Genomic DNA, 64,040 nt, shown 5'->3' with positions numbered 1-64,040 from the left:
AAGACTTTCCAACAGAGTTGGTAAAAGGGATTCAGCTGCTAGTCGTCAATCGTAGACAAATCAAGTGACAAAAGGCAATGGGGGGAACCATAGGCACCTCCATTTTAAGTAAGAAAGTCTGTATTCCCCCCCTCAAAAAAATTGGTTTAGAAGTAATAATTTCAGAAGTGAGAATCATGCAAACTTCTTAGCCTCAATGGTAACCCTGCTTACTTGGGAGTAAGTCCTTAGAATTCAGTACGATTTACTTCTGACTAAACATGGTTAGGGTTGTGCTGCTTAGGTAGTTCCAAGACCAGAGCTTTCAAAACTGTGTTGCAACACATTAGTGTGTCACACGAACACTCCCCACACTCCTCCTGGGGCTGGAAAGGGGTTACTTTAACCTCCGGCTTGCTAGTAAAACTGAATAACTGTGTCGTGAAATTATGCATGTCTAAAAAGTGTGTCACCAACACAAAGTTTGGAAAGCTCTGCCACAGACCTCTGTTTCTCACCTGCAGAGAATGTGCACTCACATGTGTGAGTTCCAAGATGCTGTATCTGTATCACTGGCACTTCTGGATGCCCACTTCCATAAAACATTTAAGATGGCACTGACAAAATCAGGTCAGAGGCCTTGGAACATTCTGTTCCAGAACACAAGCATACAACCACTGGCCCTGATCTATATACACTAAACCATTTGGAATGGACCCATGGAAGTCTAACTCTTAAATGTTATTGATTTTTTTTAAACAATCCATTTCCATTTAAACAGCTTTTAAAAATTCTGCTTCTCCTACTGTAATTGAACATAGTAAAGAAACATTTTAATAAGTTTTTTCTTCTTCTAAAAATATCTTATGTGGCATGCAGACAATTCACTGATAGGGCTGCTCCACTGACCACCCTCCTCAAATTCAGAATTTTAGTTAAATTCAGACATTAAAATGACACAGATTTTGCTAAAAGGTCCCATTTGTGCTATTTATTTCCCTCCTCCCCTTGGTTTGAGGGGTTTACTATGCAATCATATGTTGATGTGAAGGCTTTGATTCACACGGGAAATTACACGTATGTGTGGTGGTAGGTAAGGTTCATGCCCAGCCCCAGCCCCCCATTGAATATACAAATGAAAGCAAGGGTTCTTAAATTGTCAAACCCCAGAACCACTGGGATGACTTAATATTACTGAGACCCACCAGTCACAAAATGGTGGTGCAGTGGCAAGAGCCCATCACAAATTTGATGCAAGCAGAGGCTGTATTTGGCACGATCAGTTGACACTTTCCTACTGATAACTAATCCATATTTAGAAATTGCCAAATGTTCTTTCCCACTGACTGAAGAAAGCAATGTTAAGGAAAACAGGACTACAAAACTGCCTACAAAAGTGACCCTTTAAGCCAAATCTTGATGTAGGTGTTACAGACAGGTTACTGTTTCATTCCATCCATCCCCACCCTGAACAATAAAATCCCTTAAATTGACCGATTTTCTAAGATTTCGCAGAACAATTGAAACCAATGAAGTTTTTGTTTGCCTCAGAGATATTAAACACACACACTGTACTTTTTGGAAGATAGTAAGTATACACAGAGCAAACTAAACACACACATAATATAGCACACAAAGCCTAGAAGATTCCAAATCCAAACAGGATTGACATGTAACCTCAGTTCTAAGCCTGAAGGGGCTATAAAAATTCCAAAGTATACAGTTTTTCAAATTATTATCTTCTGTGTTATCAAATCAATGGAAAGTAGAAACATATTGAATATAGAATATAGTTGTGAATATGTTCAAGTCACCAGATCAAATTTTCTGCTGGTGTAGCTCTACTGAATGCTAGGAAACTTGGTCCATAATTTTGTTTTGCAATTCAGAGTGAAAACTGCTAAGTTCCATCTTCAGGCCTATTTATATATTACCTGACAAAACTGATGTCTACTGTGAATTATGGATATAGCAGTCATTATCTTCCAGGAGCACCTTGAAAGCGAGATGTCTAATCTCAATAATGCAAGTTTCCTGGTTAAATAAATCCCTTGTGCTCAGTAATTCTGTGCATTTATAGAAGACATGTCAACTCCCCACCTCATCAGACCTTAAAAAACATTTTAAAGCCTCAAGGGGATTTGCATCCTCACTAAACAGAATTGATTTCTGTACTCACTACTTAGTATTCTCTTAATCACATAGTTCATGCATTTCTGTTTGGTAATGGACTGGCAAACCTCTAAGAGCCAGTCAGTTTTTTTTCAGACATTTGCAGCAAGAGGCTTCCTCCCTTCACGTACTCAGCCTTTTTGTTACTTGTAATGGTTTTTGATTTTATTTTGCTTTTTGAATGCAATCATCGAGAGCATCAGTCAGTGGGGAGGGGGAGGGGACATGACTGAGACAGCTTAGACAACAGGCACCTGTCTTTCTAATCCAGGGCTTAGCCAGGTCTTGGGAAAGTATTTAAAAACAGAAATTTGAAAGGTGTTTGGAGATATTCCAACCTGCTTTCTAAGAAGGCTTACCTCTCTTTCCTTAAATGTATCTAACTAGGTTAGGATTCTCCAAGTATGTCCTTGTATGAAGGACTTGAAGGCATGCAATTTCTAATTTTCCTGACGGTGCCATTCCCCACATTGCTGTGAGAATCAATTAGCTGTATATTTAAAAAGACAAGGTGTGCATGTGCCTACCAATGAGGATGCTATGGAAAATAGGAAACTGCCTCACAAAGAGTCAGACCATTTGTTCCTCTAGCTCACCGTTGTCGTCACTGGCAAGGGTTTCAGACAGGGCTCTTTCCCAGCCCTACTCAGGACCTTTTGAAAAGCAATGAAAATTCCCCGCTTCCAACTCACTGAGGGCAACAGAGATGGTGACAGACATGGAACTAGTGCATTCACCCTCTACCCATTCATGTTGTCCACTTGTTCAATAGCATAATGCCTAAATAGGGCTTCACAGCTACCTGCAGTGAGTTTAAATTTTAGCCAGGATGTCTTGTCCAAGACACATTGCTGTCTGAAACACATTATCAAATGAGGCCTGCTTCTCCTTCAAGACACATAGTACTCAAGGCCAGTCAATTTGCATGTTCAGACCCAAAGACCTCCCCTCTAAGTAAATTCACACTTGACTCAAATTTTAGTTTGGTTTTTGGCAGAATTTAGGCCACAACTTTATTGATTACAGAAAGTGAGTGGTTGCATAGGCTCTGGTTCAACTAGCTCCCTGCTCCCTTGCAGGCAGTGCTAACCCAGGGCACCAGCATAGGCGGAAAGCCGGGAACAGACTCTGTTCACCACCCAGATGTCCCCCTGGACTCAGGCATGGGCACAACCCCCTCTCAGGGGTTGACCAAACCATTTGAGTCCCTGGATTCCTTTAACGGAATACCCTTCACATAGGGATGGTGAGAGTGTTCTCCCATCCCTATCACATGAACCAGTGCCTATCCACAACCTTACAAGTTGTGATGATTTGCTATGCGGCAGGCGAAACCCAAATGGCCACAGCCAATCAGCCAAGTGGGGAAAATTCCTGCCGTGTCCCTGTTCCAACGAAAGATGACACACGATGGGATAGCAAGGTCAAACGCAAAAGCCCTAATAGTACGGAGATGCGGGCGGGTGTTCCAAATGCATGCGCTGAAAGAGCTCTGGGTCACGTGCATGGGTATAAATAGGTCCCTCAACCCATTTGGACTGTGCCCCATTGGGCTGAACTCAACACCGAGGGACCTACCAATCGGGTGTTGTGGCTGACCAATCTTACCCACCCACAACACAGGAGGTCAGTCTCCAGGTCTCACCACAACACGTGCCCTCTTTTAAGGAGGACATAATTTATTTTGGCACCTGAGGCAAACATTTTCTCTGTTGCCTCTCATTTTCCCTGGGAGTAAAGAATTTAGAATGACTACTAGCGCTAAGGGCTTATGAGCACAATTTGCTACCCTTCATGACACTTATAATTAGCTGCCTGGTGAAGCCGGCTGTCTCACTTTACCTCATGGTTGGTCCAGTCCTGAATTTAACTTGACATATATGTAGCGTATGACAGTGATGGCCACCTCCACTCCTCAGTTTTTGGTGCTTAGTGATATACTTTCTCCTGATAGTGTTTTAGTTAACTATTCTGGCGGAAAATTATTAATAGACCTAGGCTCCATGGCCACAATCCTAGACAGCAATGGTACACATGAACATTCTGAAAGCTGTTGGTGATGGGTCCCCCTCCGCCCTGCCGCTACCAATCAATCACCTCCAATAGTGATTTGAGACTGTACATATAATCTTTGAGTTTGTATTCTTTTGTGCTATAGTACACAGTGCATTGAGATATTTAGTGTACAATATACCTTCATTTTGCATACAGAGTTTGTGCTTGATGAGGCTCTACTCTCTGTATTCCTTCATTGTTTAATACCAATCAATCACCTTGCAGAATAGACAGGTCATGTTTTCATTTAAACCTAGCTTGTCTGTTCAGCCAGGTGATCAACTGCAGTACAAACTTTCAAAACACTTCCACCTACAAGTGTTCTACTTCCCTCTCAGCTATGGCTGTCTAGGATTTCAGCCATTCTTTTATCTAATATTTTTTAAAGATCATCATGACATTGGATAGTGATTCCACAAGTTAATTGTGTATTGTGTGAATAAGTACTTCTTTTTTGTCTGTTATGACCCAACAGACAACTTTCTTTATTGGGTGACCCTGAGTTGTGGATTATGGGAGAGGAGAAATTATCTCTTTCCACGTACACCACACCATTAAGATTTGTGTGCCTTTGCTCATGTTCTCTTCAATCAACTTTTAAAAAAACTAAAAAAGCCCCAGTCTACTTAACCTTTTATCGTAAGATTGATTCTCAGCCCACTTGATTTTGATTTCTCTTTTCCCATTCTACAATAGTTCTGCTTCTACAAATGTCTGCTTTTGACATGGAGCAACTAGAACTATACACAAAATTTCAAACGTGGTCACATCATGGATATTATTATATATTTTAGTATTAAAAACATGGCACTTGTCATTTTATCTTCTATCTAGTGCCTAATAATTCATAATATTGACTTTGGCTTTTCAACTGCTGCACTTCTTGGCATGTATTGGGAGAAAATAACTTTTAACAAAATGGTTGTGTGAATTACCTCAGAGTCAAAGGTTCATTGGTAGGTTGTATAGTGAAACAGTTGAGAACTACTGTGCTACAGTAACTATAGCAAATAAAGGGGAGCATTATGAAATCAGTGCATTGTTAGGCTTTGTGTAACAAAGGTCCACTCCATAAGTCAAAGAAAATGCATTTTTTGGCCACAGTCCAACACGTAGTTAACTGTGGTTAAGCCCATTCATGAATTAAAAATGTGCTCAGTTCATTTCCAGAGCATCTTGTACCTCAATGCTTCAACCTAAACTCAAGGAGAAATAAAAAAAGCAGCTCTGGAGGAAGAAGTGGGAGAAGTGGGACAAGTTTACCAAGATCTTAAAAAGCTGTAGACACTAAGGCACTTGAGACCAAATACTTTTACATCAAAGGATGGCCCACTCCCTTTGCTGTTATTTTACCATAAGCCTTCAAAGCCGAGCTCCTTGGAATAATATGACATTTTTATCCTGAATAACCAAGACAGTGCCAATAGTTTTCAAAACACTATTGAATCAAGATGTGACCCCCAAACCTATTCAGTTTAAATGCACCAAAGAAAATACTGGCTCAGGTGGATAGAGATGCCCATGAATAGGTTTCAGACATGCAATAAGAACCACTTCTGACATGGCCATAAGTACCATGCCTTTTTAGAACTGGGCTCCCTGACCATTACACTTCAAAGTGTCTGTATCAACTTTAATCAAAGTACTGTGATATGACTGGGTTGTGGATCAGGCTGGAGATGATTAAGTATTAAGTGATAGCACTATAGGCAAACTGAAGAGAGCAAGCAGTGAAGGTGACTTTCACCTTAACTGGTCATTTTTGTGCTTTGAAGTATTTTTGAATTGTTCAGCAGTGTGTGACCTGATACAACCTTAACTTTCACTGAACACATTATAAGTGAAAGTCAGGTTGACGGGAAATGATGTGTTCATTATTTTTATGCTGTAAAACTGGCATAAACACTTAGATAAATCAAGGTTTCGAAACATAAATTATCTTTTAAAGGAACTTGACCCCAAAATGCCTGCTTCATTCCAAAATCTTTAGGGTCTGGCAAGTTATGTTTTCAGCTGGAATAAACTAGTTTGCGATGTTTGGCTTGCTTTGTATTAGTAAAACTCTGGGCAAAGCAACAATTTACTTTCATTTTAGTTATAGACTATTATTGCTAATAAAAAAAAAACCCTCACACTTTCCATCTTGTTTAATGTATAAGCAAGATAAATTGTTAACACTCAACAACTCCCCAGGCAGTAATGAATGACACAGTTTTCTCTGTTATCCCTGATAACGTTTAGGATCCAGAAAGCTGCTTAATCCTCCTTCTACACATTCCCATCTGTGCTTTACAGCCAACATAGTGAATTACTATGTTCTATAGCACTGTTTTGGGCACGATTTCATATTTTTAAAGCCTAGATAATTCAACTCCGCAGTATATGTTTAATATACTGCAAAACGGTAAAATGCCTAAGAAAGCCTAAGCAAATAAAACTGTTGCATTTAAGAGATAGATGGAGGCTTTCGAGAAAGTAGAGCATCATAAACATTGATTGGAATACAGTGCTAAGCCAAACTAATCACTTTGTTTTCAGAAAACCAGCATTGCCAACTCAGAGATAATCATTCATTATTTGTAAGCTATTTCAGTGCAACTGATGCTGACAAATATGGCTAGAGAAAATATTTTAATTATACCTTAAGTGTCTTACCACCTCTACCTAGCTGGCACATCTACTCCACTTTAATGTTGTGGCTTTTTTCTTCAGTTTATTTTAATCACATTTTCAGCCTGAGCCTAAAACCTGCCATGCTGGCCCATGTGCGTTGGATGATGGGTGCATAGCATTTTGCCAGCAATGCTGCAAAATATTAGTTGCAGCCAGTCATATAGGTAGAAGTGACTATGTCAGGGTTGCCAAGGCTCATTTTGGTGAGAAGTCTGAATTTGGCTTGCATTTCATATAGTTCTTTAGGTGTGTTTGTTTCAGGGTGTTTTATCAAGGTTTTTCATCTAGTGCTCATTGAAGGCAACCCAATGCCACACACTGATTTGAGAAATCATTGGATGAAATCTGAAGGATCTGTGAGTTACATGGATATGTTATACCACTTTCCTCACAGAGGGGAGGCATTGTGAGCGGGAAGTGTTCCCGTGGCAGCAGCGGGGCGTGTTCGGCCCCCTGCGTCATCTCCTGGCTGCCATGCCGTCCCCTTGGCTGGCCAGCCAATAGGGCTGGTCTGAGGGAGGGGCTTAGCTGCATTGAAGCGGCCACGGCAGCCTCCACACCTCATTCAGCCCTCGGAAGACGACAGATCACCCGCCCATCTGCCCTTTAGGCTAGGTTCATGTTTCTGACCTTGCTATGGACTTTGGTTGGTCACCCTGGTTGTACTTTGGTTGGTCACCCTGGTTGTACAGGGGGCCTGGTAGGAGTTTTTATCCATTTGGCTAATTGGCACCAGCCTCTTGGTTTTTTTGCCTACCTCGTAGCAATTCGTCACAACTTTTCCGGTATTGGCGGTTAGGCATTGGAATATGTGTTGTGCTTTTGTGGGTGGGGTTTGGCCACCACCTACCCCGTCCCTTGTAGGGTATTCTGTTAATGGAATCTGGTGGTCATGGATCCTGTCCGATGCCCTTTTGGTGGCTAGGGCCATGGCACGACCCCCGGTGACATCAGGGGAAGCTTCCAGTTGTATTTGCATCAACAAGCTCCTTCCACTGTTTTTAAGGTTAACAAAGACCCCCCTGCTGCGTGAGTGGGGTCATGTATAGGTTGTTTTATCCAATGCCTAAGCCAATACCACTCACATGCTGTAACCAATAAAAGTTGTGGCCTATTTTCAGCCCAATAACCTAAATTCTTTCGTCGTTATCTCTTATTTACCACCACACGGGTTCCGTTCCTTGACTCACAAACTAATCTGAGAGAGAAAGAGCAACTGGTCCAGTGTCACCTAGTGGCCACTGTGATGGAACGGGGCTTTAAACAGGTCTGAATCCAACATGGTGATTACTATACCAAACTGGCACTTGAATATCTGCAGCATGTTTCCCTGTTTATTGTTACTTGTGTACAGTAACAATAAACTAGATACAAGCAGAATGGGAAACAATGCTTCTTTACATCCCTAATTTCCACACAATGGGTTGGAAACCTACCTACTCAGGAGTTTGCTCCAGTGAGCTCAATGAGACTTAACTCTGACTAGACATGTGTCGAATTCAATGAGAGCTATGACAAACTGCTCACATTGGTTTTAGTAGGCCCTACATATGGCTAATTTTGTCTGTCTAGAATCCCCAAATCCAGAACATGTCAGCAAAATTAATACCCTTTCTGGAAAAAACACACTTTATTATTGGAAATGCCTGTCTTGCAAAACACTGTTTCTCAAGTGTAATATATATAATATGAGCTAGTGGAAGGTACTTCATGGGCAATGAAGCATGTCAGAGTCTCACTGAGGCCAACATATGGATGATAACAGCTGGTTAACGTTAAACCCTATCAGAAAGGAATATATGCTTATATTCAGATACATTAAAGGGTTTGACAGATTACAGAATGACTCTGATCCATCTAAAGCTAGTCATGCTGAAGCTCATTCAAACCCATGGGTAGGTAAAAGGTAGGACACATGGTTAAGGACTTAAGTATATAGCTAACTTTGAATGTCTAGGTCCACAAAGGTGCATAATCAGTGTGCAAATAATTAGTTGGCAATGTTTAAAGGAGGGAGAGAGAATGCTTTACATTTACTTATGTTTGTTTACTATCAAAAAGACCAATAAACTTTTTAAATGCACATGAAGTAAGAGCCAAATTATAGCAGGGACTCTTGTCTTAGCTGTCATTATCTTTTCATTTTTCAGCCCCATCCACCACAGGACACCAGTGATACAGCGCAATATTTTGCTGCAGGGCCCTGCTTGTGTATACAGTATATAAATTATAATAATTAATTATAATTATTTCATGTTAAGGGAGCTACTGTAGCTGTGAATGGGTGATTCAGTCAGGGCTTAACTGAGACAGTGCGCAGCAGGGTCTAGACTTGCAATGTATTTTCCCAACTATGTTAGATGAAAAGCTGTGTACACGATGCAGGCAATTTGGGGTTGTACGAAATCAAGTAGTGGAAACTTGATCTCACTTGCACTCCTCATTATTACAGCTCAAGTACAAAGGACAAATACTTTATAGTACAGAATTATTGGGTTACAATGAGGTCGGAGAACTGGAGATTGTCCAAAATAAATTTCCAAGGGCACTTTTAATGCTTCTCCGAAGTACCTCTGCAGATTGTTTCAGGCCAGAGGTGGGACAATCTTCTATCTCAAACACCAACTGTACTTTTATTAGTTACTGCCTTAAAACCAGAACATAAGTCTGGATCACCTAGCATTGCTTTATAGCTTGAGAAATTTGAATTCATAGCAGACTGGCTTTCTTGGCTGTACAGTTGTACCTCGGGTTACATACCCTTCAGGTTACAGACTCCACTAACCCAGAAATAGTACCTCGGGTTAAGAACTTTGCTTCAGGATGAGAACAGAAATCATGTGGCGGTGGAGCGGCGGCAGCGGGAGGCCCCATTAGCTAAAGTGGTGCTTCAGGTTAAGAACAGTTTTAGGTTAAAACGGACCTCCAGAATGAATTAAGTACGTAACCAGAGGTACCACTGTATAATACAAGACCAGCTAGAGCTCTTTTGCCTCTTACTGGTGTGGAAGCCACCACCACCACTTATGTCTGCTTCTTCTCATGCTGCTCCTTTATAACCACAAATACTTCCAGCCATAAAACAGCTACTCTCATGCAGCCAAAGAGGATGGCAAACCAGCTTACAACCTGGTTTCAGTAAAGTCCTGTATTTTTTCCATCTATAAGACGCCCCCGTCTATAAGACACCCCCTATTTTGGGGGGCTCAAAATTTAGAAAATGGGGGGTTGAGCTTTTGAGGAGGGTTATTTGTGGGGAGATGCCGAAAGTCGAACAAAGTGCGAGCCTGAGATTGTAAGCGGTGATTGTAAGCGACGCGAGCAGTTGTGTACTGCATTCTGGCGGGTGAGCTATTTTCAGCATCCCCCCCTAAACAATCAAGTGGCCAATCGCCTCTTACAATCTTGGTTCATGCCAAAAAACCATTTGAACATCCCCTCTCAGCACTACCTATGTATAAGACGAACCTAAATTTTGAACCTCATTTTTGGGTCAAAAAAGCTCATCATACACGGGAAAATACAGTACAGTACTATTTGTTTGAATATTCACTGGAACGAAGGTTTTTTATAGAGAAACATCAAACGAAAAACCGATAAACGTATTTTCAAATGTGTCTACTGCACTTGGCTTTCACATTATGTCTACGAAACAAAATGGATGGTTGCTATTTTTAGTCTATCTTGACTTATGTGCGTACATGTTTGTGGATGTGGGTTTATTGGAAGTCTTATTATTTGCATGCATTACTTGCTGTATGTGAGGTTAGATGTGAAAATATGTTATTACTAATATTATTAGAAGCAGGGTTGCATGTAACTGCTCTGATAACAGAATCATAGAATCATAGAGTTGGAAGAGACCACAAGGGCCATCGAGTCCAACCCCCTGCCAAGCAGGAAACACCATCAGAGCACTCCTGACATATGGTTGTCAAACCTCTGCTTAAAGACCTCCAAAGTAGGAGACTCCACCACACTCCTTGGCAGCAAATTCCACTGTCGAACAGCTCTTACTGTCAGGAAGTTCTTCCTAATGTTTAGGTGGAATCTTCTTTCTTGTAGTTTGGATCCATTGCTCTGTGTCCGCTTCTCTGGAGCAGCAGAAAACAACCTTTCTCCCTCCTCTATGTGACATCCTTTTATATATTTGAACATGGCTATCATATCACCCCTTAACCTCCTCTTCTCCAGGCTAAACATGCCCAGCTCCCTTAGCCGTTCCTCATAAGGCATCGTTTCCAGGCCTTTGACCATTTTGGTTGCCCTCCTCTGGACACGTTCCAGTTTGTCAGTGTCCTTCTTGAATTGTGGTGCCCAGAACTGGACACAGTACTCCAGGTGTGGTCTGACCAGAGCAGAATACAGTGGCACTATTACTTCCCTTGATCTAGATGCTATACTCCTATTGATGCAGCCCAGAATTGCATTGGCTTTTTTAGCTGCCGCGTCACACTGTTGGCTCATGTCAAGTTTGTGGTCAACCAAGACTTTTTCCATTTTTTGTACACATCCTTTTTTAATCTTAATTCAGTTAAAAGTTCTTTAGATAGCCACCCTGGCTTCTTTAGGCACCTTCCATGTTTCCGTCTCATTGGTATTGCCTGACGTTGTGCTTTTACTATCTCCCTCTTAACAAACTCCCAGCCATCATGAACTCCCTTTCCTTTTAGTATTGCTGTCCATGGGATCTCACCCAGCACTTCCCTAAGTTTTATGAAGTCGGCTTTCTTAAAGTCAAGAAATTGAGTCCTAGTATGCTTGGCTGCTCCTTTCCGCTGTATAGTAAACTTCAGAAGAGCATGATCACTCGCGCCTAATGATCCTTCCACATCTACCCCACTAACCAGGTCATCAACATTGGTTAGGACCAGATCTAAAATGGCTGTTCCTCTTGTTGCTTCTCCCACTTTCTGGACAATGAAGTTGTCTGCAAGGCCACTGAGGAATCTGTTTGACCTTATGCTCTTGGCTGAGTTTGACGTCCAACAAATATCCGGGTAATTGAAGTCCCCCATTACTACTATCTCCCTTCCTTTTGCATGCTTGGCCATCTGTTCCAGGAAGGCATCATCTATGTCCTCCGTTTGGCTTGGGGATCTATAGTAAACTCCCACAATGAGGTCTCTGTTATTCTTCTCTCCCTTAATTTTGACCCAAATGCTCTCACTTTGGCTTTGAGGTTCTAAATCTTGGATCTCTTCACAGGTATACACATCTCTGACATATAACGCCACTCCTCCTCCTTTCTTGTCTGGTCTGTTTCTCTGAAATAGATTGTATCCCCCCATTATTACATTCCAATCGTGGGACTTATCCCACCAGGTTTCAGTGATGCCTATTATGTCATATTTAGTTTGCTGTACCAAGAGCTCAAGCTCATCTTGTTTATTTCCCATGCTTTGCGCATTAGTGTACAGACATTGAAGTCCATTAATCATTCCCCCGTGTCTCTTATTTAAGGATTTTTTCCTCCCACCACTAGGTCCACGTGCTGTTTGCTCCATTTGGTCTATGACATTTGGATGATCATCTTCATTAATTGATAGACTCCTACCTTCAGGAGAACTGTCTCCCTCCCCCACATTAGTCAGTTTAAAGCCCTCCTGATGAGGTTTCTGAGATTTTTGGCAAAAACATTTCTCCCAACCGTTGTGAGGTGCAGCCCATCACTTGCCAGAAGTCCATCTTCAAGAAACTGCAGTCCGTGATCTAAGAATCCAAACCGTTCCTGTTTACACCATTTGCGAAGCCAGCTGTTCACTTCCACTATTTTCCCCTCTCTCCCTGGGCCACGTCGTTCAACTGGGAGTACAGACGAGATGACAATTTGTGCATTTAGTTGCTTCAATTTCCTGCCGAGAGCCTTGTAGTCTCTTTTGATCTTCTGGAGGCTATTGCTTGCAGTGTCATTGGTTCCCACATGAACCAAGAGGAAGGGGTATTTGTCAGTGGGTTTTATGATTCCTTGCAGTCGTTCAGTTACATTTTGGATCTTAGCCCCGGGGAGACAGCACACTTCCCGAGACATCTTGTCAGGCCCACAGATCACTGCTTCTGTTCCCCTCAGTAGGGAATCCCCTATCACCACTACACGCCTCCTCTTGGGTTTGGTCGGGGTTCTTCCGTGAGCTGTCCGTTCCAAGGTTGCCTGCACATTCCCTGAGGACTGACTTTGCTGCTCATCTTCATATACCTGATCGACTGTAATGAGGGAGAGATCCTCAAATGGAGTCTGCTCTTCGTCTTCCATGCTAGGGGAGAGGACCTCAAAGCGATTGTGTATTTCTAAACAATCAGAGCGAACCCTGGGCCTCCTACTTCTTTGAGTCACATTTCTCCATATATCTGGCTCCTGTGCTGGTGAACTATCCTCCTTCTCAGGGGAGTCCCCTGTCTCCTCCTTGGTGGGGACGGTGTGCTCTGTTGCTTCCAAGAAGAGCTCCAGCTCTCTAATTCTTTGGAGCGTAGCTACACGTTCCTCCAGTTGCTGGACTTTGTCTTTTAAAAGGGCAATCAACATGCAATTGCTGCAGGTAAAGCTGCCTGCAACCTTTGGCAAGATGGCAAACATTGCGCAGGAATCGCAGGCGACTGCAGCTGTTCCCTCCCCTTCCATCTTGAGATCGTGTCGTTGGGGGTGGCTACAGAGGTCCTCCATCATAAAAAGCTTGAAGACAGGACAAATAACTTCCCCCACAAAAAAAAAACCTAGGTCTCTCCCAACAAACGTTTGAGACTAGCTCCCCTAAATCTAAAAGATGGGTATAACTGCGCGCGCCCTGCAAACTCTGATAAGCTCCTCCCACAGCTAATCCCCTGCCTCAACAGAAACCCTGCCCCCTCTGACCTTTACACAGGGAAAACAGACAATCAGACACAAAGAAACACACACACACAAGAAAACCCTTTTTGCTCCTTCTTCAACTGCTGCCCTGCAAACATAATGAGTACAAATTGTCATGAGTACACAATACAAAGGATTCCACTGGAGAGGCACAGAGAACCATGGGAAAGGGTAGAGCAGACAGTGAATTAAGTTACAAAAGACTGAATTAAGGATGGGGCCATGAAAAAGCACAACTCTTAAAATCAAGCTGCATTCTATGAGACAGGATATGTAAAGGAAGTGACATGAAGCAGACATTGGCCTAAAACCAAGAACCTGAGGAATGGGTGGTTGAGACATGAAGAAATCGGGAGCCAAGGAAATTAAATCAAGGTGGGGAATGGAACTAGGGCTGTGCACTATTGGCCCAAAAAAAGTTAAACAAATGAGTTTGGGAATAATAAGCTGCAATCCCTGATGTTAAATCCTGTTGAACGAAATAGAACTTACTTCTCACTAGACATGTATAGGATTGCATTGTTGGGGATTTTAGGACAGGACATGGCTGCAGCATCTGAAAGAGCTGCATAGAAGTGAATTCTTGCTTTTGCAGATTCTACTCTCACTGCAGCAAATCAAATCAAAGAGGTCAATAAAAGCTAAAACAAAGTGTATGTGTTTGAGAGGGAGATTTAATTATTGATTTGAACTAACCAGCCAATTCTTCAGCTGCATGCTATTAGTGAGTTCCAATAGCTGCTAAGACTGTGCTTTGTTCTCTATTTTCTAGGCAGATAGTTACGTGCTGAGGCCCTACAGCACCCGTCATCACATCCAACAATTACTGGATAAGAAACAGTGCATTGGGATGAAATAAGGCCACCACTTTATTGAATTACATATATCCTAGGTGTGGCATAGGCATTGGGTATTACCATTGATTTCAGGCCCACCTGCCTGAATTAAGTTATCAGGTCAACAAACAGTGAGAGGGGTCCTGGGACCTACATAATATTGGGTCACCTGTTGCAAGATTACTGTTTTGAGGAGTGCTGTGGTCCCCGCCCCCACCTGGGCATATGGACAGAAGCAATTCCTCCTGGATCCCTTTAACGGAATAGCCAGTTCTTGGAAGCGCAGGCAGAGGCTAGAACCTCCCCTCCAGCCAAGACTAAGGCTTACCCAATGCCTATAGCACCAAAACTGTGATGATTACTATGAGGTAGATGAAAACCACAAGGCATGAACCATTTTGCCTGGTGGGAGAAATTCCTGCCAGGCCCTGAATATGGTGGCCAACAATGACCATAGCAAGTTCATGCCACAATGAATTGGCAGAGCACATAGGGAGGGAGAGAAGGAGACAGGGAAACCCGGTGAAGAATTGCAACCCAGGGTCAAGGGCAGGCTGGTATTTATTCCCTAGGAGCAGTGCTTTTTTGGGTGGCCTACACAGGGGTACGCATACCCCTAAATATTTTGTGAATTTTGTACTTTTGTCCATTTATTGTATTTATTTTTCCTGATTTGAACGATAAAATTGTGATTTTCTTGAGCCAAAATGAGAGTACTCATAAACATATTTTTAGGGGGGAAAGCACTGCCTAGGAGTGAACCCAAGGGAAGTCTTGGCCTCTGTTGGGCCTATCCCCAGGGAGGTGCCTGTCATTCAGGCCTGCCCAACATGGGCCAATTCATGGGTAGGCCTGAATCGAAAACCTGGCTAATGAAGCAAGCCACTTCACTGGCTGGAAAACCTAAGATTGGAGGGCCACATGGGATCATGACATAATGCAGAGGCACCAGGCTGCAATGCAGACTTATGGGATTACCCATTTTGAGTCTGCCAGTATTTTCTGCTCATTCAACTATAAGGATCAGTGGTAGAGCACATGGTTTGTAAGAAAAGGAATCCAAATGGTTTCTTAAAATGGATGTTTCTTCTCCATTCTTCACACATTCACAATGTCTCCATATTCTTTAGATTGTGGTTGTGTGTCAAGGTCCCTAAGCCACCCCAATAAAACACAATTCACACAGAATTTTTGTTTAAGGGTTTTGGCATAATTTTGGCCACAACTTTATTAAAATACAAAAAATGCATTGGTCCCCGCCCGGGGACAGACTTACATTCGTATGCCCGCGAAAGTCAGAAAGGGAAAACATTTTGGGGAGAAAGATGGAGCTGGGAACCATGCCCTCACCTCTCCCCAAATGCTCCCAGGGGCTCTTGCGTGGCCCTAGCCCCTTGACAGAGGTTCAGACAAAAGCATGGCAAGCCCCTGGATTCCTTTAACGGAATACCCTTGCAGCAGCAGCATTGGAGGGGCAGGCACTGCCAATCCATGTCCCTCCACCAACCAATTCATAAAACCAATGCCGAACTGCAACAATACAAGTTGTGATGATTTGCTACGCAGCAGGCAAAAACCAAGTGGCACCAGCCAATCAGCCAAATGGACAAAATTCCTACCAGGCCCCTGACCCCAAAGCAGACAACCCCATGACAGGCATAGCAAGGTCAAAGCGAACAACCCTAAATATAGGGAGGGTGGGCGGGTAATCTGATGCACACAGCGAAAAGAGGAAGCTCAACGCTGCGTGCAGGGAATATAAAACTTCTTGGCTGTCAATCAAAAAATGGCAACATCAAATTCTCCCCAACAACAAGAGGAACCCAATCGCAATGGTGGCCAACTACCTTTACCCGTCCAGCAACAGTGGGATGTCTTGTAAGACCCCACCGCAACATGTGCTCTCCATGAAGGAGAACACGCTTTGTTGTTGTTTGGGGAATGGTTTGTAGTTCAACTCCCTTTCTTTCCACTGTGTGGTGTTTGGAAAGCAAAATATAACACTTATTGTTTTAAAATCTGTTTGAATTTTGCAGGTATGGTTAACATTCAACGTTATTCATTGAAAAGGCTGTTGAGCACATGACATAAATGCAATTTATCAGTGATATTCATAGCTGGGCTTTTCTCAAATAAATTAGTTCATTGTTTCACTGAGATCTTGTAAAACACGCTATATTTTTCACCCTCCTATACTCCTCTGGCATTTCCGTTCCATCATTCACCAGTGTTTGCATCACCCCACATAAACCTTTGATCAGCAGTTTTAAATTTTCTGCTTCCTTTTCTCTCTATCACAGTTGAGTAGGATGAAAAAATATGACTTGGGTTTACTCACCTATGAAACCACTTCCTTTCACATTTTCCATTGCAGTTTATATGGCTAGGAAAGAACAGCTTCTTGGGACTGTAACTTGTGCTTCTTGAGTCCTTGATTTGGATCCGTGGTAAGGTATGCTCTTCTACAGCAGTCTCTTCTCTTATGCATTAAAAACCAACAACACTTGCTTTTTAATATCTACCGGAATCATAAAATACGAATTTGAACAACTCTATATAGCTGTTATGGATCAAAAGCCTTAATTATTTTTGTAGGGATGGTAAAGGCAGTTAACTAATAGTTAAAGGTTAATTGGAGTTAAATACTGTTAGCTAAAACACAAAATATTATATAAAGAAATGTACAAATGTTACACTGAACACTACAGATTGTTTGTTTGTTTGTTTGTTTGTTTGTTTGTTTACTTACTTACTGGCTTTTTCCAGACAGGGACCCAAGGTGGCTTACAGACAACATAAGAACAGCTAAAAATATAGCCCAGGGTGGGGGGAGTATTAAGAAACAATTAAAAATTAAAAGAAGAGAAACTCTCTCCTCTATTTAAACCATACAGATAATTACCATAGCAACAGTCCTTTCATTAAATGCAATCAGTAGAATAACCACCTGCTGGCAGGACAACAAGGAGGGAGCCACTCAAACTTCTCTAGGGCGGGAGTTCCAAAATTTGGGAGCAGCCACCAAGAAGGCCCTCTCCTGTGTCTCTACCAAGCATACCTGTGAGGGTGCTGGAACTGAGAGAAGGGCCTTCCCCAATGATCTATGAGGGAATATGGTCTTTCAGAGAGCTTGGACCTAAGCCATATAGGGCTTTATAGGTTAGAAGCAGCACTTTGAATTGTGCTTGGAAGCAGAGAAGTAGCGAGTGAAGCTGTTGTAATAAGGAAATTGTAATTATCCTCCTATATCATAAAAAATATCAAAGCCGTTTACAACAACACATTTTCATTAAAAAAACCCATGGCCACTTAAAATCAGAGCCCAGCAACAAACTATTATGGAGAAACATATTCTTCATTGCCCTCACAAGCCTGGCAGAACAAAGTTTTCAGTAGGCTTAAAAGTCTTAAAGGCTTAAAAGTCAGAAGGCTTTTGTTGAATGGTTCTAGAACATGGGAAATGCTATTTTTTAGACGGAGGTGAAATATCACATTGATTACTCCTTTAATTTTTGACTTAAAGGGAAGGGAATGTGTAGATTTTGACTTTCCCGTAAGAACAGAAAATGATCTACTGTTCAAAGCTTTGGAACAAAATGGTTCATTAGTTCCCCTCCCCTTGCGTATCTGAGGAATGTCATGCCCTCACAATGGCACACATTTTGAACTCTTTCCAATTTCAGATATTTCCCATCTCTTTTAATACCTCATTGCTTTTGCATCAATTACAGCCTGACCTAAAGCCTCACTGGAAGTAGATATGATATATAGTGGAATCTATTTAAATGAATTTCTGATGAAAGAATAAAACTGTTAAAAGAATAAATTTACCACACACAGATTTATACAAATCCAGTATATGCAGTGAAATCCTCTTAAATGAAAAACTGATGAAAGATTAAAATGTTAAATGAATTAAAACCCGGCATCTCAGTGATATATAATGATGATTTGACCTATTAAAGGAGAGAACCTGATGAACATAGTACCAGTGGAGTGCTCCAGGATGTCAGTTTTTAAATATGCAGTGAAACTCTGTAAAGTAAATACATGATCAATATATATATCTATTAAGACTAAATTTATTGTAGACTAAATAAATAGTAGACATTTATTACTCTTGCTCACTCGGTAGGTGAATGCAGTATGTCGTCTGATGCTAATGGATGAGAGAAGCATGTGCTACAGACTGGTAAGAATTTAACTCAACGTGTGAATCAGAGGATTATTGCATTCAAAGGTATGCAGCCCATTCACCTAGCCAGACTAAATCAGAAAATGCAGGAGGGGGACAGGGAGGGATTATCACGCATTGTACCTGTGGCTCTGTAGATGGGCATTTTGCTTAATACATCACAGAAAATGACTGCACAGTTCCTGTGTTGCAAGAGAAGCATGGATGATAATGTGTGATGTGCATAAAGGTCTCTTACTCATGATTATTTTCACACAGTACACTGACACCCACATTATCTTTGAAAAGGGCAAAAGGAATTCTCTTTAAAACTTAAAATTTAAATCAATGCACATATGTATAACCAACCTCCTGGAGGAGATTGTTATTATTAGCTGTATTGCTTTCATTACCTGCTGCACCTTTTTGTTGAAACAGGCCTGTCCAGACGTGTAAATTTGCCATGTATATTTATATGTAGTTTTATTTTATAATGAATATTTTAAAACTGCTATGGAAAAAAAATCAAGCTAGCTTGTTTCTAACAGCTACTTTACCAGTAATTTTAATGTATATTTTTTGCAAAGCACTTAGAGATTTTGATGATTAAGTGGCATATAATCTTGGACTACTGCAACACGCTCTATGTGGGGTGACCCAGAAACTACAACTAATCCAGAATGCAGCAGCTAGACTGATGACTGGGAGCGACTGCCGAGACCACATAATACTGGTCTTGAAAGACCTACACTGGCTCCCAGTACGTTTCCGAGCACAATTAAAAGTGTTGGTGTTTAGCATTTAGGCCTTTAAGCCGGAATTAAGATTGCCGGAAGAAATATCAACAAGCTCAGATATGCAGATGACATAACCTTGATGGCAGAAAGTGAGGAGGAATTAAAGAACCTTTCAATGAGGGTGAAAGAGGAGAGCGCAAAATATGGTCTGAAGCTCAACATCAAAAAAACTAAGATCAAAGCCACTGGTCCCATCACCTCCTGGCAAATAGAAAAGGAAGAAATAGAGGCAGTCAGAGATTTTACTTTCTTGGGCTCCATGATCACTGCAGATGGTGACAGCAGTCATGAAATTAAAAGACGCCTATTTCTTGGGAGAAAAGCAATGACAAACCTAGACAGCATCTTAGAAAGCAGAGACATCACCTTGCCAACAAAGGTCCGTATAGTTAAAGCTATGGTTTTCCCAGTAGTGATGTATGGAAGTGAGAGCTGGATCATAAAGAAGGCTGATCGCCGAAGAATTGATGCTTTTGAATTATGGTGATGGAGGAGACTCTTGAGAGTCCCATGGACTGCAAGAAGATCAAACCTATCCATTCTTAAGGAAATCAGCCCTGAGTGCTCACTGGAAGGACAGATCCTGAAGCAGAGGCTCCAATACTTTGGCCACCTCATGAGAAGAGAAGACTCCCTGGAAAAGACCCTGATGTTGGGAAAGATGGAGGGCACAAAGAGAAGAGGACGACAGAGGACGAGATGGTTGGACAGTGTTCCCGAAGTTACCAGCTTGAATTTGACCAAACTGTGGGAGGCAGTGGAAGACAGGAGTGCCTGGCGTGCTCTGGTCCATGGGGTCACGAAGAGTCTGACACGACTAAACAACTAAACAACAACAGAAAAATAAAGAACATCAATAAATAATTATACAAATATAATAAAGTGTGAGTGTGTTGTAATGATATATAGTCATACCTCATGTTACGTTTGCTTCCTGATACGTCTTTTCAGGTTGCGTCCCGCAGTGACCCAGAAGTACCGGAAAGGGTTACTTCTGGGTTTTGCTGCTCGCGCATGCGCAGACGTGCAAAATGATGTCACATGCATGCGCAGAAGCGGTGAATTGCAACCCGTGCATGCGCAGACGCGCTGCTGCAGGTTGCGTTCTGCTCATGTTGTGAACGGGCCTCTAGAACAGATCCCGTTCGCAACCAGAGGTACCACTGTATAACACTTCTACAGTATTTGTTTGTGTCTTGGTTACCAAGTCATTAATGAAATCATATCTATATTTGCTTTTTTCTAGCAGTGCTGCCAAAGAAAGGCAAAAACACTTCATGAAGCAGTAATGAAAAACGTGCTAAAACATTAAAAGAAACCAATTTTCTCCAATTCCTCTTTTCTCATATCAAGCATACCAAGACATTTACAACATTCCTGCCTACATTGCTTATTTGTTTTTTCCCCTCGGCAACCGAAGGTTGTAGATAGTCGCTGCACATTACAGACTCTTGCAGCACTCCAAGGGCCATCTCCCTTCCCTCAAAGTGGAAAACGATGGCATGGTGCTGCCATCTTCCTTCTAAGAGGACATACATATACTTCTCAAGAACTAAATCAGGGGTAGTCAAGCTTTTTATACCTTCTGCCCACTAATGCATCTTTCTTGATGGTAAAATTTCCTTACCGCCCACCAGTGCTCGATGGAAGGAGGATTCAGCTTGTGCCATACAACTCCCCACCGCCCACCTAGAATCCTGAAACGCCCACTAGTGGGTGGTAGGGACCTGGTTGACAACCCCTGAGAGGTGATTTCAACCCCTAACACCCAATAGCTGTTTTTAAATGATAAAATCCTGGAGGATCCAGTTCATTGTTCTCCAAAAATACATCTTGTTTGATATTAAGTATGCTTTATTTTCAAGCTTCATAATGTATGCTTTGGGCCTTCTTAAAAACACTTCTTTGCAACTGTTTAAACTCACTGTCGTGATTCTTTATTATTATTTTTGCCATTCTGCAAGTTAACTAAATGAGCCTAGCAGAATATGTATTAAGGAACGCTATTCTTAAATAATTGTTTTGTTCTGCTCAGGGGAATAAAAGTCATTGCCAGATCCACTGTAATAGCAGAAAACAAGTTTAAATCTAGATTTGAATTGGCAAGATTTTTTTTTTTAATGTGAAAATCCCCCCCCCCATACTACTTCTTTCAGATCAGTGGGATGATCATGCTGAATCCCCTGATGTATCTTTGAAAGAAACACCAACCAGAGTTGTCCATCATATATACACAATGCAGGAGACGTAGACGATTAGATGAATGTAATAAAGGACAACCAAAATGATTCTGAGCTTTGCGAATTAGAGTTTTGAAAGAAGGTTAATCAGTCTTGCCCTTTATAGCTCATGTTAAGGAGACTAAGAGGGCGATCTCCTTGAGAAACACAAGTTACTTTAGAGATGAGAACAGATTGTTCCCACCAACAATCTGTTTAAGATAGCAACTAGCTAAAATGAATGAGAGATGGATATATAAAAAGAAGGCCACCTAAAATCAATACAGATTTGATGGGGCTCACAGGAACAAAGTCATAAAATCCAATAAGGGCAATGGGATTGGTGAATGAACCCTTGCAGGACAAATACTTCTGTTAACCAGGAGGCTTCTCAAAGCAGCATTAAGAGTGAAAGGATGCTTGATACAGGCAGAGCGAGAGTCAGGATCCTTGGGCACATACTGAGGTGCACATCACAAAGCAGGGGGCACTGCCAATTTCTGGAACCCCCTGACTCTGCTATTTCTGCTGTGCCTGTTCGTCAGCCTCCTGTAAGCAGCTGGGCAATGGTAGGAGGAGGAAGTAACTGCAACTTCCACTCACCTTCCTTTTTGGGTGGCTGTGTGGATTAGCCCAAAGGGAGAGGGCAAGTGAATTGGCTGTGGTGAAAAACACATGGCCAACTCAGGCAGCAGGTCCACTGAGGGCATGTTGGCCAAGGACCTCCCCAAACCTGGATCCAGCACCGGATACAGGAAGAGTCTTAGGGCATACCAATTAGAAGAGTTCCAAACCTCAGCCGGGAGCAGCAGGGCAGAATCAAGTGGCAGGTCCATCACCAGATCAAAAATAAAATACAATAAATCAGGGTAGAAAGTGGTATTTTGTTTTTCTATTTTGCTGTGCAAACTCTAGGCTTGATCAACCTGGGAAATGGGCCACTTTTGGATCCACTTGGTCTGTTTTCCTTTTCTCTATAATTCCCCATTGTGGGGTCTTGTACTAGGTATCAAGGTGGGAACACCATGAGTGGTAACTTCCTAAACACCCTACTTTGGGTGGGTGCAGCAGGGGCCTCTGTAAAAGGCAGCCCCAGCTGAAGGCCAATGCTATCCTATGGGCACCCTGCATCAGCCTTGCCATGCAGTTCAATGTAGAGCAGGGGTCGCCAACATGGCACCCTCTTGATGTTGTTGGACTACAACTCCCATTTCCCATCACAACTGGCTATGCTGACTTGGCTGGTGGAGGCACCACATTGACTATCCCTGGTGCACTGCCCATTGCTGAAATGACTGGAAAAGACCTTGCAAGTAGATGATTTCTGTTTGTAATCAAAGTCCACAAATGCTGGCTTTATTGCAGTGTCTGTCTAAAGCATCTCCCCAACATTAATTTCCTTTGTACTGCCAAAACCCATCAAAGCCACAACCCTCTCCCAGTAAATCTGCCCCTTCCGATGCTTTAGTTATCTTCTTCCTTGTTGTGTTTGTCATGATCTTTGTATCAGCACTAGAAGTAAATAAATGAAATGAATTTTAAGTTATTCATGTTGTTTGTAGAGGGTGGGGGATGAGAGCTGGGATTTAAGGCTTCGGGAAAGTGGTGTGCAGTAGGCTAATCTGCTTTAATACAGGGAAATCATTCCAAAGCCATGCTGGCTCTGAAGTGTTCTTTGTTTTGTTTCTGTGTATATGAAAAAGCAAAATACTTAGTACATTACGGCAATAATTGCTGTGAATATAAGCCGAATGTATTTTCATATACTATAGACATCCATGTTTCATTAAGGGCAATCAAAGAGCAATTTTCTGTGTATGTCTTTGTGTATTTCTAAAGAAAGAAATAATTGGTACTAAAGAAAGTGTTCCATGTTTCACCAACCACCTTACTTAATTTTCATCAAGATTATTGGTGTCACCTTCCAGTAAGTCAGGAAAACCTGCCAGGGTAATTAATATATGGAGAGCAGAGTTTGCGACTTTGTCAAGTATTTATGAAGTATTTAGTGCCCCCTTCTTTTCATTATAATTTCAGAGCATTTAAATGTATTTGTCATGCTCTGAGTTATGATTTGCCTTTTTCTATGAAAGGAAAGCTTCTTTTTTATTTGTGTCATAGAATGCTGGGATTCTTGGGGTTCAGTATTAAATACAATATTTCATACTTTGTGGCATAATCACAGACTTGGAGATTTCCAGACCCCCTGCAAATAATAAAGCCTTGCCTCTTCGTATTTATGCATGACTTCTGCTTCACCTCTTGAACCTTTTCAACATACTGTCAAGCAGACTCTATTTTCTCTGATTATCCGAGATTACTTTCCGTCCTCTCAAATGCAGTTCATTACTTTCTTCAATGGAATTCCAAATCTGTGCTCTAACAGATTCCTAAACCTTAGCAAACCTGTACATTACTAAGCCTTCGCTGTGCTTGCCATATGGTTAACCTGATTTCAGTGACCCAAATCACATAATTTTGATTAATGATGTGTAATTAGAAAAAATACCATGCTGGCAGTAATTAAGTCCCTCATGAGCTTATCTCCACCAGCCATGTAAGGAAAGCTATTTGACAAGCTGAAGAACCCATAGAAAATGTAGGGTGTGAATTCAGCCCCTCATATCACTTCAGGTCATCAAGCTAAATAAGCATATTTATTTATATGAATACCACACTAAAATCGATAGTACTAGAATCAGTCAGTGGGATATGGGTACATGATCCATAGCTTATGCACACATCACATGACTTTATGGATCAGGGACTGTGGCATCAACTGAATGTATATGTGTATTTGAATGTTGAATTATACATTGAAACGTGCATCACTATTCCTACTGTAAGAACCAAGAAGACCCTCTTGGACTAGAGTCCAGCACCCGGTTCTCACCGTGGCTGCCCACATGCCTGTGGGAAACCTATAAGCAGACCCAAGCACAAGAGTGTTTTCATCTCTTGTGGTCTCTAGCAATCGGTATTCAGAAGCAAACTACCTCCAACTATGATTAATCCACATTCTGTTTCTGTGATTAATCCAGAGAATCCACATTTTTTGACAGACTAAGCACACATAAATATCTTTTTTAAAAATAAGCAACAAGCAGACTGGAATTTTTAAGCCACCACATGCTAATACTGCAAGGTAGTTGTTGTGTCATCTCAAAAATTAAAAACAAAAACCAAAAACTGGTTTTCAGTTGCATCTGGGAAGCTGTTAGGTTTTGCTGCAATGTATAATTTTGTGACTTGACTGGGCTGTGGATGTGTTTAGAAAGGGTTCATTAAAATGGCACCTGCAGGAACCACTCTGCTTTCCAGTACCTCCTTTGGAGTCCACAAAAGATCTCAGTAAATCCCCTCAAAAATCTATATTGCCTGTTCTGCCTTGTCTGCATTGAATGTGCCCTCTTAAACATACCCACATTTCATTACCAGGACTAGACAACCACCCATTATTTTATTTTGAACAGAGGAGAGATGCAAAGAGCTTCTCTCTATGATGGAGCATGGGGGTCGGTAGTGTAGATGCCTTTTCTCCAATGATGTGGGGAGGGCATGCCTGTACAATTTTGTGGGCCTGCCTCCTTTTCTGCTTTTTGGGGGATGTAGCAGCCATATTGTGCCACATATCCACCACAGCCATTGTGTATTATGCCACACCTTCATGGGAGCTGATTTATGACTAATCTCCACAGCACTTCCTCAGACTTCCAGGTGTGCCTATTGGCCAAAAAGGTTGGCAACTCTGATATAAGTCTCATGCCACATTAGAAAAAAGCAAAAGACAACACTTAAGGTAGCCATGTTTCCAAAACCCATGGTTGGGCAACAGTTTTATTGGATCAACCAAAATGTCAGAAAATTGTAAGCAGGTGCTTCATAACTCTTCATCAGACTAAATGTTGTACAAAGCAGGGGATGTGGGAATAAGGAAGAAAGGTGCAAAAATTAGGTTTTGTACTGTAGGAATGGAGGTTGGCATTTGGATTCAGTATCAAGATGGAGATTGCAGATTGATTGATTGATTGATTGATTGATTGATTGATTGAGTGTCTGTTAGGTGCTGCACTGCTGCAGGGTTCAGGTTACAGCTAGGATTCTGGGATACAGAAGCAATAGCTGATCTCCATTCTTAAAATCATAAAGCCTGGCAGTTTCCAAGATACATCTCACACCTCAAGCAAAACACATGTGTTCCTGGTAAGAAGAAGAGAACAGAAGTCAAGAGAAATAAAGCAGTCTTCATATTAACAAAGCTGTAAAGCACTGTTATTCGTCTGATTAAGTGGGAGTTTGGAGATCTTAAAATGGCCATCAAATCACTTAGGATGTATCATGGTTAAAAGACCCATTATGCTGTGAGTTTGGCAGCTGTGCTCCAATCTGTACACCTGAACATGGACAGGCAGGTTTTAAATGTACATGTTAAAGGAGGTGTATTTGGAGGTCTCAAAGCATTGGCTCATGTTGCTCATTTCCATCTACAAGGGAAGTAAAAACTCATCTGGAATGAGCTTGGGGTAGTGTATGTGGTTGTCCCCCACTCAAGAAAGAGAGAGAATGAATGAATGAATGAATGAATGAATGGCTAGCTGGCTGACCCAAGGCTGATTGGGTCTTTCTGGTTTTCAATGGTCTTCCTGCACTGTGTTGTAATGCCACCCTACCTCCCAGAATGCTGGTTTTCAGAACAGCTATGGGAATAGCTGTTTGAGAATTGAAAATCACCTCTCTGCTGCCAAAACAAACGTACCCAGGAACAAGAGTGGGTTTTAGGTACGGATGGGAGACTACAACCATACCAACTGTCTGCAAGAAACAATCCTGAAAATTGACCCAAACAGAAAGAAGGTACTTCCCAAGTGCAAAGCTGCTTGGCTTGCTGACCTGGTCACATAGTTCACAGCGATCAATAATGGTTCCATTGCATGCAAAGAGATTACATTAAATAATTGCATATGCACCTACAAAGCAGCTGGCTTGTAGTTCACATTGCTTTTCAGCAATCAATGAGAGTTTTCGATAAGGGTTTCACTTAAAGTAAGGAGCTAACATTAAATAACTTTTGCAATCTGGACATACTGAATGCTGACAATGCATGTGCAGAATTTTCTTTTATATTCTCACCTTGAAAAGGACACCTAAGAGAAAAGTTTTTGACTTGTAATACAGATGATCAGTACCAACATGAGAAATGCCCATTCCAAAGCAGGAAATTACAAACTTCTGTGTGAAAAAAGACCCAGCTGAGATAGTTAAAAGTGATTTGTAATAGTGGACATAATGCTTGTAATTTGGGGGACTGTTTACTTCCAGAATGACTTTGTAAGGCATATTCTGTATGTTGAACAGCACATAATCCATGTCCTAATTTGGGTCTAGTGCAGACTGAACCTGCCTCCATCTCTCCTTCTCACTTCTAACCTCCCCTTCCTCTTTTATCATCTTACCTGGATGTTGTAAAGGCAGCAAGAACCCAAGATGGGAGCTACCTCAGGGTCTCCAACACCATTCAGGAATACAAGGAACCATGAAAAATGTACATATACAATAAATATGCACAAAATCGTTCCTGGTGGTTCTCGATACTTGTAATCAACACTAGTCTTATTATAGCCCCAGCTATGAGTCTTCCCTTTTGCTGCCACATCTAGATGTTAGGAAATGGAAAGAGTGACGGGAAGGCGGGGGTGGGGGGGAAACAGGTCAGTACTGGGTTAGCCTATACTGTAGAAGTTGCAGTCCTAAATTAGCCTTCTATTATATGGCTGTGTGTGAATAAAATGCAAGCAGGTGAGCCCATGCCTCATTTCAAAGGCTTCTTTTTAGACATGCCTGATTATTAAAGATTCGTTTTGCTGTGAAATAATCTCGTTGCACAAAACATATTCAAGAGCTCCTGAATGAAGACTCCATTGTTGCAAATGCAATGTGCTACATAGATGACTCACTGGGAAGAAAGAAATGAGCAGATAATAAGCCATTCATCTAAGAAGTCACTCTTTTTGTATAGTTTTTTCCAGGTTTGTCTACACTAGGGATAATGCTGTCTTGTAGTTGTGGGCTTCAGCTCCCAACAGCCCCAGGAAGCACAGCCAGGGATCAAGGATGATGGGAGTTGATCTAATGACATCTGGAGGCACTGCATTGGATAACCCCTGAGTCTATGCTGTACCAATGAAGGGAGAAGAACATGGTGCCAGGGATACCAATTTATTTAAAGCTTCAGTTATTTATCATTTCTGTTTCATTAAAAAGAACGTTACAGCTTTGGGCTGATACAAATCTCTGTAGTTCATTCACAACTTCTGTATGACTAATTTCATGTTGTTCAAAGTTTCTCCTAGTAAGTTTCTTGTCTCACATTATTAACATTTTTGTTCTTAGGCAGATACCAAGGTACCCACATAAGACAGCGTAATTTAAACCGATTAGGAAGGTGGCTCACCATTTACCTTTTCGTTTTGTTTAAAGTAAGAACTATCCCAATAGGAAATTAATGGAGGGGGGGATATGTGGAAGAGGGGGGAATGATCCATAATGCCATGACCTCAACAAATTTAAGGGAACAATTGTCATTATGTTTAAGAAAGGGACAAATATGTTCCATATTAAAAATTTAATGATGCTCAACCAGACTTGAGCATCTTTTGGTCTTCTTTTCTGAGATGAGATATGTCTAATTTAAAATTTAGTTTTTTATCATGCCAGTGTCTGGAATGTCTTTCCTGGTGGTAAGAGCTTCCATATGTGCAAATCCTGGGCAATAAGAATACTGTAGTCTGAAGGTTAAGACTGTAGCACACTGCCACCTACAGTTAGTAGTAGCTTGAAGAGAATTTGATAGCTGTCTTGATTCTGAGTCTCCTCTCACATAATATCTCAGCAATCAAAGTTCTTTAAACTTTATCCACCAATAAAAGGCAATCTATTTTGTGAGATGCTTCCAGTTCGATGGTCTTGTAAATGTCACTATAAAGGCTTCTTGAGGTCAATACAAGTGCTTAGCGTACCAATCTGTAGAAGCAGAAAGAGCAGGGGAGAAAGGAGCTGTTTTACTGTTTGAGTACAAAGGACATGTCTAGATCCTGAGTGGCAGCCAAAAATTATTTGGTCTTGGGAATGTACAAATATGACATCAAGCCTGCTTTGTGTTTTGATGATCCAGTCCTGTATGCACCGTATGCAACCCCCAGCATGGCTCGAAGCAACCTAAAGGCTGGCTTTAATTGAATTGGTTGTCAAAGCTTCAAGGGGCCATTTTGAGAGCCATAGGGGCAACACTGCACATCCTAAGGGAACATTCTGATTTTGTCCCCTTCGCTGCAGGCTGTTGATTGGATAGGAAAGTTCATGGCACTTGATGTTCTTTGACAGACAGTTCCACTCGCCCGAGGGCACCTTTCACCCAACTGACAGCCTGATCCCCACTATGTTCTTCATGAAGATTTGAGAGTACATGCCAAAATGCTCAGTAGTGCTGTGAGTGAAGGAATGCTCTTGAGTTGCAAGACTCAGAACACATTATGAAAATACTGAATTTTTAAGGGACATTTAAATCCAGTGAATTGAGATTGGCTGAGACTGAATATTAGCTGGTTTAAAGATAACCCAATCTAGACTGAAGGTTTTGGGTTGAGTCTTCTGAATGAATAATAATATTGGGTGGATTGCAATTATGTAATTTTCAAATTACTTACAGTGATTAGTCCTCCTACTTAGTATATATTTAGTAGGCATTATAGGGCAGGAACCCAATCCTAGGGAAGTTTACTTGCATTGAGATAAATGAAACTTAATTACTTCCAATTAACCATGCATATGTCTATGTATTGTTCATCACTGTCTGTCTAATCAGTATAGGTCCAAGACACAACACTGCCAATCCAGGTAGGGGCATACACACATTCATCTCTTGTGAGCTGTTAGAATATGTTTATATAGGCATCCTATATAAATACAGTAATGAAGAAATGAAATAAGGTTTCATTTCCTACAGCTTGATAGTCCAATGAGCCTTTTTGTCCTTCCACGTAAAAATATGAGCTCACATTCCAGTTTCTATTGAAATAACAATCTGTTAAAAGTTAAGGGTACCTAAAATGTGTGCTGGACACCCCATATGACCAGCATTACCAGTGCATATCTGTGCACATCTGCATAAATTGTGTTTGAATATGTCTATGGTAATGTGACAAACCAGGTACATGGGTGTATATACAGTAACCCTGCCCTTTCTATTTAGAATCTGAAGCCTGTCTAGTTTCCTAGATCCTTGTCTCTTTCTGTTTTCTAGGTAATACTGACCCTTGGCAGCTTTGCACATTTCATCAAATCCCCTACATTAATCTCTTAGATCATCATGCCCTCTCTAATGTTTTAATTAATATGCCCCCATCACCAGCCATATTACTCAACAAATGCCTTTCCTCTCTTTCTTTACAGATCCCCAGGCTATACTTTAGGTCACTGCCATTTTTCTTAGACTCAGGGCTCATATCTGTCTTTTGCAGATTCCTGTGCAGTGAGCACTCATCTAATCCCATTCTGCTACCAGCCACAATCATTCAGTTTCTTCCTGCCCTTCATTTAGCACAGGAGCTGTCCTCTTCTTCATCATCATTCCAGTTTCTCCAAAGCCATATTTAAGTTTTCCTCTGAGCTACATCTATGTCCACACCGACATTTTCAAATCTTTTCGTATGTTTGTTGTCCCCTAAGCAAAGAACTAGTGCATTTCTGGTATGTTTACTTACTCCCACGATCATTTAGCTTCCTTCAGAGGAATTTCTGAAATTATTCGGGCATCTATTCAACGGCTGCATTCCCCATTCTTACTACTGGACCACCAAACCCATTTCAAGTCATGAAAGACAGAGCCTATACTACTTGAAAGGGACGCGGGTGGCGCTGTGGGTAAAACCTCAGTGCCTAGGACTTGCTGATCGTAAGGTCGGTGGTTCGAATCCCCGCGGCGAGGTGAGCTCCCGTCGTTTGGTCCCAGCTCCTGCCCACCTAGCAGTTCGAAAGCACCCCTAAGTGCAAGTAGATAAATAGGTACCGCTTTATAGCGGGAAGGTAAACGGCGTTTACCAGTGCAGCCTCGTCCAGTGCACTCACCAGTGCAGCCTCGTCACGCTGGCCACGTGACCCGGAAGTGTCTTCGGACGATGCCGGCTCCCGGCCTCTTGAGTGAGATGAGCGCACAACCCTAGAGTCGGTCACGACTGGCCCGTACGGGCAGGGGTACCTTTACCTTTATACTACTTGAAGTAATCTCCATTAAAATCAATGGACTTTATAGTGAACATTTTAAATTTTGGTCCGTGCTGACATCAACACCCACCACCGAAATCTCACAAACTGCCTTTATTTGTGGTGGAGCTAATAGTAGTTTATCTTTCACCCCAGCTGATGCAAAAGATTTCCAGTCCTTTGCTCTTCCTGACTCCACAATTTCTTTCAGGCTGAGAAAGCCGCTACCTTAATCCTTGCCTCACTTTCTTTAAAAAAAACCCCTGACTTCATTACTTATTTATTTTATTAACATATGCTATCAGAGTTTCAAGATCATCTTCCAAACATTTAATTAAAGCGGTCCATAACAAATGGTGTAAAAATACTAGGGGAATTATTAGGTTTCCTCCCACTGGACCAGTATAACAGCCACATCCAACCGCATGTTCTACCAAAAACAAAAAATGCATGGAATAGATGCTAGCAAGCTGTTTTTGAAAACTAAAAGAGGAAGGGTGTTATATCGAGAACCATTGCATGTGCATGAGAGAGAGGTTACATTGATCCTGAATGAAGTATAGTAGCTGTGTAATTTTAAACTATGGAGCTGTGAACATGGGAATAAACTATATATAATTCTACTTGGGGGGGGGAGACATGGCCATAGTGGTAATCCTTTGTCACACAATTCTACCCCAAAAAATAATCTGTAGTAAGGAAGCAGATGGGGGCAGCCATCATTTGTGATGCAAACTGTGTGGCAATAAGGCTGTGTACAAATAATAGCTTCTTGGTGATTTTTAGGCATTTTTGCTAGTGATACATATTTTTCATTTTGCTATCCCGCTGTGTTCCCTGGCCAACAGGTTCAACAAGTCTTTGTAATGTTTTTAAATCAATATAAAACATGCCCTCCCCAAGACTATAGTAAACCAGAAAAATGAAAACATATGCCATAAGCAATGGTAAGTCTGGTCTAATATAAATGTATATGCAGTGCAACGTAAGGAAGCCACCACCAACCTGATTCCTTCCAGATGTTTTTGACTACAATTCTGCTGGGGTTGATGGGAGCTGTATGTCAAAATATGTAGAGAGCAGCAGCTTAAGAGATATGCTATTCTGTCCACGATGCAAACTACTCTTCTTTAGCTATCAAACCATTGTTTTAGTCTGGGAACCTTCGGCCTTCCAGATGTTGGACTGCAGCTTTCATCATCCCTAACAATTGGCCATGTTGGCTGGGACTGATGTCAGCTGGTCCAATAACACCCGAAGGGCCACAGTTTCCCTAAATTCTTATTTAGTCTGTCATAGAACTGACAGCAATTTATTGGATTGAGCTGCTATCAAAATGCCACTCTGGAGGCCCCAATTTCTAGCCCACACCTGTATACTATTGCTGCAAGTTAGACAAATACATTAAAACAATCCACAAACAGGGTTGGATTCTGGTTTTTCTATTCTAGCCCAATAGAATATGATGTGTTCTAAGACACTATTCCAGTGGAGAATGTGAAACTTTAATCTGAACTGTAGATTCCAAATTCAAATATTTGGCTAGAGGAATATTTTAAATCAAGAGCTGATCAGGGGAAACAGGGCTGCAACACTGTGCTTTTGCTGGAGGTGAGAGAGAAGGGAAACATCTGGGAGATTTCAGCCTGTATTGTGAGCTTGGATTTGTTCCTCCCACCCCCTCAAGTATGGGAGCCACCACCTTCAGGCACAGGCCTCTTGCCTATGGCTCAGCTACCAGCTGAGCAATCCCAGCTGGTCCTATACTATGAGCAGTTCCAGTTCTGGGTAGGTGTGGCTGTTTCAGTATTACCTGTGCATTTTGAACTATTGGCTTTTATTGTGTTGTTTATATATGCTCTTTTATATTGTATGCCCTTTGGGAGAGAATTCTGCTTATGTACCTTGATGGCAGCATATAAATAAATGTTAATACTAATAATAATTTTCTGGATTATTATGAAAAGACCATTCAGCAGCTTCTACTGTATCACTTTATTATTGGAATGGCAGACTTTAAAAATCCTGTCCAGGCAGCATGCCTGTGGCACGTAAGAAGGAATTCTTCATTTTATGCATAGTCATCTCTGTTGTAGAAACAATATTTTCCTCTGAGGACAGTCAGTAGGAGTGAGACATACCACAGAACAAGTTTTGCAAATGTACTAGAACAACATTTTGAAAGGCTAACATAGCTTGTTTATCTTCTCACCATGAGTTACTGGACCCAAGAGAAGCATTTTGTCATTCGTTGGAAACAGGAAATCAGTCTTCCATGAACTGGGCATTCATGGAAGGCTGGTTTTCATGTTTTCTGCAACTGACAAAAAGCCTCTCTTGGGCCCATTTTGTCACTGGGATGCTATTGAGCCATTTTAGTATTTTAGGCCAGATTCAATGTTTCTTTGTGCCCAATGTCTACCATGAGGGAGGTTTGATGGGCAGGGCAGGATAATACCCCAAATAATTCACAAGAATATGCCAGTGCTAAATGTATAACCCATTTTAAAAGGGGGCTTAGTTCCACTGACCACCCCATCCCTTACAAATGCTAAGAACACATAACTATGTCTTTATTATGAGGCTCGGTGTATCCAAATTTCACCTATTGTGAGGTGTCTGTTAACCACATTCACTTAGCACTAAGACATTTTTCCCCAGAAACTGTCAGTGTGCTAATAAATTCAAAGCCTGCCTTGTTTCTGAATAGTGAAGGAAGGAGAAAGAAGAAAAGGGGCCTCTCTTTTTTTTGCTTTTTAAAGTTTTTCATATGTTATATTTTGTTTGACTTTTTGCACTTGCAGTTTTCTTATTTTGTTCCATGAAACCTATTCATATACAAATCATATGTCAGGTGTTAAAACTGTTGGGAGTTTCTGAGAGGGAAAGCACAAGAAAAGTACAACAGTACTTCAGTTTTTGAAACATTAGGGATACTCTTTGGCCATATTCCCAAACTTCGTTCTACAACAAGTATGGGACTTAAGAAGCTTATTCAAACTAAAATGAACACAGGTGTTCTAATGAATTGAAAAACAAGAAATTGAAATGTTCTATAATCATCACCTCTAAAATGTGCACTTGTCTAAACAGTTCTCAGTCTAGGGATTTTATGAACTCTGTGGTACCTATAGTTGGACTTCCTTAGGAAAACCTTGCTGAGAGTACAAAGGGAATGGATGGGCTCAACTGTACATTCTGCAAACCATTTATTGTGAGAAATGCCTTGAGAAAGAATAATCTTCATGATTCTTCTAAAAAATAAAAAGAGGAGGGGGAGATGTAATGCAACAACCCCCAGTTAGAGATTTCAGTATTAATATTGACAAATTAAATATTGACTCTATTAAGCACTGCACAATCCATCTGTTTAAGTGTGGGTGTGCAAAATGCAATTTCACCCTCTTGGGTATGAACAGCATGAAAGGTTTTAACTACTCCATTGGATTACAAATGAGGTAAACACACACACACACACACACACACACACACACACCCAGCTTGTCTTTGACATAGCAGGCTGCTCTGACTTGGAATCCAGGCATACTCTCAGCCAAGATTGTACAAAGGCCCAAGCGACTGTGAAGTAGAAGTGTAAATTTTGTGTTTTCTGATGAATCTTTGAAAAGAAAGAAAGAGGAGTGGGCGGAGAGTTTTCTTTTTCTCTTCTAGGTCTCCAATAGGAGCACTAGGTTGATCCTGCTGTGGGATACAAAGAAGAAACAGATTATGTAGGGAGCATAGGTGTTATGTAGGAAGCATGGCCTTCCATATAAATGATTTGATATATATAAGTGGCTCTTCTTCTGAACTAGTCTTATTGCAGAGAGTGTGCACACCCTCAAAAATGGAATGACACTGCCAGATAGACTCTTTCAAATGAAAGGGCCAATCATCTGCTGGTCTTCTTACATATATTACAGCAGGTGTGTGACATCCAGAAATGGATTTATTGGCAGCCATGCTCAATTATTAAGGTATAAAACAGACACGGAACGAATGTCTATCTCCGAGGCTATTATCAGTCTGCAGTAGGTTTCCTCACTGAAGAGTTGGTGCTTTTGAATTATGGTGCTGGAGGAGACTCTTGAGAGTCCCATGGACTGCAAGAAGATCAAACGTATCCATTCTTAAGGAAATCAGCCCTGAGTGCTCACTGGAAGGACAGGTCGTGAAGCTGAGGCTCCAATACTTTGGCCACCTCATGAGAAGAGAAGACTCCCTAGAAAAGACCCTGATGTTGAGAAAGATGGAGGGCACAAGGAGAAGGGGACAACAGAGGACGAGATGGTTGAACAGTGCTCTCGAAGCTACCAACATGAGCTTGACCAAAATGCAGGAGGCAGTGGAAGACAGAAGTGCCTGGCATGCTCTGGTCCATGGGGTCACAAAGAGTCGGACATGGCTAAACAAATAAACAACAACAACAAAGGCTTTAAACATCTATGGAATTCATAGGGATAGTCACAGAATGCATTCAGATGACCAAGAATGAAGATATAGTCACTTATGAACTCAGTGCACCACCATGAAACCTTCCATAGTCATTCAGAAATTTAGTGGTTTTGGATAGTAATACTGGAAAAGCAACCCAATGATCAGATGCTACCAGCAACTATTTCTCCATGTGGTACAGATTCCACATAGCAATCTCCCAGGATACCATGTGGTTTCCAGTAACCTTATCCAGTTAGTAGCTCAGTCAACATAATAGATTTTTTTGTGAATTTAATATCCAGCTAACGTGCTTTATCAATAAGCCTATGATGGAAACCACAGAATTTGAATCAATCCAGCCTTTTACAACTAAAACACATTTCAATGTATTGTAGTGAAGTACATAAGCTACAGTTTCCACCATGCAACTGTGCATATTTCAACCAGATACAAATGGAGAGACAAATTTCACTGAGACTGAATAAACATAATCACTTTTCCCCATTATTATTTTTCCGTTATTAACCCAATGTTTGCACTACCACACACGTACAATTAGGAGATTTATCCTTATCTTTCTAATTAGCTGGCATCTTATTATTTATGCAGAGAAAGAAAGAAGAAAGCAATAGAGCTTTCTGTACTGACACCTACATGAGAACTTTACAATTTAACCAAAGGACATAGGAAAGGCCCTGGGTGATGAGGTGAAAGACCTGTTTAGTCCAGCATCCAGTTCTTGCAGGGGCCAACCAAATACCAGTGAGAAGTCTGCAAGCACAACCTGTCATTTCCAAAGGGAAAATAATATCCATATGGAATTTAAATGACCCTCTAAGTTTAGAATGTGCCATAAGAATATGTGGGGACAAAGTTATTTCTGGGGAATACATGAAAAGTGTACACAATTTCAGGAATATTGCCTAATTCATTTTATTTAAAAAAAAAATTTATATACTGCTTAATTTAGAAACTTCAGTCTATAAGCAGTGTACAAAGATACAACAAAGCTGTATCTTCAAAGATTTTAAAGATGACATATGATACCTCATTATGTGACCTTAATGATTTAGGCATTCATGTGCTCTCATAATGCAAAAGCATCTTATGCTATTATCATGCTTTCACAAGGTTGTAAGCTAGACTCACAAGCAGTTGGGTTTGCTTACTTTCTCTCACCAGTTCAAGAAGCCGTCAGGTAATCTGTTTTGTTGTTGTTAGAGAAGAAGCAAAGCAACTTGGGTAAAGGCTAGGATTAGTAAAAGAATTTGCATATTCTCTGATTAACTCTTTGACTCGTTCCATGATAGTGCATCTGCCGATTAGAAGGTAATGTGAAAGAAATCACCAAAGATAATGCATCTAATGTGAATCTGTGGAGGTTCCAGAACCTTGCTTGTTCAACTTATGCAGCCACTTTCGGCACAGAAGTCCTATGGCTCTGTGTCTTCTTTGAAGGAAGGATAATAATCTCCCGGAACCATATTTTAGCATTTTAATTAGACCCCAAACATGCACTAAACATACCCTCAATAAAAGGGCACGCTGTAATAAAGTCAGTACAACATGCTTCTATAACCTAGCAAGGTCACTACCTGAGTGGAATTGGCAACAAGATAATTGGCAAGCTGCCAGCATAGCCAGCAACATTGTCATGTCCAACCCTTGGAGGACACTGCCTGTAGCTATTCAGCGGGAAAGTACTTGCAGAAGGCAGCGCTTGTCCTCTCCTTGTCCCACCAGCAGGGGGTGGGCAGGAAAAGTCTTTAGGTGTTTGCTTTTGTATTACAGAATACTGTGTTGCAACTCATCAAAAATTTTGTCTTCTTTCCTAGTCTGCAAACTGGAAACTGTAGTTTGTTAAGGGTGCTGGGAATTGTAGATTTGTGGGGGGATAAACTCCCGTTACCATTATTCTTTGGGTAATTCCTATGTGATTTTTTATTTATTTATTTTTGCTGGGCCTGTTAATCTCTAGAACTGTGTTTTATTTCTGAATTGAGTTGTGTCCTTTGTATGTTTCTATATAAAATCAATAAACACACGCAAAAGGGATATAAGACTAAGTTTTGGGAGTCTAGAAAATCAACTGAATAAAGTTTTTGGTGAATAAAATTAGTGTTGTTGTTTTTTGTTTTAGAACATTGCAAGTTTAATGCTGGGCAGGGAGAGAGGATTTATTTCACGTTTTAAAAAAGGAACTACAATCTCCATGATCTGCTTATAAGTCTTTAGCTTACAGTACAATCCACACTTCCATTTTCCCCACAAGTTTCTCCCAGGGAGACCCATGGTTTAGCGTTGAAGTGGAACAAACCACAATCAGGTTTTCTGCGGATTGCCATTTGTTCTGGTTTAGCGTTAAAGATCGCATTTCTGGGGGGAAGTGGCTAGGCAAAGTCAAAACCTCTTGGATCTGTTCCCTGAAAGCACAGGACAAGAAGAGAACAGCAGTCCTGTGCTTTTTAGACACAAGCCGAAGTGTGGACGAGCCCTTATTGTGTTAAGTTAACCTTTGCTAACCTAATGTGTTCAATATGTTTTTGCCGACAGCACCCACCAGCCTGACTCCAGATATGATGAGAGTTGTAGTCCAAAACATCTGGAAAGCACCAGTTTGGGGAAGGATGATCATAACCCACTTCAGATTATGATATCTTGGCTTAACAAGCTCTGTTGTGAACGAGCATTTTGTCCAGGTACACAACCCCTTTGTTATTCCCTTCACATGACTCATGATTCATGAAATACGGCATATGAATTTGAAAGTCTCCAGTTTTAACCTAATCCATTTTTTTAAATTATTCTGAGAGCTGTCTTTCTGTAATTCTGCTAGAAATTTAGCCTCCTCATCTCATTTCCACACTACATTTACTCATTGCGTTCTCATTTCTCCTTGCACTGCACCTATATTATCTTCTCAAGATCTCATTCCCTTTCCTTGTGAGTATCCTTCATGTATTTGCAAAGCACAGTCATGTCTCCTCTCAAACATCTTTTTGCTAAGTTAATCAGGTCAATATTTCAAAGCATAATCTCATAAGACAATTTTTTTTCATCTTTCTGTCATCGTAACAACTTCCACGGTGTTAGTCTGTTAAAGGGGGGGAAATAAGCATCTTTTAGTATCTTAGAAAGTAAGGAGTTTATTATGGTGTAAGCTTTTGCAGACCAAATTAACTGATGAAATGGCTTCTAATCTATGAAGGCTTGTGCCATAATAAATGCATTAGTCTGCAACAAGACTCTTCATTGTTTTTGACCATCAGTATTTTCCCTGACCCACAAATAATCTTACTACATTTCCAGATCTTCGTTTTAGTCCTGATATTTCATAGTTCACTCTCTGTATCTTTGAATCCACACATCTATACATTGGGTTGGACTTGGTCATGCTTAGAGGAGACCCAGGGATTTCAAGTATGACAAACTCTAGACCCAACCCAGTGCATTAAGGCAGTGCACAATGAGTCAACGGTGCCTCACTTTTTGTGGGGGGGATACTAACCTAGGGTGACTGACCCATATAAAGATATTAGACAGAGGGTTTGGTTTAATCAATGACATGGTAGTGAATTTCAATCTCATCATCTGTCCCCCAGCCCTCAATTTTTTCATTCCAGTCTTAGTGGGAGTGGGGCAAGCTCACTCTCCACATAACCCTAACATTAACAATGGCAGGCTTTGGGCTCCCAAATTTCAGCAGTACCCTGTGCGATGCTAAAGTCCCCCCACCCCACCTCTGTTCTACAGAATTGTTGAAGCACCCCTGCAGCATGGAACCCAGTGCCGTCATACCAGTTATGCCACTCTAAAACAGCCTCTGTTAACAACAATGTTACATTTCATATTTTGCTTACATTCATTTAAATGAATTTGTACTATATTTTAGTTAGGATTTTTATTATCACATCTACAGTGGATTTGACTATTTCACATTTTTTAAGCCACGTTGTGGCTGTCACCCGCTTGGAATACTTGAGTGCGACCAACACATGAGCCACATAAGGCACTAAATTGCTGTCAAGTGTGACAGGAGTCACCAATATTTTCAGACCAGTCGCCACAGTTTGAATTCTGAGAAGGTGCTGTGAGCATGTCATGAAATGACTGCTTGGAGGCATGGCATAATACAACATGGGTGCCATGTGGGGCATGATATAACACAACATGGCTCTCATGGGAGCATGGCATGACACACAATTAGAGCAAGTATAGTCATTTCTGCTTCACTCCACAGGCAACCTCAAGCTTACCATGGGAAATCGGTGATGTCCTGCTGGTACTGATTAAACAGATCACATAATATTTATTTCTGTCTCTCTCTCACACAATGATAATTGCTGTCTAATAAGAACTGTTTTCTCAGTATCAGGAAAAATAAACAAGGAGGCCACACCACATTCACATTCAGTCTTACATGAGTCTAGGAAACAGCATAAACTCGTACATTAGCTCTACCTGTGTCAAACACTGAAGGATGAATGGTGAAGGTTTGAGGAAGATGATACAGTTGAGCCAACCTCTGATTTGATGTCTTGAATTAATATCTCACAGGGTTTTTTTTAATTAAATTGTAGTGCACAGTGAAATTCTAAAAGACACAGAAATAACAACACAGCATGTTCCTTGTTTTCTTTTGATTCCTCCTGTATATGAATTTTATCTTCTGAGAAGGATCTTCAAAAATGTTGTGAAATATGAAGAACATGCTCTGGCTATGTCATTAGGTATCGGTGTGTAGCTTGATCCTATACATGTTTATTCTGAAGGGAGGTCCATGAGTTCAAGAAAGTGTGCATAGGATTCTAGCCTTAGGCATCTATTAACAAATCATTTGCTCCATTTAAGCTTATGAAAGGGAGCAAAACTGCTGCTTCATATTCCCCGAGGTATTTATGAGGTATGAGGCATCTAAAAGAAATTTACATCAACCTGTTATGACTTTATACTTTTCCATCAAATAATGGCCTTGTGCATGGAACAGAGACCCGAGGGAATATATTTGACAGTGAACAAATAGAGCCAAGCAGCTCATAATATTTATAACACCTTTTCCACACAGTTACAGGGGATCAGCTAGTTTCATTTCTTTCTTTTTTATGATTTCATCGTTTGATCCATGAGGCCACTTACCAAATTTGTACATAATGTGTCTGAAAAGTCCTGTGTTTTCCTTAATAAATTGAGGCTTTGTCATGAGCCTAACATTTTTATGGCCAAATGCTGTTAGCAGCTTCTGAGACAACAGCTCATATGACTGGGTGTAGAAGCACAACCACTCACCGTGGCAGGTTCCAGTCACTCAAAGCCTGTGGGTGTGCATGTGCTGCCCCATCACAGAGAAAGTGAAAAGTCAGTCATGGCACCCATAGACTGAAGATGAGGGAAGGGCCCTAGCTCATTGTTGGAGCATCTGGTCCTGGGTTCCATCCCCAGCATCTCCAGGTAGGGGTGGGGGAGACTTCTGTTTGAAATGCTGGATAGCAGCTGCCAGTCAGTGAAGACAGTCCTGAGCTAGATTGACCAATGGTCTGACTTGGTATAATAATAATAATAATTGTTAAGTTGTGGGTGAACATATCAGGCGACACAGCAATTCTTCAAACAGCTCTTGCTTATTCACATGCCAGAACAGAACTGAACTGAAGGCCAGGGTTCAGTCAGCCTGCTCATATAGAGCTCCAGTACAATGTAACTGTAACAATTTTCTAAAACTATCCAATCACTGAACGTCACTTCCGATCCCTTATTTGCAAAACTATCTACAGAATCCCCCTGCTGGCCCAGGGTGAGAACTTCAGTAAATAATAATAATAATAATAATAATAATAATAATAATAATAATAATTTATTTTTGCCCCACCCATCTGGCTGGGCATCCCCAGCCACTCCGGGCAGCTTCCAAAAATTTTGTTTATAATACTGTAATACATCAAACATTAAAAGCTTCCCTAAACAGGGCTGCCTTCAAGGCAGCTTCCTCTGAAGGGATTGGTACATGGAATGCTACAAGTGCATCTCAGATTTTAGACAGGTAATAGAATCCACTAATCCACATTCATTTCTGGACGAACAGGGCTTCTGCTTCTGACTCTGCTATTGTGTAACCCTGCCAAGTCTGTACTGTGCTAAGTCAAAGGGAGCCTCCTCCTCCTCCTAGTTGCAATGATGTTGGTGCCTGCTAAGTGCAAGGACACGCCTCTCACCCTCAACAATCTCTTGGTGTTGGCAGATGAGAAATACAACACATGGATTAGATTGAGAAGTGACAAGGGTCACAGAGAGAGGAGTGGAAATTGGCTTACTTCCTCCCTTCCCCTCCCTTTATTTAACTATCTTAACCATTTTTGTTTGTTTCTACTGTTGTTTTCTGCTGCACTTGTTCCACATGCATGCTAAGCAAGAAGTAGAGAAGGCATAACATGTGAGAGAGAGCCTATGTGTAAAACTTGAAATGGCTGTTGCCGCAGCAGGTAAGCAAGTAGGAATGTGCCTGGCTGCCAGGTCCACTTGGAATCACTGAGGGCTGTGCCATAGGTGCGCTCATATTTCATGGGGATGCATGGCAAGCTGCATGGTTGGAAAGAAGGAAGAAAGGCATGCTGGCTTGCTCGCTGGCTCTGCTTAAACACTGGTTGCCACTCTGATGAGGGCAGTAATATCCTGCTGCTATCCTCAGGTGAGTCCACTGTTGACAGCCTAGCCCAGAGCCTGCCTGCCTGCTCTGTTGGCTTGTCCAGAGTAGTATATTAGTCCAACAAGTGCTATCACAGCAGGAGAACGAGAGAGAGAGAGAGAGCAGTGTGTTGGTCTGGTTTTCATCTCATGGAAGAACATATCTTGATGAGAGACAGAGAGGGATATAATTGGTTTGTGTTTCCATGTTGCTTAATAACTTGTTATACATGTAACCTGACCTGGAGTCTGTAGCTTGGCTCCCTTTCTCAAATTATCTGCTCTGCATGAACCTTGGGTCCTCATGGATTCACTGGCTACACTTTCATATGAGTAGTTTCAGCCTTGAACTCCCAAACATGATTACAAAATATGAGGTATGTTTGTAAAAGCAGTGGCAGAACCAGCCCTAAATAAAGGCTACCCCTCTTTGGGTATGAATATCTCTAGCCACAGAATGTTGTTGTTGTTGTTGTTGATGATGATGATGATGATGATTTATTTACAGTCCTATACCCACAGGTCTCAGGGCAGTTCACAGGGTGGCTGAAGTGGCTAACATGTCTCCAAATCAATATAAAACAGGGATGGGGAACACGTGGCCCTCCAGATGTTAGTGAAATCCAATTCCCATCAGCCCTAGTATGGTGAAGGGTCAAGGAAGTTGGAGTCCACCAACATCTGGAGAGCCACAAGTTCCCCATCCCTGCTTTTATATTGATATAGAGACATGATGATGCCTGAAATAAATTGTGGTAGTTATTCCAAGTGGGTGGAGAGCATTCGCTGGCCAAAGTAGGTGCTGATTTTCCATTATGTGATTCTGTACACTGAACTAGACTGGTTTCAGGTATGATCGTGTGTGTGTGTGTATCATTCAAAGCTGCACCATCTTGCTCAGTTCACTTTGGATTGCATGGCTGAGCCTCTGAACGCTGGTTCATTACTGCTGCAGAGAAGCGAAATTGTCTCTAACAAATGTCCTCCTCAGTCATGCTGAATAGCATCTTCAGGATTATCCCACTGATTCCAGCATAAATAGTTTTGAAGAATCTGTTCCCAAGAAAGGCATTTCCTGACAAGAAAGGTCAGTGTATATTCAAAGGAGAATACTAACTGGAGTTGATGCTGTTTCTCCCATGCAGGTGAAACTACTCAGCTGTTAATTCATAGAGACAGAGCATCTTAAGGCAGAATCACTGGAGGATGTTTTGGCTTGTCATTTTGTGGTTTCAGTAGCTGCTCTGAGGTCATGGCTGCAACTGCATGTGAGAGACAAAATGTGAAAAAGATTCACTGTGAATATATATCTGTGGCTATTGATCCTCCTGAGAACTGAACAATCTCATCAATAACCTGGCTGGCTGGAGGGCTTTAAAACAAAACCAGGCCTTGCCTTATGCATGAAAGTCTTAAGAAAAGTCAATATGGGACCAGTAGCAAAGTTCTTTCGAACTACTGAAGTCTATGAGCATACTCTCCAACATCTTGCTTATCAAAAGTCTTTGATCCAGCGCTCTGGTGTGAGAGAGCTGATTCACACAAGATCATGAGACCAAAAAACAAGCATCTTTTGGTCTGGAATGAACCAGCTGACTCACGCCAGAGTGCTGGACCAAAAAACGGGATGGCTTTTGTAATTCTGAGATGTCCTGCTCAATTCGGGATGGTTGAGCGATATGTATGAGTTGGTATACGATTGAGTAGTTAGGATGAGGATGTAAGTAGTATATTAGTGAAGGTGGGTACCTGAGGTATGGCACCACAACCATATAGTTTGGGGCAGGACAACAGCTAAACAAACTGAGCTGGGAGTAATTGGAAAAGGTCATCATCCCCAAATGTGTTGGCGTTGTATTATGCAAAGTATAACACATTCATTGTTGTGTGCTATATGGATGTGGTCAAATGTTGTTGTTTAGTTGTTTAGCCATGTCCGACTCTTTGTGACCCCATGGACCAGAGCACGCCAGGCACTCCTGTCTTCCACTGCCTCCCGCAGTTTGGTCAGACTCATGTTTGTAGCTTCGAGAACACTGTCCAACCATCAAGTCCTCTGTTGTCCCCTTCTCCTTGTGCCCTCCATCTTTCCCAGCATCAGGGTCTTTTCCAGGGAGTCTTTTCTTCTCATGAGGTGGTCAAAGTATTGGAGCCTCAGCTTCACGATCTATCCTTCCAGTGAGCACTCAGGGCTGATTTCCTTAAGAATGGATTCGTTTGATCTTCTTGCAGTCCATGGGACTCTCAAGAGTCTCCTCCAGCACCATAATTCAAAAGCATCAATTCTTTGGCGGTCAGCCTTCTTTATGGTCCAGCTCTCACTTCCATACATCACTACTGGGAAAACCATGGCTTTAACTATACAGACCTTTGTTGGTAAGGTGATGTCTCTGCTTTTTAAGATGCTGTCTAGGTTTGCAATCGCCTTTCTCCCAAGGAGCAGTCGTCTTTTAATTTCGTGACTGCTGTCACCATCATGTGGTTAAATAAACATCTGGAATTGAGAAAATGCTCTGTGATATATATATATATATATATATATATATATATATATATACACACACACACACACACACACACGCAGGGCAGAAGAATAAGTATGGCTTTCACTATGTCTCAAAATCCCAGCCTTCATACATAAGTCCATCATTTAAATTCAGATAAATTATGAACTACCCATGTCAGTCTTGAGTAATCTTACTTTTTTGGTAGGGGGGAGCTGAGGTCAATTAAGAAAGAATCTCAAGCTTCTAAATCCATATAGGCTTAACATAATAATGGAGAGATGAGATCAATTACTAGTGGAATGTCAAGGGTACAAACTTAAATGGTAATGATTCAGTGTCTGGCCTTGGTGCTCAAAAGTCAAGGTTGGAAAGTAAGGCAAGGTCAGATTTTAAATTTCTTGATGTGAACAACAGATATTTATACAAAGTATAAATCCTTATGAGTAGGACTGATGAGTAAGCAATTTATTGATCTAAATCTTTCGTAGCCAAAGTATATGCAAAGCTTGTGCTATCATACCTAATTCAGAGAGGAACAAGGAGGGACAATACTTATCTCACTTGTGGCCTCTAACTTTATTTATTTATTTACAAATGCAATATAATAAACATAAATTTAACTACAACTTGAGTGAAATAATGGGAAATTATAGAGTTAAATATTGACTCCTATTAATATGGGTTACAGCTAAAACTCCCCCTTTAGCTTGTTCTAGTGGTTACTTTCATATTCCTATACAGCTGTATGTTAACTTGTTCTTCAATAAACAGCCTCTTGTGAGCAATGAGATCACATTTTGTCTGAGTTTGTTCCATTGGCTACATCATCAGGTCGCTTTTCAATCTTCCAATGAACCAGATTGATGCAATACCTAATAAAACAAGTATGAATAGTTGTTTGGTGCATAACATGCCCTCTTTTTCAGTATGTAATACACCAATCAATTAGTATAGAGCAGCTTGTGAAATAGTTTCTTAGGATACTGCCACTCACCCCATCAAACAACCTCACTTACCATCTGTACAGATGCATGAAACCCCTGTAAGAATTTTTGCCAGCTTTATTCAGTTCTGCTAACAATCCTTGAATATTTCATCTGAAGAGGAACCTCTGCTTCAAAATTTTACTCTGAGTAAGCGCTAGTGACAATCTGAGGACTGCTTTGAGAAATGTCACAGGTCTCATGGAAATTCTTTTAGTTCTGTGGTTTGAAAATGCCTTGGATATTTGAGGAAGAACAGCCAAATTGAATTTTCCATGAGGTGAAATTTCAGTGGTCATTGCAGACATTTGGAGCTAGAAGTGAATTAACCACATCACATTGCCAGAGGAACCTGTCTTCTGAAACATGTTGAGATGTAATCAAGTCCTCTTAGGTGGAACTTCTGAGAACCAGTATCTCCTCTTTCTGCATTCTTTCTGGAAGGGAATTTCATACCATCTCTCAAAAAAAAATCCTGTCCTAGCAAGGAGGGCTGGCTGTCATAAGAAGTGAAAGGACAGAGGTGGGATTTTAGTGGTGTTGGAAATAAGTGTCGGAGAAATCACCGAGTAATGATTGGAATTGGGCCCAATTTCACTAGTGACACTGAGGCCATAATTATGCCTCTCCTGGTGCTCATGGAATTAAATTTGAACATTCTCATCATGACTTCTTTCCACTGTCCAGAGGGATCCGCTGCTTATGTTTTGCAATGTGTGAAGTATAAAACCTACTTTTAACTAACACCTGATCTTTCTCGATAGTAATAATTACAGACTGTTTTAATAAAATGCATTCCATTCAAATATTTCCTCGTAGCAAAATTATGAGGATCAGAAAGAATAGCAAGCTCTTTAATGAGAATGAGGGAGTGTTTTAAAGCTTAAACTGTTCACTTCTTTGACTACATTGAAAAATTATCGGTTGAGCTTGACCACAGGCTAGCTTTCTGGGAAAAACAGATTAATCAATATTGGTTTTAAGATATTTTTTTGTGGGGGGTAATGTTGAAACAATGGGCAACTCTATGATCAGCAGGAGGATTGGTCAAATTGCTTCTTAATCTTTTAGACATGTTCTTCTATATCAGTTGGCAAGGATCCAAAATGTTTTGAACATCACTGCACATAGCTCTACTCAGCCAAAATTCATTAAGAGTCTCTTTCTCTTTTGTGCAGTTTATGCAACATAATACTGCACTCCTGATGAGTAATCCAGCTAGTTGTTATATGAATGCATGCTAATTACTAGTCACATCACATTTTTCAAGTCTGTACACAACAGCAAAATTGTCTCGGCTCTCCCCAAGTATTGAAGGAGACACCATTCATGGCTTTCTAAATAATTTTTGTTGATGAGTCCAGTGACTGGTGTCTTTTATTATTCACTAAAAGCTGAGGTGGTGGCAAGGGAATCCGAATTCACTCTACCTAATAGGAAAATGTTCTCCAGCCCAGACAATTAGATGGAAGCTCCTAATTTTTTTATCACTCTTAAAAGATATTTTCAATTAGCCATTCTGCAGTTTCATTGCTATGAAATGCATGGAAATATCTGAGGTTGAAGCTTTCAGACCACTTACTCTGAAGTCACCCCATTTATTGCAGTGGAATAGCTCCAAAGGTTTTCTGATATCACATTCATACCCAGCACAGAATGGTGCATATAAATGTCTCATCACATTAAATAAAAAATGGCAAATACATCTGCAGATAGATAGATATAGATATAGATATAAACAACAATAAAAAAGTAACAAGTATCCTAAAAAAAATCTAATAACAAGCAGGTTCTGTTAAACTGAAAAGAAAATAAATAGTAGCTAATACGGTACTATAACAAGACAAATCAGGTGATATTTTAAAGACTTTTGGGACAGACTTATCCCAAAAGACTTAAGGTGCACCAGTTTAGAGAGAGATGCCATAATTTGGGTGCCAGCATTGAGAAAGCCTTGTTTCTGGTATCCATCCACTCAGAAGATAGTGAACACCCAGAGAATGCCTAAAATCTTATTTTCTGAAAGGCTTATGTGGGGAAGGGAATCCTTCAGGCACCCCAGCTCCAGACCATATAAGGCACAGAATACCACAACCAACACTTTACTGTTCTATACTTAGTTCCCTATTTTGCCAATTCAGCCCTGGGCTATAGGAACCTACCTTATACTGAGTCAGACCAATGGCCCATCTAACTCACTGTTATCTATACTGACAGGCAGCCACTCTGGTGGAGATGCTGGAGCTTGAACGTGGGACCATCTGCATGCAAAATGGATGAACTACAGTCCTTCACTAAATTGTACATTGCTATAGTGTGACTTAAGACAAAGGATATTGAATATTCTTTTAGTAGGATTATTTCAACTTTCCCACATGGGTTCCCATTGCGCAAGATCTACTGCAGCCCGCACAGTGCAAATAAAATGGCTCCTTGCTGTTTGCTGAGCTTTACACATCCTAGAATTTTACCCAGCTTATGTAACTGGCCTTTTAAATAATTGTTAATGTTGCTGCCATTGTTAGTTCTGGTTATTTTAGTTCAGAGGATTAATTGTGTTTTTAATATACCATGAACCATCTTGGGTGGGCTACGCCCCCAAAGGCAACATATCAATAAATAAAGTTTTGTATGTTTCTGCTGCTGTATAAAGTGTAAGAAGAGTTCGAGGACTACAAGATGGTTAAAATCATATGGCAAGAGATATTTTGCTTCAACAATATTTTTATCAACAAGCCTTGAATCAAGGGACAGAGAGACGGGCAAGAGAGAAAGAGAGAGAGTTGATATTTGCAGAGAAGATTGCCAAGAAGTAGACAAACTTCAAGATAGGTCAGAGGACCTTCAGTATGAATAGGAAGTCAGCCAACCCTTGGATAGCTTGGAAAAGGCTGGAAAGACTGACAAGTGATTTTGAAGAACAGATTTGACAAGGAGCTTTGATGAGTAGTGCCTTTGTCACCTGCTGATAAGAGTTCCATCAAAGCCAAAGAATGACGGGCTTTCTTTACCAGACAACTCAGAGGAACCCATCATTCTAAACTGAATTTTCTAAGGGGAAGGAAATGCCCAAGGAATTATCCAGTTATCACATCCAGAAGCTAATCAGCCAGTCTTGTCCAAGACAAGATGCGTTATTGCAGTTGGCTTGAAATAAGCTACAAACCAATCAAGCAAATTGAGAGAGAAAGGACATACCATCTCTTCGCTCTTCATCCACATGGGCTTATGCTTGGTTAAAAAAAATTATCATCCCCACCCCCTGTGAATCTGCATCCGCATGAATCAGTCCCCTTGGGACTGGATGTGAAAGCAAATAGCCCAAGGTGTAGTTTAGCAACTGCACACAAGATGGCATGAGGAAGCGCCACCAGAATTATCTAAGGACAATGAGTAATTGGTGCAACAATTGTATGCCCTTATATGACTCTGCTGTGCTAGAAATAAGGCTAGGGACAGGGAGCTTAAACAATAAGCTGTTTATACAGAGCTGGAGCATGGTTAACCAGCATACACATAGTGACATCCTAAATCTCCCGTGACCTTTAACCACAATTCTCTGTGACTTTAAAGGGATCCAGGGTCACTCTTCTCAAAGATATTAGACAACCAGGATGAGCAGCCAGTAAGAGTTTTACAAATTCTGTGCCCTAAAGCAGACAACCGCAGCGATTAATATATATTACTTCTGACACGTAAGTGAATATCCTACATGTGCATTTTGTTGTGGCTAAATTAAAGGACTTGAGAGAAAGAATACATCAGTCTGGCACCAAGATTAATAGTCAAATTAGGAAAACCTTTTCTGTTAAACTAAAATAGGGTCACAGCAAAGATAATATGAAGGTTTAAGTCTGCAATCCTAGACTTGCTTACTAGCGAATAAGGCCCATTGAGTATAGTGAGATTTATCACATGCATAAGCATCCTCTGGATCTCAACAAATAGGAAATCATGATTCTTCAGGGCCAAATATAGTGACTATGGCACAACAGTGCAGCCCCATTCAATGCAAGAGGTTCTACCATTTTTGCTTGTTCTTCTAGGGAAATTGTCCCACATTTCTGTAAAGTGCCGCCTGTTGGGCTTGCTGCAGCGAAATGGCTTTTGTCTTCCCCATTGTGGTGATGAGTCTAGTAGTCTCCCCCATTGGAGCAATGAAGCACTGAACTTCTAACCTTTTCAGAGACCTTTAACATCCTTGGGATCTTCTCAGTTATCCTACTGGCATTACTGAGAAACATTTTTCTTCTGCCAAGATTAGGTTGCTTATACCACTGATCAGCTTGGGCCAAAAGTAAAGTTAATTTCAGAGTGACCCTCTTACAAGGTAACACCCTTTTCCCCCAGAAGGTTTGTTTTGTCATCTGATTATAATTATCATTCATTTCATTTCTATATCCGTTTATATTTTTAAGCAAAAAAATCTCCAAGTGGTTTACAGCTTACATTAAAACATACAATAAAACTGGATAAAGCCTGGAGAAGAGGAGGCTGAGAGGAGATATGATGGTCATCTTCAAATACCTAAAGGGGTGTTCCATGGAGGATGGAGCAAGCTGGCTTTCTCCTGTTCTGGCAGGTAGGATTTGAACCAATTGATTCAAGTTACAAGAAAGGAAGAACTTTCTGACAGCAAGTGCTGTTCGACAGTGGAACGGTCTCCTTCAGGAAGTTATGGACTCTAAGCAGAGGTTGGATGGCCCCTTGTCATGGATGCTTTAGTTGAGATTCCTGCATTGAAGGGGGTTGGACTAGATGACCCTTGGGTCCTTTCCAGGTCTACAATTCTATGATTCTATGACTCTATAGTAAAACATTGCTGTTTTATTCATTCAAAGCAATATATTTAACTGGAAACTAAAATATTATCTTAAAGATTTCATATTAAAACATTGCAAAGAGGTCAGCTACAGAATGCACATTTAACATAGCAAAGTTAACAAAAAATATTTATCTTAAACATTTCAAAACAAAACATTACTAAAGGAAGTCAAATATAAAATGTGCATTTAAAACAGAGAATAAAATATTATCCTAAGCATGATGGCATCTACATTCTGCACTCTAAGGCTGCATGTGGTCTTCTGAATAATTTTGTGTGGTCTTCAATCTAATTTCAAAAGCTCTCTGCCAGAGGTTGGGGAAGGGCAAATACCAGTCCAAACAAGGAGATTCCCACCCCACTTGCACCTCCATTGCTGGGATCCTGTCACTTACATATAGTGTTGGCTTTATTCCAGAGAGCAAACTCTCCCCCCTAGAAATATACTTTGATCCTTCAGTGCCCACCCAGATCTTTCCCCCCGGTGCCACCACTGCTGTCTGCAAGTGAGCAGGTCAGAGTGATCTGTTCCTGCCCTAGCAGTCTGGTGATTGGCGATGGAGACAGAAGAGAAGGAAGGAGAAAGAGAGAGAATGGACTGACAGAAAGAGAACAAGAGAAACGGGGTGGGCTGCACCCACCAGTGGCCCTTCACATTGCCAACATGTGGACCCCAACAAATTACCCTTGAATGAACACAGTCCTCATCAGAAAAATTGTTCTCTCACCTGCTCTGTGGGCTGCCCTGGGAAGCCTCGTCTATTTGTATCTCTATATTACAGCCTTATCTCCTCCCCCCCCCACCATTCAAAAGCATGAAGGAGAATTGAACTGGAAAGTAAGTTCCTGCAATATATGAGAATAATATAATACATGTAATTTATGTGTTATACTTTGTATTTGTTTATATGTTTATATAATGATAAACCAATAAAAACTCATTTGGGGGGGGGGGAGAGAAGCTGATAATGGCAGGATCCTTCTGTGAAAAATGTGTCCTCAGGAATGAAATTGTATTTTGCAGAAACCACAGAGATTATAAATATAGCATTATCATTTTTCATCATGTACCAGTAAACTAAGATGTCTGGTGGAAATTTGATGCAAGGCATTTGTAGCCTTCACATCAGGAAAGGGCTGCCTCACTGTGTTCTGATATAGGATTCTGAAAGTGGGGTGGAAATGGTACAACTACCAATATACACTTTATTTATTCAATTCATATCCCACTTTTTTCTCTCCAGTGAGTACAAGGTGGCATACATGGTTCTCCCTCATCCTCATTTAACCCCCACAACAATCCTGTGAGGTGGGTTAGGCTGAGAGGCAGTGAGTGGCCGAAGGTCACCCAGTGAGCTTCATGACCCGATCTCCTGGCCCTAGTTCAACACTAACCACTATTCCTCACTGAAAATGTAGTCTAGCAGCTTAATGTCATAACACAATTACTGCATTGATCTTTGTTGAAGCATGTTGCAGTCATGAGACATTCTACAGTGGGGATCTGCAGTGTCTGGTTTCCTGGGGGGGGGGTGACATTTGCGAGAAAACTGGAGGAGTAGGGTAGAATATTGTTACCAGATGTCCCCTTTTCCCGGGGACAGTCCCCGGATTTACAAATCTGTCCCCGGACAAAATCCGTCCCCAGAATGTCCCCTGATTTCATTTAATGTCCCCGAATTTATATTTTAAGTGTTGTAGATTTATTAGTAGGGAATGAATGTTGTGTGGTTGGTTCAATGGCACAAGAGACATCATATGGTGACTTCCTGTGAGGCAAAATGGTGGGCGCCACGGCAGTGAGCAGCTCCTGAAGCCAGCCAGAGCCAACTGCGCTACCAGGCTGGGTCCGGGCTGCTGAGACTGCCGCTGCCACTGCCATTGTCAAGGGAGAACTGGGGACGGCTGGAGCATCAACTGGGGGAACCGCTGACCTCCCCCCCCCCAGTGACCCAAATTGAGCTGGGAGTGAGAGCGCCCTACCGGCCGACTGCCCAGCAGTGCTCTGGGGCCAGAAAAACCCTGGAGCCGATGCAGCGAAAACGAGGAGAGGAGGAGAAGGAAGAGAGAGAAAGAGGAACGAGAAAAAAGAGGGGAGCCCTGACCTTGCCGTGTTCCTGCCACCACCGCCGTTTAGGAGGAGAGGTAGGAGAGCACCGGGAGGGCAAGGACACGTGGCCAAGCCCAGGCCCGGCTCGAGCCTACTCCACGGCGGCTAGCACTCCAAGAGAGCAAGCCGGGGCTCAGAGGAAGGCTGCGTGACAGAGGAGACTACAGAAGACAATATATTACTTCTTTTAAAAAAAAACCCAAACTTTTTAATAAGCTTTTTTTCCCTTTACAAAAAAAAAAGTGTCCCCGGATTATTTGGGGGGGGAAATTGGTAACTTTAGGGTAAAATTAAACACATTACTTTCCCATCTGCAGATTCTACTCTGCAAATGTGACCTGCCCCTAGAGAATGAGGGGAGAACAGAATAGTCTGTTCCACTCTGTGACATTTTGACAGAGAATGGAATGTTCTATTCTACCCAAACCTGTGTGAATTGCAGAAGACAGGATTGCTTCTACAGTTCACTGTGGGTGTACACACACTGGAAGAACTCAGCAGAACTGAGACCCTTTGCATATACTTGAAGCCATCCAGTATGCTTTTTTTTTTGTTATTTTTTTGGGGGCGGGAGAGGGGCTGTAAAAGACATCACTACCACAACAGATCATCAGAGTGTTCACTTCAGGAATGTAATGCAGATTATTTCCACAACCTCTTCCACAGTGAAGCCCTTAGATACTGTTAAGATGTGTTGATAAAAACCGCACCAACTGTTTCATTGATGGTCTTGGAACATATGACGGTTGGGTTAGAGTGACTAGTCATATGTAACTTACCCAGAGCTGCTCCCTCCCTCCCTCCCTCCCTCCCTCACTCTCTCTCTCTCTCTGTGTGTGTCTGCTTGATACTCACCATGAAGTTGCTGCAGTAAGTGCCACGCTTTGAACATTTGGGGGGTAAGTGCTGGTACTCTGTACCATTGAGTACCCCCAGAAGAAAGCATTGCCTGCACCGCACTAGTCCTCACCTGGCATGCCCCCAGGTCCTTCAAGGCAGGAATTTGCAAGCAAAATCCTCTTTTCCTTCGCAGGGGGCCTCTGTTTATTTCTAGGCTAGGTCCAGAACTTGCTGCCAAACAGGCGATTTTAACTATGTTCTGGAAATTCTGTTATGCTCGCTGGAATATACAGTACCAGCCCAAACTCCAGTGGTAGTAGAATTTTGTTCCCCTCTTACTGATGACTGGCAGATGAATCTGGGGAACATATTATGCAAAGCTGGAACCCCATGCCTTGCCACAAACAGTAGTTATTCTGTTGGTGTTCTATGTGAAAGGAAATAACTGAAACATTGGGAAACAAATTACATATGTTTCTAGACCTGCTTGGAAACTTTCACATGTTTATATAACAGAGCCATTCTAATTGTGACTGTTTTGCAAGTGAATGGATGTGGATCAGTGTACCAGGCCCTTAGCTCTCTTGTCCTTAAAATGCATTCTGTGAAATGAGGTCTGTATCTGTTAATAATGTTTAACCTTTCTAAAGTGGCATCTTAGATTAAAACATGGGTGTAATGTGTTGCTTTCTCATATTATTGTACAGTCTGCTTTAGCTGAATACCTGTCAACACTTAGTGTACTTATCAGATGTATAGCTGTTTTAAATGTAATCTGTAACCATTAGCAGATGCTGCAGCATGCGGCTATATTGGATATCCACCTGTCTCTGGCATGTTAGGAGCCTGAAAATCCTTTCCCAGCTGAGAAAGTGTGAGCGTATGCAAGAGCAATTTCAAAATGTTGCTGCCTCTCGACATAAATATCAGTTTTACTTTTAAGGAACCTTGAATGTTCCCATGAATGCATCTGTTAGTGAAATCTACACAGGACCAAGTTATCTCATCAAATGGCTACAACTTTCCTGATGCTATTGTAAACATCCACAAAAGATAGGTGGCACAGCCAACAGGTAAAACCCAAGGATGAAATGAAATAATGTGCTTTGGTAGAACCAAAAAGATGGAAAGCAGGTCTGAGGAAGAAAAAAAGGGAAAGGAAAGTGCCTTGTGTATTTAAAACATTGTAGTCTGGACTTGGCTCAGCAAGTTGTCTGTAAGATGTAGTCAGCCTTTAATTTAATAACTACAGTGGTACTCTACTTACAAATGCAATCCATTTCGAGGTGCCGTTTGCACCCTGAAAAGTCTGTAAGTAGAGTGCCACTACTGCACATGCGCGAAGCATGATAGAGTGCTTCTGTGCATGCGCAAAGCATGCAAATCGTTTCTGAGCATGTGCGTGGGGCGAGCCCGGAAGTAAACACTTCCGGGTTTGCCACATTCGTAACCTGAAAAGCCACAATGTGAAGCAAACATAACACAAGATATGACTGTAAATTGTATGCTTATTTAGAAACAGAATAAGGAAGAGTGTGGTAGAAATATCTTAACCTATTTTTACAGTAACAGTAATTTACACCGCTCTTAATTTACATCCGTTTAGCAAAATGATTATCTTTTATGCATATTCTCACATATGGAAGAGAAACATAACCTAGTTTTTACCCAATAGTTGCATTCCCAGTTGCAATGTACCTTAACTCAGAACATTATGATTAAGTGAGGAAATGCATTTTAAGCAATAAAATCATAATCTACTTCTGCATCTCCATTTATAATTGCATAAAGACAGAGATATTTCACATAAGCTCTGTTTAAATATGCTTAAGCATACACCCAGCAACTGAATTCAATATATTTTAACTGGATTCAATATATATTATCAGTTAATCATTGAACTGTGACATTTCATTTGAGTTTCAGAGTAATATATCTCTTCTTAATAGCAGGTAAGTTGATATCAAACAGATTTTGGTTTGCAATGGAATTGCAGAGCATGCGAGGTGATCTGTCTGTTGCTTTTCTGGTTGTAAATATTCATGTAAGTAAGGTGAAAGAGCTGTTAATTGGCCAATGCACCAGTAAACCAGCAGTCAACATGGCAAAGTTGTATTTTGCATTTCCTCCATCTTATATGTCAACTCTGCATGTTATACTAGAGCAATGAGTTCAGAGAGTGCTACTAGCCCAGCAACAAACCCCATTATTGTTTTAACAAAGTGTCCATTGCACAAAGGGGTTGTATTTCCCAGGAATAAAGACTGAAGGAGACATTTGTATACCTTTCAGCACTATGCTTATGGTATCTCAATAAACATCAAGGCATCTACGTCCAAGCAAACCTGCGCACATGATATGTAGCAATAGTCTCATAATGGGATTGCAGCTGTCAGGCAGCTTAGCAGGAATGATTTGCCACATTTGCCTTTAACAGGCTACTGAAGTATTGACAGCGCAGTTGCTTTGTGCCCCATCACAGCTACACATACCATGAGGCGTAAGGATTGAAAATATACCAAGGTGCTGTCTTTATTATTAGCCTATTTAGTACTTTGAATCCAAAGTGCTTCTTTGTTCTGTGCCTCCTCTGTGCTTGGCACTTCAATTTTTACAAATCAGAGAACTGAACAGCTTGCTCCTGTGCATGTTTACTTCAGCCGCACTTTGCCCAATGAAATTGACTTCCGGCTTGCAACTGTGCATGTTCATATGAGTCTAGCTCCAGTGGCAGTCTTTTTGAAGCCACCCAGAATCTCCCATATGAATTTGGCCTCTGTCTTATATTCTTCCTACTGAATCTTCCTACTGAATCAAAGTGGCACCGCAGAAGCTGCCTTTGTGTCTTCTGCAGCCCTGATCACGCAGCATTCCAGAACATATTTCTACACTGTCTTTTCTCAGTGTGTGGATGTTTGGTCAGGGCCAGGGCCAGGAAGATTTGTGACATCAGGAATGACCCCAAAGGCACAGCCCTGCTTCCTCTTAATCACGTGGAGTTGCCGCCATGCAATTAACCTATGAAGGGGGCTACAGTGGGTTGTAGAACTGATTTCATGATCAAACTATCAGGTGTGTGCCTAAATTCAGTTTGAATTATCAGCTTTTGGCATGGCTAGGTTGATCTTGCTGTACCCAGCACTGGAAGCCAATTTGCTAATAGGTTTTGATAGGGTCTGGAGAAGCAAAATGAACACCTTTAATATGACATTGTGCATAACAACACTTTTATCAAATCACCATCTCCAAAATAATAAGAGATTTGCACCTTTAATGATGCTCTGTTGCTTCATTAACAGATAGCACTGTGTCTTCTCTGGGGAAGGAATAAATCCTTATACTTGTGTTTAGAAAAATGAGAAAGAGAGAAAGATCAGCATGAAGGTGTTATGAGGACATGGATATCCTCCTCCTAATCCACAGCGATTAGTGGCATATCTGCATTGATGCTACTTTGCATAAGAATATCCTTTTGCCCTTGACTTTATCACAGGCTAAACTTAATGGGCCAGGAGCTTTCATTCATTTCAAACTAGGTTACATCCAAGATGAATTTGGTTCTCAAATACAAGACTGAGTGCATGGTAATAACATAAAAAACCTGTAATCAGGAGGACTTAACCATTCTGTCCTAGCAGTCAGCAACCTCCAGCTACTGTAGCGACATTGCATCAAATAACTATGAAATTCTAGGGGGGTGGGGAGAGTCTTGTTTTCATCATAAATACTGTTCTCAAATTAGTATTTAATGGATTTGCACAGAGTTTGGTAGCTGCAGCTTGCAATACTAACTTTTGTAGTGCTTTGGTTAAATTGGTAATCAGCCTAAAAACGTCTTAGGACTGACCCTTTTTGTGTCTTAGAGAAGTGAATGAAAACTGTATATAAGTGCCTTTGTATGATGTAATAGGCCTTTCTCTGAGTCTCCTTCCTGTCAGAGATGATGTGGGCAGTGTTTGCAGAGAGTGCCTTGTCAGTCGTGGTGCCCTGGTCTGGAGCTCATGTCCTATCTAGCACCAGCTGAAGGTTACTTTGATCAGTGGTGAGAACCACTGATTTGGACAAACCATGCCTATTTTTCCTGGACCTGACATTATATATCACATCAGGCATAGACAAGTTCAAGCTGTGGCTAAAGGATGAAGAGTGGAGAGTAATCTTTGAATGCAAACCTTTGCAGCAAAAATGGACACCTTTTGATTTGGTATCAACTTTTGGCTGCAAAGGAAGAATTGGGAGGGCATTTTGAGTGCACTCCTGATTCTTCCCTTACATTCTCTGCCTTGAATTCAAAGGTTCTTCCTTTGCAGAGGCAGCTTCAGTTTAAGTGGTGCCTGCAAAAGGGGGGGGGGGAATGATCACTTGACGGCACATTTAGTGTGTTCTCCTTATTCTTTCCTTTGAAATACAAGTACTATCTCCTGGTGTCATGGTGTCATCAGGTGATTGGCAGAATGGCAGTTGGGAGGGTCTGTCCAGTTGTCAAAGGGGCCCATGGAGGTGGGTTAGTTCAACATCCATCCTGCTGGCTGGATCTAGTTTTCCATCTGTCATTTAGATTGACTCACTTTATTCTGAACTTATGATGAAATTCTAGCTGCTTTGCTTACTTGTGTGGCTTACTTGGTTTTATAATTATTTTTAATCACCCTTTGTATGGTGCCCTGAGTAAACATTCTCAACATCACTCAAATAAATAAAAAATAAAAGCTCCACATATTCCTATCAGAATCCTACACAGGCAAGAGATGGAGTCAGGGTGAAAAGGCAAGCAGACACAGTTCTCTGAGCCCACCCCTGCTTCTGCCTCTCTTGGCTTGGCTCTGTCCCTGCCTTGTCACAGTTCAGCTAGAACTGACCCTTCTAGCTTCAGTCAGATTTACTCCGCTATAGCCTGTGAAAAGCAGCAGGGAGCCTAAACCTGTGTCAACCCAATCACGGCCATGGTGGATGATCTGCACCTAGAGATGGCTGGGCAAAACTATATCCTGCTCTATTATTAGTTCTTGCAAAAGCTTTTGTTGCCAGTGACAATGAGGTGTTTGTTACGATGGGATTAGCTGGTGCTTCGGGACCTATCTCTATTGTATATATGCCTGGCAAGGACAAGCCATTACTGCATCTTCATGCCTGAAAAAGCTAAAGGAGATGGATTTCTCCAGGTCTTACAACAGGGGTCAGCAAACTTTTTCAGCAGGAGGCCGGTCCACTGTCCCTCAGATCTTGTGGGGGGCTGGACTATATTTTTTGGGGGTGGGGATGAACAAATTCCTATGCCCCACAAATAACCCAGAGATGCATTTTAAATAAAAGCACACATTCTACTCATGTCAAAACACAAGGCAGGCCCCACAAATAAGCCAGAGATGCATTTTAAATAAAAGGACACATTCTACTCATGTAAAAACACACTGATTCCCGGACCGTCCGCAGGCCAGATTTAGAAGGCAATTGGGCCAGATCCAGCCTCCAGGCCTTAGTTTGCCTACCCATGTCATACAATGACAAAAGGCACAGAACCTTTGTCCAAAAAGGGGGGACAAACCCATCATAGGGAAAATCTTGTTCTAGCCCCACATCATTGGAGTGCACATTATTCACATGATGCACATTATTCCCATGTACAGGCAGCTCCCCATTTGTGCAGAGGTTGCATTCTAGGTCATTGCACATGTCAGTGGTCATGCATAAGCCCATTCTGCCCCCATCCCCCTCAGGGGCAAAAAGCAGCACACACAAAAGCGGTTGTGTGTACATTGGTTGCATGCAATGTGGTCATTCCCTGTATACATAATACCAGTCATTTCAATGTGTACATGATGCAAATTGTCAAAATGCTAAAAATTGGGCATGGATTCCAAGTTTGGTACTATCGATGCATTGATGACAGCCTTTAATGAACACCATTCTCATCCAAATCAAGCCCTGAAGCCACTCTGCTTACTCAGTGCCTTTTCATGGTTGGCAGCTAAATACAAATGGGACAATTAAGATGGTATGTACACAATACTGAGCCAATGGAAATTATTGTTTTGTATGAGGCATGAGTGCACTTACTATTGCTGAGATGCAGCCCTTTCTGGTCAGTTAGGTTCATAGACTTGGTTCATAGAATTTTCCAAATGGGGTTTTTGTTCCCTAGAAGCCCCAACACTAAAATCAAATCCCAGAATTTGAAAGTGGCACAGCAGTACTTTGTGGTCAACAATCCCTCTATTTACACAAACTTACCATAACATATCTTGGACTTATTTTCCTAAAATCTGGCAGTTTTAGAAAAATAAGCCTGAGATATAGAATTATTAATGGTTTGCAAGAAGGCACTATGCAAAGAGCTCAACTGCATAAGGCCCTTATAAATTACGTGAACCTAACCATGTCTCTTGACTGAGAGTTTGCCAATTGATGCTAAAGTACAGTCTGTAATGCATTTCACAGTAGGTAAAACTGTGTGGAATACAATGCCATTTCTGTCTTAGAGTTTACATAAAGCTCCTATGTTTATATAAACATATGACAAACATACTATTCTGCTCCCATATAAGATTTGGAAAGTCAAACAAAGAAGCTCTGCTTTGCCTTCATGACACAAAAGATATTGTCCATAACCCCTTTTAGCTTACCAGCTTCTTTCAAACAACTATAACTTCCCAGATATACTTTGCATTTTGAAGGCCTTGTTGACATACTGCTAGGGTAATATGTCATGCATCATGGATCTTGGCTGGGTTCCTAAAGGCGTTTCATCAAAGGAAGATGACACTGAACCTCATGGATTCTACTGCCCCTTTCTGCATTTATATATTTAGAAAAAGCTGAGCTGCATATTCAGCTCTTTTGAAAACATATACACTGTAGTCCCTTTGCCAAAAGAGCATACGTATCTGTCAGAATTTAAACCTTTGAAATAGTGCTTTCCTTCTATTTTCTTTCTTGACATGCATTTCCTTGGTTCTTCCATGGCTATTTGTGCTAAGCTAGTGGGAATGAGTGCTGTCGAGAGCTGCTATGGCTTTTACTTGGTGATTTAAAGATGAGGGACAGTCACTCATCTTCTTGCATCAGGACAAACTTCTGTCTTCCTGAAAACATCATGACCAGAAAAAGTCTCAAATATAGGATCCAAAGAACTAAGTGAATACCTAGTTTGGTCCTGTTTGCTGTCTTTCTTAGGGGGAATTGGGGGGCAAGTTCCTATTAGGAGGCAACTGGCTCAGCAGTCTTTTGTAAGGGGTGACAAGGGAATAGAATTATTTCATATTATTTTATTATTTTATTTCTACTTGATTTCATTTTTTAAAAAAAGTTATTTCGTTTTCCATTTGCCTGAACTGCATTCATGTTGCTTTTGTTTTTCATGGGTTATTAGTTCATTTGTTTTTGTTTTTCATTCATTTTCTCTCCCATTTATTTCAACAGGAGACACAGCCAGTCTTATGTTGCCTAGAACTTTGGTGCTTTCCATCCAAATGTCATGAAATTTGCAGCCATTCCTGCATCAGACCTCCACATTTCAGATAGATGGGACAACATAACTCCATTTTGTAAGCCCAAATTGATATCTGACAATTTCATTGCACTTTTTCTCCCTTCCTCCACCCCTAAGAACTCCTTGTGAGCTGAACACAAAGCTCTAGCCAAGGTAAATCCATGCAACTAGAAACAAATGACTTGAAATTAAGCAAACTGTCATTTTCATTTCATTCATTTTAATTCCCATTTGTTTCCACTATAAAAGCAACTGAAACAAATGGGGCTTCTTTTCATTTTTCATTCATTTTTTTTAATGAATGCAACCTCTAGACCCTTGCAGTGAAATGCACATTCTAATGCAAAATAGTATTGGTTTTGGTTGCCTTGACAATAAGGGTGTTCCTACAGCAGCACATTAGCTACCTACCTAAACCTGCACCCAAAACATAAAAATGAATTCGCAGTTCCACTATGTGTCAAATAAAAATTGCGATTAGACTGCAGTAGGCCAGCACTTGGTCAGCGTTGCAGCCAAGGTCAGGCTATGACTGTCATGACTCTCCAAAGGTCCTCTTTATGCCTGGTGCTGCCGCCACCACCCCTTTAACACAGATGTCAGTGTTTGAAATTGGGCCTTTCTGCATGCAAAGGATCTGCCCTGCCCCAGAGCTATGGCCCCTACCATCGCCAAAGTCACTGTTAAGAAGCAATGCTAGGGATGTCTGAAACACAGTGTCAAGGTCTATAGAATTTAATCCCAGCTCATTTACAGTAACCGTTCCAAGTCTTTAATTTGAAAAGGATGACTAACAGATTTCCGACGAGTCTTTTTTGGAGGGGCCAGCACTGCAGAAACTTGGTTTTAATTTAAAGAATGCCCCTGTCAATGCAAAGTGGCTGTTAATTACTCTCCATATTTTATTCATGGTCCCTTTAGAGACTCTTTATATGAAGGCAATCTAAAGACAACATAAATGAGAACCTTGCATAGCATTTTTTCATAAGCTGCTGTGTTTTCTCCTGTCATTTCAGCATTGCAAATCTTTTGGATCTCAAGCATGCATAGGAATGCCTATAGTGAGAAGAGGAACCGAGTCAATTATAAATAAATATAGGCAGCTGGCAGCATTTTTCGATAAGCAACAATAATTTTAAGAAATCTCTACTGCCACAACGTCCCCTTTTATTTTATTTTGTCTTTTTGTCTTCTGTTTCTTTGTTTGGAGGTGAGCAGGGTGGTGGTGGTAATATATTAACCTGATTTACATCTTGTAGATGCTAGTTGTAGGTAACTGGCAATGTTATTTGTTAGGTGTGGGAAAGGTAATATTAGGAATGGGTGGATCAGTTTGGCGCTTGATTTGTATTTTTTATTTGTATTAAAAAACTAATAATTTTATGCAAGAGATGCTATCTGTGCATGAACATATACCACCCAGAACACAGAGAGACATAATTTTTTAAAACAATAATAATGGTTGAGGTTATTTATTCATGAGCTACCTCTTTGCCACCAGCAACATACAAAAATTGAAGATCAGGGTAGTTTCTACAACAGTGTGATAGAAATATACCTGCATGGTACATAAATGAAGGATTCATCTAGAGCAGGTATGGTCATGAGGCCATACCAGGTTGGTTGCAGCAAAGCTATTGCTGCCATGTTGGATTCCAGCTTAGGCTGACCAGACCACAGGAGCACTACATGCATGTCAGGACTAGGAAATACTCTTCTGATGAGATGCTTATGTTATCCATTTTCACAAGTGCCACAATGTGGCAGGAGAAAGGCGTGAGACATTTTTAATACTGTGCATATTGTTGGCTAACCACAATATGCTTTTCTAGCGCTGTTAACTATAAATCAAAAGTGAAAATGTGAATGTAGGTCCCATGTTGCAGCTTGGGAGTCAGAGACCTCACTCCTGTCCGCAACCATACTGCAGCATTCTGCACTAACCAAATAACTCTATTGCCTCATGTAGGATAAGACCTAGCATAGTGTAATAACGTTTGAGGTTTGACAGTGGAGAGCTGCTTTGAAATCTTCACATAGCCATGAAATTCACTGGGTGACCCTGTACCAGTTCCTCACCATCTCCCAACATAACTAATTCTTGTAGAACCATTGTGATGGAAGGGCAGAAGACACCAGGGGTTGCCAGTTTTGGTGTCATTAACCAACATGAACAATGGTCAGGAATGATGGGAGCGGTCCATAATATCTGGGTAGCACTATGTGGGCTATTGCTGATGTTTTCCCTCCCTAGATAAGGGGCAATATTTATTTGTAATATTTATATAGAAAGTTTGAGCTTTCTTTGCCTACTCTGAATAGAGGCAGAACTGTGCTGCTAATAATTTCTTTAGGCAAAACTAAGAGCTTTTTGTAATTCTTAGGGGAAAGTTTGGAAAGCCAGTTAAATTAAATAAAGATGGTGTTCCTAGACTTGGGACAGTTCTTCTACAGAGCGGTGTAGCTGCCCTAAGAACATTTACTTATCTGGGCATAAATAAAGGATGATTGTGGGAAATTAGAATGTTTTGGAAACCTACGCATTACTCATGAAGATTAATTACAGAGCCTTCTCCCGTTGAACTTTGTGCAAAAAGATCCCGTTGACGCATAGCAAGCAGACTGCGCCCACAGTTGGCTTTGTTTGTCTTGTAATGTCAAATAATCTTTCAGACACTCCATCGACCTAGTATATTCCAGCCATCATTTATTCATCTCTCTTGGCTAGACTCAACAGAATCTTCCTGTGAGTGTAGTTGGCCAATATTTTGGAAGACACATCTCCTTGGGGCATGGTGACCTGTGGTATGGAAAGAATGCAAGCTGAAGTGATATAACCATGGTTTTTATTTACTGTCAAGTTGGTGAGTGGCACAGTGATGTTAGTATTCTTATCACCGCGTGCTAACATATATATATTGTTGTGAAGCTTACTGGCGTAACAGACATGGTTTCAGCAGAAAGATGAAAATAATGGCTAGAAGTCACTTGCCTGAATACACACTTTGACATATGCAGTAAACAATAATCAAGGTAGTACATTTTAGGTAAATGCATTACAATTGGCATGATAGCCTAATTGCATAGAAGGACTCACTTTTGTCTGCTATAACAACTAGGGTTGTCTTCTTGCAGTGATAGTGTCTATACTTTACACACAG

The 64,040-nt window shown here is 41.1% G+C and overlaps 1 long non-coding RNA gene across 2 annotated transcripts; it reads left to right on the top strand.

The window, feature by feature from the left end:
• The first annotated feature begins 16,936 nt into the window (after positions 1-16,936).
• LOC310705849 lies at positions 16,937-62,086 on the top strand. 2 transcript variants are annotated; one of them, XR_014525491.1, is made up of 4 exons: positions 16,937-17,009; positions 18,698-18,802; positions 60,810-61,032; positions 61,896-62,086. It is a non-coding gene; the product is annotated as an uncharacterized lncRNA (long non-coding RNA). The 2 variants fall into 2 exon arrangements; XR_014525492.1 differs by lacking the exon at positions 61,896-62,086 and having other exon boundaries at positions 60,810-61,141.
• The last annotated feature ends 1,954 nt before the right edge of the window (positions 62,087-64,040 follow it).

Source organism: Podarcis liolepis, assembly GCF_965112155.1.
Source record: "Podarcis liolepis genome assembly, chromosome: 4".
NCBI lineage: Eukaryota > Metazoa > Chordata > Lepidosauria > Squamata > Lacertidae > Podarcis > Podarcis liolepis.
The sequence above is the reverse complement of the archived record's forward strand: the minus strand, read 5'-3'. Positions and strand labels throughout refer to the sequence as shown.